Raw genomic sequence first — 72,089 nt, 5'->3', positions numbered from 1 at the left:
GAACTGTATTCATCACAGTTCATCTTCATATTGAAATGTGTAGTGTTACAGTGTTTAAAGGACTATTTAAAAACTGCCACCATCCATTTCAATGATCTTGGGAGCTGTGATTTTAGGCCTATGTATAGTCCTCTACTTAAACTAACATATTATGAAGTTACAAACCAAACCAAACCAAACCCCATGGCACTACAGCCCTTGAAGGGCCTTGGCCTTCCAAGCGACCGCTGCTCAGCCCGAAGGCCTGCAGATTACGAGGTGCCGTGTGGTCAGCACGACGAATCCTCTCGGGCGTTATTCTTGGCTTTCTAGACCGGGGCCGCTATCTCACCGTCAGATAGCTCCTCAATTCTAATCACGTAGGCTGAGTGGACCTCGAACCAGCCCGCGGGTGCAGGTAAAAATCCCTGACCTGGCCGGGAATCGAACCCGGGGCCTCCGGGTAAGAGGCAGGCACGCTACCCCTACACCACGGGGCCGGCTATTATGAAGTTACATTGGGATTAAATAATGCAAGAAGGGCATAAGAACAAGAGATTTTGCTTTATTTTTAAATTTTGTTCATATTCCATGTGAGAGACTGTTTGAAATATCAGTATATATAAATATTTATAATATATTGAATACCGCACCTCAAACGTATTCAACATACTCACTATTAAACGTAGAATTACACACCGTAAACCAATTTACATCAAATCGAACTTAAATTAGATAGCTCTAAAATAGTTTTCTTAGTACGAAGTGTTAGATTTAATATGAAACTGAAGAAGAAATATGCATGTAGTATATTATGTACGTTTGATGTTACTGATATTAATAACCATATGATACGAAATTTTGGCTGTGCCCCTCTTCAAACACAGTCAAAATTTAAGACATTTTTAAGGAATTCCTCAATTTCTTCGCACATACTACAGTAATTAATCGGTGAGATTTAACGTTCATATTTAATAGCATCACAGCCAATTATGATTACTGAAGTCGGAGCTCAAGACATACTTAAGGTACATATTTTTTATCACAGTCAACATTTACGACAGGATGACAGGGAAAATAAAAGATAAAAGGGGAAAGTCATTATCCTAATGGAGTTAAGTAAATTATTTGCTAAATATGAATTGGAAATAAGCTACAATTCTGCTTTCCTTCAGGAACCAATTATGAATCAGCGTTAATGAAATATGGCACACCTTAGTTGGTGAATATGTATCCAATTTCCGACACTGAAATCAGCTGCCCTGCTTGTAGTTAGTAATCATTCTTACTCATTAAAATCCTGAGGCAATAATTTATTTCAAGCCCTGGGGCACTGTTCCGATCCGCTTACTAACACTACAAATGCAAACAAAAAATCAATAATATCACATGGGGATGGTAACGAAATGTACTGAGTGTTCAGATGGCTCAAGGGTAATAACAGTTATAGCACCCATTTGAAATACAGAGTAGAAGGTAACTGATGCACAAAATTAACACCAGTAATTCATCTTGGGCAGTTGATTACACCATCGCAAATTTCAGGTCTGTAGCCTGCAACGCTAAACTCTAATATAACAATGATATTAATAATAATAATAATAATAATAATAATAATAATAATAATAATAATAATAATAATAATAATAATAATAATAGCTGAGGCCATATTAATGATGCAAGTGATTTATAGCTCGAAACGCAAAACACTGAAGTTTACACACACCTAGAAAAAATATAAGAACTAATGCTTGTTGGTTATTTGTCCTGTATATCGTTGCGTTTATTGGTAAAATATTAACAAGTTATGACTTAAATGGTAGCAAAGTATATGTGGCAACACACCTACGATGAAGCATCGGTGCACAAGATCGGTATCGTTCGGAAGTGCGGAGCGGCCTGTAACGCAATGTTTACAACCCGGACACGAGCAGTGTATAGCTAGTGAAGAAGTACAGCTTAGGCACGGCACAGTTTACATCCAGGGAATATTCAGACATGATTTTAATTTACTGCGAAGTAGGACAGAATGATCGTGCAGCAGCGGACCGGAACGATTTTCACATAGAAGGATTTCGTACCGGCATACGATCAATCAATCATCATTGATATATATTTCGGGCTGTCTCCCAGGTGGCTGATTCTCTATCAGTAGATTACCTGCTCTTTTCTTGAATGATTTCAAAGAAACTAGAAATTTATCGAATTCTCCTTTGGAAAATTAATGTAAATATAAAATCCACTTCCTATAAACGAATGTTTTCTCCAATCTGTCTTCTTGAATTCGAAATTTATCTTCATATTATGAACTTTTTACTTCAAGAAGTACATTCAAGAATGTCATTCCATGCCATCCCCCTACTATCGTTTCGGTACATACCGCTTCGTTGAACAGCTAGCCTCCTCACTCCCAAGTTTCCTCAGCAAAATGTTTGCAACATTTTCTTAAAAATAAATTCGTATCCTCGCCATTTTCAGGCATCGTGCCAATCTTAAAATCGTCCCAAAAGTGTATAGGGAGTGTACGTAGTGCAGAAAGGACAGACGTTTTGCTGTGCATGACGTCCACCTTACCCGACGAGCGCTCAGGCTGAATATTTTATTACATCTAGTTTCGTTCTAAGAAATAAAGTTAGAGAATGTAAATTGATGTTGTAGTTAACTACGCCTGCCCACGTTTCAGAAGCACTTCATTTCGTCCCGTCCAGAGTGATGTTGTCTCTCCCAGTCCTCAGTCTCACCTTTCTAGCTAAATAGCTTCACTTTATTCTGGTCTATTCTGGTAGGACATTGTATATCCTAGTCGATAGTCTGACCTGTGTAGGTCAACAGCTTCACTTCATTCTCGTCCCTTCTAGTGAGAGGTTGTCTTGTAGCAGCTACACAAAGAATACCTGACACACAAAATATCATGCTTAGGCGTGAAGCTGGTGGGCCCAGACGCGATCTTCGTGCAGAGGGTCCCATATTAGAACTTAATGGAGAGAAAACTGGCAGATGTATTGGCCAAATCGTGGCAGAGGTAGGAGTCCTACATTGGACCGTCCTACGGACTTTAAAGTAAGGCCGACAACATCCGTACCATTTTCAGCTTGTTCAGCACCTATCGAAGATAGATTATGCAATGCACATTATCTTCTGTGAATACGCTCATTGTCCACGCGGAGAACTCGTGAAACACATTTTGTTCACAGACGAGGCCTTGTTTAGGAGGAGTGGCATTTTAAATTTTCAAAGCACACACGCTATGAGACGTTTCTACCACCAGGTTCGGTTTTCCATTAGTGTTTGGACAGGGATGTTGAGATGCATTATGATAGGGCTGTGGTATTACCTCGTAGATTGACTGGTGTATCTTATCTAGAGTTTCTGGAAGGCACTCTACCACTACAGCTAGAGGATGTTCCACTCCATATCCGTCGGCACACGTGGTTCCAACATGATGGAGCAATTCAACACATTACCAAAGCTGTGCGCCGCTACCTGGACGCCACGTATTCACAGCAATGGATTGGGTGTTCGTGCCCTATCGTCTGGCCGGAGTAAAACCCCGATATAAACCCCTCTTTTCGGGGTACATGAAATCTAAGTTCTATCGCAGAGAAGTGGAAAGCCTGCAAGAGCTCCGGAAGCATGTTTCCGAAGCTGCTGAGGACATCAGTTGAAACCACAAGGTACTGTGGCGGGTGAAAAAGAATTTTCTCCTAAGGTGCTGAGTAGGTATACAGCTTCACGTGATCTTTACTTTTGTGATCATAAGCCACGGGACCTCCAGTCTTATGTGGAATCCGAGCCATCGGCCATGGCATTTCCTTTCGTAAGTACAACATGCATTGGCTGGGAATCAAAACCTGGCTGCCTTGGTGTGAAGTGAGCAGTGATGCCATTTGGGTTGTTTGTATTACACCCCATTTTATCCCGTTTTTCCTGCGGGGTCAGGGGTTGTAGGAGATTTGGCAGAGTTACTTGTCGCCAACCATTAGGAGAGAAATTCTGCGTGTTAATGTGGTGGTAGTGAGTGTCATGTCTAGTTGTGTGGTACATGTACAGTAAGTGTCGAAGACGTGAGAAACACCAGTCCCCGAGCCATAGAAATGCACTTGTTAATGTAATAACCCTGGCCTGGACGGGAATTGAACCCGGTGCCTCAAGATCGAAAGTTGGTATGGAAGCCATTCAGCTATGCAGCCGGACAATTGTGTTCTTATGATGGTATTACAGTATTTGTTTAAACCGTGAATTTACGCCCTGTACGGTCATAAAGCTCGGTCAATGCACTGCGCTAGATGTTCCTCTGGAAAAATGATATGCATTTTATTCTTTTCGTTCACAGCAGTTACCCGACCTTGAAGATAAAACAACACGCCGTAACAGATTCAAACACTTCCGCACGTACACCGGTAGCCTCGTCAGTAGTTAACGCCATCCACTTTGTTGCAATTCTTCCAGTTCCAAAAATACGACCTTTTTCAAGAACGGTTCAAGCTACCGACCTGTAACTTGCGATATTGGGATCCCATCCCCAAGATCTATTACTTGTGTTAATTTGGTGTATCAGTTACCTAACACCCTGTATAGTTTAGGGTTATAATAGCTTAATGACAATACCACTATTTCTTTACCATACTAGAAAAAGTCATGTGGGATTTTTGAAAAGTCGGGTTCTTATAGTTCTGATTTGTCGTAAAATTGGATATTCCTGTTCTACCATCACAATATCCTATAAACAATTAAGCAGCACATACATTTACTTTCAAAATATTATAGTAGTGTAATAGATTCAGAGACAATATTCATTCTATATGAATGTGGTGATCTCTCATTCTGATACTCTGAAATCCCGTTGATCAGTGTATTAAATCAGTCTTCAATAACATCAGGTATTTATATAAACGGTGCTATGTATGAAAATATATTTTAACTCAGGGTAATAATGTGGTTAGGCGTATGATCATGCACTTGGAATTTGTAAAGGAATAATAATTTGCTGTGCAAGTTATGTTTTTCACTGGCCCCACTTCATTATTTGATTAATCAGTTATGAAACTTTGGGCGTTACCTTCAGCATTATACCTGGAATTCAAAATCCTATTTTGAACTGTGGTATTCACATTCAAGTGCTTTTGAAGCATCATATTCATGACGTTCTATTCAATTTTGACGAATTAAACACATACCTGAACCGTACATATTGAGAGTGAGAATATGAGATGCCCTGAATATTTCAACTATGGTGTTGTAATATTGGAACGGACTTTTTGGTTTACTAGAGAGCCCACTTAAGTTGGACTGTTACCACGAACTTCATTTTCGTAATTGATAAGCAAGAATGTGCCTAAATGTAGTGACGTTCTAAACAAATTCGCATTTCTGTTTAATATTTAGTGACAGTGAAGTTCAACCAACGTCAGTTCCGAGTAGTGTTAATCCAGTCTAGCAGGTTGCGCTGTATGTTGCTATCTTAGATTAAATATCTCACCGCCTGAATCTGAATGCCCATTTAACGAGGTAGTTAATCTTTTGTTTGAAAATATGCAAAAAATAATTAATTAATTAATTAATTGTGCACAATTATCAGCACCAGTCAGGGATATCAACAGTCAAGAATTACATAATTTTATCGAGCAAACGTGTGTGGTTTGGGTCACATAGTTATAATCTTCCATTCGCGAGATTGTGGGCTCGAACCCCATTGTCAGCAGCCTTGAAGATTTTTTTTCGTAGGTACCGATTTTCACACCAGGCAAAGGCTGGGGCTGTATCTTAGTTATTGCCATGGTCGCTCTCTATCCACTCCTAGCACTTTTCTATCCCATCGTCGCCATAACACCTACCTGTGTCGGAGCGACGTCAAGCAGACTGTACAAAAAATAATAATTCAGGATTGTGAGAATAACCCCTTCATGTGATAGATCTGAGTAAATGTTTGTTATGAGTTTACGTTGGTGAATTCAAATACACATTACATGGCTATTTTGAGATACTATCAAAATGTATTTATCTGTCGCAGAGATATAACGTAACAATAAGGAAATACTGTAATTATTAACGTTACAAGGGCCAAAAGTGAGGTTTTACCCATGAGTTGAATGTTTATTTCTAAATGAATAGAAGTACTTTCTTTCGTGTAACGTTCAATGTTCTATTGCATACGATGTTGAATTTTGTTATGTTTGTTTAAATGAGATAAAAATGAACACATGATACTCACTTCAAGGCCCACCATTCAACACTATTATGCTTAGTTCAGGGTCCATCATTCATGTGGTTTTTTTTCAACTAAGCGCTAGAGATAAAAATCCAGTAGGTTCAAATACGATGATGGGGCAAGCCGTTTAAATTCGACCTCCTCACCCAATCTATTTTCGAGGAAAACGTCCATCCAACTCGAAATTAATTATCCAACCAATATACTCTAGAGTGATATCGTCCATGAACCTTCGTTAGACTACGTCCACAAATACTTCTTTCAGTAAATATCTGAATTCGTTTCTTCGGGGTTACAGATAACTGTCAACCGTTAACCGCACAGGGAAGAAATAAGAGCCGATAAGATGATCAAGAACGATTCCAGCCAAAGTAATTCGACATGACTCCTCATTTGGGACAGACAGGAAGACGACCGTGACTATCTCCGAACCGGTGAGGTTACGTACCCATGTGCATCGGATCTTTTATATATGTTTCGTCTACGGTACCACATCTTCGACACGGATTTATATGAGTACAAAGGAAGAAATGCAGGGATCTGTAAGAAGAGGAAGACAAAGAAGCATTTTAAACTCCACTACTATACCAATTAACTTGAAACAATGGACCACATCACGAGAGCACAACTAAATGTTCTTAGTTATCAGAACGCACGGCTTGATCTACAAATCACGTTCTCGTTTTTGAAGGGACAAATCATTCTTACTACAAATATCAGTACACAAAATGTTACCATTCACAAATTGAGTGAAAACAAGCAGTTGGAAAATAATGTGATTTGGATAGAGGGATTAAGTTACGAAATGAAAAACCTGTAATGTTCCAATTTCAAAGTTGAGTATAAAATATTCGCTCGAGGTTGTCATGATGCTTTAAAACTATATCATGAATCCCTTGCCAAGTACTTGGACAAATAATATGTTTGTTAAAAATATTTATGAAAATAATCAAACTCATTTATTTGTTCGTTAAGAAAACAAGTTCCTACATAAGTTCTATTCTAGTGTGATCAGGGTGTTATTAAATTAATAACTATCCATGAATCATCAGGCTTATCTTGGCAATATATACAGTATGTCTCTTACTTCTTACTACCTGAATGTGTTTAGTTCAAGCTATAATGAATGCATTTCGGGGCAGATGAACTATGAATCTAACTATCTCGATCTTTCCCCTATGATCCACTATTCGAATTCAAAGATGAACGACTCTGCTCACAATACTGTTCAAAATCAATGTACCCTAATGGCGTACTAAAGTCTCGAATTTGTCCAACTGTGGGAATGTATTCGAACGTGACACCTTATTATCTTAGAGTAGTATTTTTCCTAAACTCCATTTATTTGGCATGAAATACGTTATTCTCAAATGCTTAGGAATAATTCGTTCTTACAGCAAAAATCCAAAATATTATGCTAATCATATACATACTGTATTGCCACTATATCATTTACTTGCGTGATAACACTAAGTGAACATAACTCGTGCATCCGAATCAAATTCTACATGACATTCAAACTTCGGGTTATCTTTCCCCTATATCACTTTAGTCTTGGAATCGGTGATTTTTCCGCAATATTTGTAACCCATCACTTCATGTAAACAGTTCCATGTTGTTATTATTATTGAAATTCTCAGTACGTCATAACAAACAATTGGCCACAAATTCGGTTGTTAAATTACTGGTTGGTTTAAAGATTTCTGCTTAGTTTGCATTTAAATAAATATGAGTTAGTTTTAGTATGGATTGCCTGTAACTAGGCAATATGTTATTAATTGTTTGTTTGTACATCTTTACAGGTGAGTAACCTCTGTCTATGAAAAGTCTGCACTCCTGAAAGCTTCAGTGGGTAAGTCGTGCGCACGCATCTATAAATATACGCCAACATAAAATAATAATAATGTTTATTGTTGTAATTTAGAATAATTTCCACGATTTACATCTAACATCTTCTTCAAACTAATCATCATATTTCCATTGTTCAACTTTCATTTAAATCTAATTTTGGAAATATTTGTAACTATCTCGATGGGTGGATAACTATTACAACAATAATGTGAAAAGAAGTATTTTCTCTCATGATTAATGAAGAGCTTCTTTATATATTAATTACTAAGGTCCATGATTTTCCGTAATTTGATGACAAAGCACTTTTTATCTGTTCAAAAGCAAAGTAACTCTCGGTTATCTGTGCCTCTGCCCCAAGATATACGATATAATTTTAGCACATGCTTGTGGTTATTGTATAGCAATTTTATTTGAAGTTCGCCTCTGTCGTGTCGGGCTTAGAATGATTAGCTGTGACCCCTGAAGGTACGGGTTCGATTCCCGGCTCTGCCCTGAAATTTGAAATGTTGTACGACAGTTGGAACCGAGGCCACTCAGCCTCGGGAGGTCAACTGAGTAGAGAGGTGGTTCGATTCCCACCTCAACTATTCTTAAAGTTTTATTCCTTGGTTTCCCATTTCTCCACCAGGCAAATGACAGGACGGTACTTAACGTAAGGCCACGGCCGCTTCCTTCCTTCTTCCTTGTCTATCCCCTCCAATATTCCCATCCCCCACTAGGTCCCTGTTCAGCATAGCAGGTGAGGCCGCCTGGACGAGGTACTGGTTCTCCTTCCTATTTGTATACCCCGACCAAAAGTTTCACGCTCCAGGACTTTGCCCTTGAGGCGGTAGAAATGGAACCCTTGCTGAGTCTGAGGGGAAAAGCCAAACCTAGAGGCTAAACTGATTAAAAAGGAGAATGAAACAAAGTTTTATTTAAATTCCTGGTTTCTTGTACTTTACTTCATTCATGTTAAGGTTTTGTCGATATGCGTTGGTATCTTCAACTTCTAACATGTAGTTGGGCATCATTATATATAGTGTAGAACGCTGAAAGTCTCCAGTCATTGAAGACTCCAGGCAGATCATAGAATATACGAAATTGTAGCTTCAAAACAACTCCCTTCTTCGAGCGTGACAAATGACGCACTTATTGAGGCGATATTTTTTCACTCAGTAAACCCTTCATTCCTTTTGTAACAAATTTCCAACCCATCCACCAAACAAAATATTCCTCATGAGCCTTGGAAAATCCACCTCCAAATCCTCTCCTTAGGCCGGTCATGTACATCCACTCTTCCTTGTCTGGTTCGATGGCTAAATAGTTAATGTGCTGGCCTTTGTTCCAGTGTTTCCGGGTTCGATTCCCGGCTAGGTAGGAGATTTTAACTTTCCTTGTTTAATTCGGATTGCTTAGGGGCTGGGTATGTGTGCCGTCTTCATCATTAGAATTCATGACAGAGAGGGCCTCATCCTCATAGACGCATCAGCCGCCTATACGGGGTCAACTCGAAAGACCTGAACCAGGCCACTTCGGAGGTCGTGCGCCATTATCTATCAAATCTCCCAGTGGCGAATTTTTTCTTCGATTGGAGTACTCAAGCCGGTCTTTAGCCACGTGCAGATTTAGCAACACCACCTCGCAAAGCCCATTTGAATTCGCTCGCCAAGCGAGCTAACTTAGTAGATGATAAAGTGTAAACGGCACAAGACTTAGAAATATTATTTTTTAATTATGTATCAGCATAACCAGCACTCTAACGCTAATATATTCGGTTCACTTTGTTACACTAGTGTTTATAACACTAGGATGAGTTTTGTGACCTCGAGTTTGAGAGACCGGCCAAACCAATTGATATCGTTAAGCATTCTGACGAAATCCTCTGGCTTGTAGATTTGCAGTTTGTCTTTAAAATTATAAACGTTTCCTGCCGTATATTTTTACATTATTAAAGGATAATATAGCATTCTAATTGGCTAAAGCGCTCACTGGTACTTCAAAGCCGCCTGAACCGTAAAAGTCTGAGCAGGAGGCACGATATGGGCGTCGGAAGAGGATAGGCACGCATGCGCAATCAGACCTCTTACTGGTCAGCTGTACTTCGTGGACAGGAATAGCCCCTATTTTGGTGTCCAACGATTGAACAGTGCACGTTTTATTCAAAATTCCTCGAAATTTAAGCGAGAGTTCGGTAACTTAATTAAAATTAAATTCCAAAGCAGCTGACTATATTCGATCACCAAGGCTCAATGTGGGATAAAACCCCAATTGCAAATAATCATTCGTTAATGTGTGTGGATCGTCTTCTAAAACGTATCATAGCTAACTACATTCCTTCTGATGGGAAAATTATTATTACTGGGGAAATTTCATAAAGGTTTTGCCTGTTTCGCCAAATGCTTATCGCTTAACATTTATTTATTTATAGTTGTATTGAATACCCTCCTCTTTAACCCTTCTTCAAAACACGCCACTTACATAAAATACAAAAAAATAGAATTCGCTAATTTCATTACAGTAAATTGATAACGGCGACTACCCCTCTGTAGATGGTGACCGGTCAAATGTTACTGAACTACCAGCGAGAATTTTAGCACATGATGATACTGTGATTAAAATTTATAGCAAAACGTTCACTTTTGCGAAATATGTCATCATTTTCTTGAAACTTGCCATGTATAATTACTTAATTAATTACTTAATTTGAAAGTCATTGGTCTTATACCCGGTAGTTCAAAACCATACACTAGCGTCAACAGATTAATACTGAAGATGAAAACTAGCTACTTCAATTTCCTACATGATTGTTGAATTCCTAGGAATCTACTACTAATTTTGAGAAGTACGTACGAACATTGTTTAGATTTAAAAATAATATGTGGAGATGAAGCTGGGCAGAGAGCTTTAATCTCTCGAACAGACTTAACAACATCCGATAAAGCATTTCCGGTTTCTTTCAGTAGGCATAAATTTCCAATTCGCTTGGAAATTTTGTATCACGATCAATAAACGTCAAGGGACGTGATGATCTCTATTTACCTCAGCCCATTTTCAGCCATCGCCAGTTAAATGTTGCAATGTCAAGAGAAAATTAGGCATATATTCAAGGTATGATATGCACTGCTGAACTTTTAGGTTTAGGTTGGTCTTTTTCCTCATTTAAAACATTGTACCATCACATTAAGTCACTTGTCAATAAACAGATCGGCACATTCCTGTCTATTTCTCTTGGAACAACTACCCCTTTCCGAAGGGGTGGTAGCATCTCATATTTAATATTTTAGAGCTTCTGTGTTGGGTCAGATCCTGGATTTAATCTGAGAGGAGGGATTAAAGGATGAAATGCATGAAAATGTTGTCGATAGTTATGTTTTAAGTAAGACTATACCCTTGGCTACATAGGTTCGGATTTCTAAAGTCGCTGACCTGGAAATGATTTGAATAGATCTTGTAATTCTTATTTAATTGTTACGTCCGTTATTACTTGTATGTCTTATCCAAGTCACCTCTTTGTTATTTCAAAACACGCAGATCACACTTACAACAACACATCGGTATTGAACTACCGCACGGTAAAATAAAATACGAGTATATCTTAATCCAGTTAAACTATGGGTCCTACTGCTGAGAAGCTTAGGAAGTACTATCAAAATGGAGGAAAATATATGTAAACAAAATATCTACTTATATTTTGCTGTCACGAGGGAAACGGAAGAAAGACCGCGGATTCTTCCGCACTTCGTAATGATTGCAGCCAATCACAGCACATATCATTCCACTTATGATGAGATGAGGCAGAATGAATTTAAGAAAAGGCTAGGCGAACAACACATAGGGAATCTGCCACCTGGGCGATTGCCCTAAATGCAGACCAGTAGTGGTTGATTGATTGATTGATTGTTTGTTTGATTGATTGATTGATTGATTGATTGATTGATTGATTGATTGATTGATTGATTGATTGATTGATTGATTGATTGATTGATTGATTGATTGATTGATTGATTGGCAAGTATCACACGCTGTTATTTACTGGTTTTAACTAACTCCAAATGCATAAATAATACTAAAAATTTCACAAATTACTGCACGCACTCATCTTTGTTTATATCAGTTTCTAAGTGAATATGAAACCAGAGCCTAAATCACATCTCGTGTAACATTCAACACACTCCCACCCAATCGCCTGCTAAACAGTAGTTGGACATACTTATTACTGAATCATAACTATTCTTCCTCATCCCGGTCATTTCTGAATTATCTGGGATAGGCACGTTATATGGATTAGGCTAGATTTCCGGCCGGATGCATATCCTGGCGCCAACCGTATATTTTGCTATGTATTCAAGATTACGTGTATCTGTGATGATTCGTGGTGTTATGTGTTGTGTGTAAGTAAATATATGTATTAAGACGATCACAAACATTCAGTTTAGGAATTAACTAGACACGATTAGAATCTCAGTCCGGCTGTGAATGAACACAGGTTTCTCTGAAACTGCCACCTACCACGGAAGCCATTGAGCCAACGAGCCGTAACTAACGAAAAAGAATCATTTCATAAACCTACTTCTTAATCCTGCGTGCAGTTACTTACGATACATTCTCACAGCACGAGAGATATTTTTTAATCCGTGTGTTAGACAGGAGGCAACAGCATCAAATTTGGTAGATATTAAATAACAAAATGAATTAACTACTATGACTTTGTGGTGTTTGTGTTAGAGAGAATAATATTTTTGTGGGATTGATAATTTGTGAGTATAATGAAATGTCGTATGGCTTTTAGTGCCGGGATATCCCAGGACGGGTTCGGCTCGCCAGGTGCAGGTCTTTCTATTTGACTCCCGGAGGCGACCTGCGCGTCATGATGGGGATTAAATGATGATGAAGACAACACATACACCCAGCCCCCGTGCCAGTGGAATTAACCGATTAAGGTTAAAATCCTCGACCCGGCCGGGAAGCGAACCCGGGGCCCTCTGAACCGAAGGCCAGTACGCTGACCGTTCAGCCAACGAGTCGGACACTTGTGAGTATAATTTCCTCTAAATGAATGACAAAACGATCATTCGTATATCCAATACAATACTAAAACCACAAGAGATATTCCTAACCAAATTCAATACCAAGATTTCTCAGAGAGAGAGTTATTAATATGAAAATCTGTTCATTACATTAGTGTTTATGCTATGCACAATAGCATACTAAGAACCCTTATAATTAGTTCTCACGAAAATACCGAAGTTATATAGCTTAGTTCATCATGGATTCATTGCTAGAATACGTCACCTTATTTGGCTCATTTACTATTGTACACTTAAAAATGTGTTATTCAAATTCACCAAGGAAAAGATATGGAAGAAATGAGCAGAGAGATTTCACTTCTTCCCAAGTCTCTATGAAAAATTAACCAAGATGACAATATAAAATATTTTTGTGAAGAATGAATTAAATTGCAATTTGTCTTTCTTTACGCAATATTATATTGATATATCCTGAAGTAGCAAATGCATTTAATATTTTGCTGCACATGTTCTTATTATATGGTTTTTAATTCAATCACTGTCTTGATGACGGACGTAATGACATTTATAGTACAGTCCGTGTTAAAAGAGGTGCTCTTCCAAGAAAATCATTGTTCTATTTTGTCTCTAAATATTTAATTCCATCTTTTTGTTTAATACACCGTTAATTTGCTGATATCGGACGTTTTGTTGGTTCATCATTCAGTTTAATATACATGATTGGCTTTAATCACCAACATTTTTGTTTTTATATTAACTTGGATGCTCAGCTGCGTCACTGCCCGGACACACAACAAACTGAAGGAATCATACATTGAGGTGGGGAGAATATTCGTTAGTATGAACAGGGTGAAATACTGGCAAAGGAGATATTCTCAGTGAAGTCTGTATTTAACAGGTTGGATGAAGCTGAGTAAGGACAATATCTGCAGATTGTGGTTTACCTAGGAACTTAAAGTGTAAGAGAAGCAAGGAAGGTGGAAGCAATATTTACAGTCTGTCGCAGTCTGTATTGAAGTAATTCACACTACAAGTTTTAAGTTGTGTGGTATAACTTCCCTTACACACACACACACACACACACACACACATGACTTTTCAGCTTATCCCAGTTATTTTAGAGTCGCTGGAGCCACCCAGGCTCATTTCGTTTTTGCCCCGGCGTTTAAGGCCGGATGACCTTCCTGACACCACGTGATTTTTGAGATGCAAATCTCAATTGGAATCGACCGGGATTCGAACCTCAGCGTCCCAGTTGGGAAACTAGCAGCTAATCCAGTAAGATAACCACGCCCCCTATAATAGGTCTTACACAAAATTAGAAAATTATTATACCAAAAATTTTGGCCAATGGGAGAGACGGTCATTCATCTCTTATGTGCTCACAAGACATTTAGGAAAGGGATATGTTCTCAGAAAAAGAATGAGCTTCCCTAATTCTATCGTGTTCTTTGTGGCTTACAATTGATGCAACATCAAGGCTTAAATGGTGAATTATTTCACTTTGAATGAAATAACAACGCAACAATATTCTTAAGAGATATTTTCCTTTGATATAATCAAAGAACTGATAACATTTATAAGATTACATTTTTCTAAAATAATTTCGACAGACTTAAACATTTAATGTGATGACTACTGATCTATTTAATTTTGAATGTATACGAATACAGACAATAAAAAAAGCTCATTATCAATGTTTATGCTTCATTCAGTCTTTACGTATTTCGTGGCTTCAATAAGGCATTGACCTTAGTTATAAAAACATTACTGTGTATTATATCACTTTTAAGTTTTACAAGCTGTCGAAGCACAGAAATAATAATACTTAGTACACTAAACATACCTGTAAAAGAACACACTACACGTATGTTATCGAGTTCTGAGTGCTATATTTCGTGCTTGGAAAGACAGAAAATATTAAGTTACACACACATATAAAAACCCAGAGTATGCTCAGTGTTCCTAGTTGTGTTGCATTTAAATTGTGCCACGTAGTGCTAGCGGTATAACTATCCGATCTTGACTACCACAATTCATTGAATATTTCCAGGAGACGTTTTTAGCTGCTGTACTAAGTATTGGATATCGAGTATCATTATGCCAAAGCTACATGTATTGTAACATTACTCATAATGCATGATGCAATTACTTTGTTTATCCATTGAAGAGCTCGAGAAATGTACTTGGGAACCAACGAATACTTTATGGGGAATTGATGAAAGTTTGTGGCACAGTCAACAAAGAGTCTGATTACAATTTTTTGCTCGTACGTGCCCCCTTAGGTATGTTAGGTTACGGGTTGTTAGAATATAAAATCTGTGTAATTCTGTTTTCATGATCATCTGCAATCAGTTGCGGGCAGTGACGAGACTGAACTTTGGAGGAGGGTAGTTTTTTACTGTCATTGATGAGGACTTGAACTCCACAAAGTTTGAGGGACATATTCAGTTCTTTAGAAGTTATTTTGAGACAGCACACATTCAAACACAAATGTGGTGAAAAACCTTCCTCATCACTTCATATTTTGTAAGACTAAAGCGCGCTAAAAAACTTCTTGTCATATAAATAAACTTCCACTTACCAATATGACTGAACCGTTAAGTGGCAGTTCATTTAAGCCATTATCATTGCTTATTTTCCTTCATATTCCTCTCCATCTGTCCCTTCTACAGATGTTCCAACAGGAACACACTTGGCGTATGCTGTGACTTCATAGGTGAGTGGGTGGAATATGTCTGACCCGATAATACGAAATATACCCGCCCCCATTAGGTAACTACTAGCACTATTAGCTGCCATCTTCAGATGTCCGGGCTCGGGTCCCGTTACTGATAGAGCTTTAATGATATCGTGAGAACTGATACACGTTTAAAACGATACATGAAACTCACCTCCATTGGGGGTTGTGTCTAGAAAGAGCTGCACCGCCTCGGGATGTGAATTCGAGTTGACGTAATGAAGTATGAAAGATGAAGTTCTATCCTATTTGGAGGGGCTAGTTTTTGGGTACAGCTAGTGGAGTCATGATTAATACACGTGAAATTATAGTTCATGTCCCTGTACTTCATTAGCCACGGTATCGAAGATTCTGTTTAAAGTATCTCAAGTTACAAAAATTACATCTCTGCTTTCATAATAGGCAATATATGCTTATTTGCATTTCCGGCTATAAGAGTTAAGCTGTGTGCGTTAAATATTGTTTTGAATAATAATTACAAGCACTATTTTGTCTTTCATATCAGACTATATTGTATCCTTATATAGTAGCTGGTCTAAAGCTACTTAGTACGTCTGTGGGTTTCAGGAGGGACACAATTACATCAGAATAAAGATGAACATCACTGTTTCCTTCATCGTAGTGTATGTTTCTCATTGTCACCGGATTTGTTGCAAGCACAATGCAAATGTAGATGCAAACTCCCCACGTAACGCGTTTCCTGGAGAAACTCCCGGATTCCCGGTTTGCGGTTTGGAGCAAGTTCATATGAAATGTTTACCAGGTGTATGCATAAGTCTTTTCTGGTTTCACTGAGAGATGACGCCAGAAAACAGTACGCAGCGTATGAATTTGGAACATACATCAGTTTGTTTGTCTGACATTTACTTACCAACACGCACAAGTTGAGTCCGCCAAACACTAGCATCTGTGCTGTATCGTTGAGTGATCAAGTCGACGTTTGTGCCTGGAAAAGAACATTTGCGCCACGGATTGCTTTTCTTATTTAATCAAAAGGGAAATGCTGTGGAAAGTCTTCGTTTGCTGGTTGAAACATATGATGAACACGCTCCATCGGTTAGAAAATGTGAGGTATGGTTTCGACTATTTAAATGTGGTGATTTCAATGTGAAAACATTGCGCGCTCTGGATAATGACCCAACTCAGACACAACACCAATTGGAACAAGCATTAAATGCGTTGCAAGAAAAAATAAGCAGATGTTTACGAGGGATGGGGAAGATCAGTAAATTCGGTAAATGGGTCCCACACAATTTGAATGAACGGCAAGTGGAAAATCGCAAAGTCACTTGTGAAATGCTGATTCAACGCCACGAAAGAAAACCATTCTTGTACCGAATTGTGACGTTTGACGAAAAATGGATTCCTTTTGAAAACCCGAAGCGGAGAAAATCGTAGCTGTCACCTAGTGAAGCCGGTCCTTCAACACGAAGGACAAATCGCTTTGGCAAGAAGACCATGCTTTGCGTCTGGTGGGACCAGAGCGGTATTGTGTATTATGAAATCTTGATGTCCGGCGAAACCATTATCGCAGAACGCTATCGCCAACAAATGATTATTTTAAATCACGCATTGTTCAAAAGACGACCGGAATGGGCCAGAAGACATGGCAAAGTGATTTAGTTACATGATAATTCGCCGTCTAACACAGCAAAACCAGTGAAAGATACCTTAAAATCGCTTGCATGGGAAATCCTTCCGCACCCGTCGTACTACCCCGACCTGGCGCCATCTGACTATCACCTCTTCGCATCTATGGGACACGCGCTCGCAGACCAGAACTTCAGCAATTCTGAGGAAGTTGGAAAATGGTCGACGAATGGTTTGCTGCAATTGACAAACAGTTTTTCTGGCATGGTATTGATAACTTACCTGAAAGATGGGCGAAGTTAGTAGAAGCCGATTGTCAATATTTTGAATAAGCAAAAAATGAATTTCCCTTGAAAATTACGCGTTTTTGTACCACAAAAACTGGCAAAACTTATGCATACACCTGGTATAATGCAATAAAAAGCTGAACTTCTTTATATAGTGTTACATATTACGGACAACTTCAACAGTGCGGGTAGCAACACTTCGGGTATGAGGTATGATTCTTCGGATCATTTGTAAACAGGGCGATGGGAACTAGAGCAGAACAAATTCCTAGGTTCACGTATCGTGATTAAGACTGCTTACTTATCACATAAATTCTGGACCTTTGACTTACGGCATTATTTTACAGTCGTTTCGATGTGAAATAATAAGAATATTTTGTAGAATATTTGAGCTAAAACTTGAACTGCCTGGGATTAGGATCCTACCTATGACAAAGATAACAATTCTGAACGTCAGGGGTAAATTAGCGTAACTGACATTTCACTAACTTTACAGTGAGCAGAAAGAACCTGCAGAGGTGCATATTTTGCTACATTTGAGGTAGGTCTAATCGACAGTTCTGACCATGGTATTATACTAGGAAATTATTTGATAATATCGCACTACTAGATATTTCGGAGAGTAATGATATGTTAATCACAGGGCACTCTGGGCGTAGACCGGTAGCTGAATACAACGAGACATCCTAACTAAAATGAGTTCCAAATTCTTTAAACTAAAATTATTCACATGAGGTTCACGTTACAATTGTGCTGGTTACAGTTAAGTTGTTTCCATAGAGCCTCCTTGATGGACAGCGACCCAGCCAAGGAAACAGCAACCCTTTGAGGCAGCAACCGAACCACGGAACTACGATCCCGTTTAAGAGACAATCAATCCATGGAAGTACGATCGTCATTGATTCTTGAAGGTCCCGGCGTGGGGTAAACACTCACTGATTATGTCCACATTTAACTGTCCCTCGAGTATCATAATGATTCACATAAACAGCAGCGCTTTGTGAATTGTAATAGTTGACTCGGTGTTAGCTTAGAACCCAAAACGTAAAATTTGAAAAATAAGTTGCACTTGGGAAACTTGTGGTGGCTTTCCACAGGAAAAATAAATAAAGTTTGACTTCCGGCACTTGCGTAGATTCTTTCTACTAAATTAAAATTTGCACTGTTCATCGGAACTCATCACGACACATTTTATTCGTATTCATGTCATGAAATAGAACGTCTGATGGAATAACTCTACTCTTGGAATTATTAATATTCTAAAGAAACTGAATGTTTGTAGTAACTTACTAGAAGCTCAGTTAACGTGGAAATTTCACTTGCATTTTTCATTAGTGCCTTTGAGCGCACTTGTTTATATTCCTGTAGTGTTAATCACTTAGAAAATTCACTAGCATTCTTAACTGCTGAATTCTATGCGAAGAAAATATTATTATTATTATTATTATTATTATTATTATTATTATTATTATTATTGTACCGGGCGGTACACCTCTACACCGTTTATTTAAAAGTTGCGCCAGTTGAAACTCCTCTTCTGGAGGAAGGTTGAACTTTATCTACTCTATTAATTCTCTACTTTCTCAGAAGATGTCACCACGTGGAAAATTTTGAGTTTTTGAACTGTGTCACTTTTGATGTGTTTTTGTTTCGCTTGAAGTAAGAAGTGTGAACTTTCTCTTCTAGAGGACACTACTGAAGATCAACAATAGTGCACCCTAGTGCGGAGTCAAAGAACTATTTTGTTGGAGAAATTTTTATTTCAAAAGTTTGTTTCTTGTTAAATTTCTTTCTGTTATGGTTTAAGTTGGCTGTTTACCCCTCTTTTTCCCCTTGTTTTAGATTTATCCAATCCCGAATTTCTTTTAGTAATTTCTGACCAATCTGGTGTATTTTCCCCCAACTTGTATCTGTTGCGGGGTCCTATCCAATAAAAACATTGTGGGCGGGTGTTTTCTTTCCCCTAACGCCTAGAAACTTCCGCGAGAGTATTTAAACTGCTGATTTTTGGGTCTCTGGGCCACTTCTGTTCCATCTTTCAGTGTGTTAAGTACCTAGCAGGAGGCGGGAGGCGCCTCTTTCTTCGGCAGCGGTCAACAATAAGGTAATGGCCGATTAATAAATTCTTTCTTTTCTTGCTCAGCAGTTTAACTCTCGGGGCGGGTGCGAAGCGTTCCACCATGTAACCTTTTCCTAAAATGTAACTAATCTTTTCTTCTATTCTCTTGAAAAGCTACATACTGGGATAGAGAGTGCTAACCCTCTCGAGCTCCCACTCATAATGTTTTGAGGTGAACTTATTGTTTCTCAACCTATTCTTCCGTAATGTAATGTAAATTGCTATTAAGTCACCTCTGTAGTATGGGATTAGCCCTTGTAATAACGGCCTAGTGCCAAGGTAGGTTTTAAAATCAAAGTGTATTAGGAGTGCAAGTTCGCCTCCTCTCAAATTGTTTTAGAGGTCATTTAATTAACCTGCTTTTCATTTAATAGACCTCAGTAGATTGGGTATTTTACCCCTGGGTTTGTGTCCGTTGTGAACAACTTGAAGGTGGAGTTTGGTGTGGCCTGGGAGAGGCTTAAATTAAAGAGCGGGTGGCTCTTTTGGAAACGGAGTGTTGTGTGCCTCGAGGAGGCTTAACTGTGTAATTTGGAGCAAGTGCTCCAGGGTTTGATTGGGGTCTTCTGCCCCTTTGTTAAAATTTGTATATCGGAAAGTTGGGCTAGTTGCTCAAGGATTGTGAACTCTGGGCTCGAAGCCCAAACTCTGTAACCCCTGTAATTGTACATTTCAAATTGTGTTTTGGCTACTAAGTACCTGTTCTTTGTTATTACTTAATATTGAAAAGAAAATATAACCTCGTTAAATTTTACATTAACTTTGATTCCGTAGTTTGAAAACCCATTCACGCCCGCACCTTCTTACACCTCTACCTACCGCTAAAACACGGTAACAAGTGGTAGCAGAGCGTGGTTGAATGGGTCTCAATTTAGCCCCTTTTGACGGCTAAACATTGTTTGTTCCGAACTCTAACTATTTTCCCAGTTGCTGGAATTTTTTGAGTTTTTCAAAATTGTTCTGTCACCATGCCCGGCCCTCGCGATGTTCTCCTTCTTAACTATTTGCGCAAGGAGGAGTTGATCTATGAATTAACTATCAGAAATGTGCAATCTGGAGGCACGGTTGCAATAGACACTAACAAGCTTAGAGAGTCTCTTGATTTGCCCATTTCCATCCCCAATTTGGGAGAGAAAGAAATTGACGACTCTCTTTCCACGATCACGGAGAATATTACTGGGCTAGCTTCTGTAGTTAGTTTTTTTGATGAAAATGATCCGTCTCCTAATCAAATTAAGCGTGTGCAAGGCAGGCTATATCATTTTTCGAATAGGGTTAACGATCTGTTGTCTCTAAAATTGAATGACGTTCAGAGGAAGGAAGCTAGTACGCTCCTGGAAAATATTTCTGAATTATCTAGTAAGGTCACTCAATTGTTAACTGGGGAAGTTCCTCCCAAATCTGATCAACCCACCATAGTGAATGCAGGTAGTGAAGAAGCGCCTCCCAAGGGAGAAGTTAATAGGATAAACGTTGCTGCTCAAACTATCCCTGCCCCATTGGACAACGAATCTGAACGTCGTGCATCATTGAGTAACATCCGTTCTGAATTGACTTCCTTGCCATTGAAACCTTTACCTACTATGTCACCCGGATTTAGTAGCTTGCCTCATCCATTGGCAATGTTGCTCAGAGGTATATCCAAGTTTTCTGTTAATACCACCAGTGACGTAATTTCATTTTTAAGATTTCTAGTGGAATTTCAGGATCATGCCCTTGTTTTTTCTCTGTCTCCGTGTCAAATCTTGCAAATTATCTATCCGTATGCTATTGGTATTCTCTCCGACAAAATAGTAAGAGCCATAGCTGAACAGTCATCCATCGAAGATTTTCATGCACATCTACTTGCTAACTTTATTCCTGCCCGCGCAAGGTCATCTCTGATTCAGAAATACTATTATCGAGTACAGAGGTTGGATGAAAACTTGGCTGATTTCATACAAGACATTAAGTTTTATACCAGGGTGTTTGCTCTTCACTTCCCTGAGGACCAAATTGTACAAGCTATTGTGGAAGGCATTTCACCATCTTATAGGTCATACTTGTGTTTTGCGGCGTGCCCGCAAACTTTTTCTGAACTTGAAGCGTTGGCCGTCTCAGCGGAAGGAGTTAGATACGCCGATTCTTTGCGTGTAGCGAAAGAACCCCCGCCTTCCTTTAGTAACACTCGGCCTCCACCTTGCCGACCAGTCACACCCCGTAAATGTTATGCTTGCGGGTCGCCTGACCATCTTCGCAATAAATGTCCATTGGTCAAAAGTAGTAGGGCAAATAATGGAGCTGGTTCAGCACAAGGCTGTTTTAAATGTGGGGCCTTCTCACATATCGCCAAGAATTGTCCGAACTCAAATAGCACCCCCTCCTGCTCAACTTCTGGTGCAAATTCCACCTATGCCAATAATAAAAAGTGACTAGTGGCTTCGGTTGAGTCGACTAATCCATCTTCCCGAGACTCAGCCCCTAGTAAACAGATTGTAAATGCAGAGAACGATCAGCCTTCAAATTCATCTTTTGAATGCCCTAAAGAATGTCTTAGGATTGCGGCGGATACCCCCGCACCTGTTCCTTTTCTTAAGATTGAGTTAAATAACGAGCCTATAACAGCTCTCTTAGATTCAGGTAGTGTTTGTTCGATTATTGCGGCTGAATGGTATTCTAAATTGAAATCGGTTTGTAAACTTCCTGACTATGTCTCTTCTCCTGTTCAATACGTTTCGGCTAATTCATCTCCATTAGAAATTCTAGGTTCCTTACTGGTCAAAATTCGTGTTTTTAAGTTTACATGGAAAATTAAATTGTTTGTGGCCAAGCAATTGTCTTGCCCCATTATATTGGGAGCTGACTTTATCTCTCACACTGGTCTTGTGCTCGATCTCAAGTCTAGGTCGTGCACATTCAAATTTGCTTCTAGTTGTAAAATACCACTATTAAAGTGTAATTCTGTGTCATGTTCTTCTATTTCGCCTACCCAGGATGAGATGTTGTTAGACCTTAGACATCTACCTGAGGAGCAGGCTGATAGTATTCGCAAACTGTGTCAGTCGTTTCCCGAGGTGTTCTCTGATACTCTTGGTGTTACTGACCTTATTGAATACAAAATTGAGGTTACGGATTCGATTCCTGTCCGTTTTCCACCGTATAGGCTATCTCCACCTAAAATGAAGGCTCTGAAGGAAATCATCGATCAGATGTTGAAGGACGGTATTATTAGGCCCTCTAAGTCAGCGTATTCTTCGCCTATTTTTCTAGTACCGAAACCCCAAGGAGGCTTCAGGCCTGTCATTGATTACAGGGCTCTCAATCGGAAGGTGGTGTTACAATCTGTGCCCCTTCCCGACCTTCATTCTTGTTTTTCATGGTTTCGTAAGGCCAAGTTCTTCACCATCTTGGACTTAAATCAGGCCTATAATCAAATTCCCCTTGCCGAAGAGTCTAAACACCTTACAGCGTTCGCCACGGACTGGAATTTATATGAATACAACCGCGTGCCTTTCGGGCTCCCCACGGGAGCAGCTGTGCTCACTAGGCTGCTAGATAGGGTCTTCTCCGACATCAAATTCGAGTACTTATATCACTACTTAGATGATGTCGTAGTATTTTCAGAGACTTTTGAAGAACATCTAGATCATCTGCGAGAAGTTCTTGATCGCCTTCGTAAGGCTGGGTTAACTGTTAAGTTGTCCAAGGTTGCCTTTGCTAAGCCCTCTATGTCATTCCTAGGGCATATTGTGTCACCCGATGGTGTAGCAGTCGATCATTCTAGAACACAGGCCATCCGTGATTTTAAACCTCCCAAGGACATTAAAGGTATCGCCAGGTTCATTGGTATGGTGAATTTCTTCAGAAAGTTCATTCCTAACTTTGCTAATAGAGCGGCGCCCTTAAACCTTCTTCGTAGGAAAGGCATCAAATTCGAGTGGGGACCTTCTCAACAAGCCGCTTTTGAAGATCTGAAATTAGCTCTCTGTAATGCCCCTGTCCTTGCTATGCCTGATTTCTCGAAGAAATTCATTGTCCAAACCGACGCATCGTCGTCAGCAGTAGCGGCAGTCCTTCTTCAAGAGACTGAACTAGGGAGGCGACCCATCGCCTATGCGTCTAGGACATTGTCGGCTCAAGAAGCCAAGTATTCCATCTATGAGCTCGAAGGTTTGGCAGTCTTATTTGCCTTAGAAAAGTTCCGTCTCTATCTGGAACATGTCAAATTCGACCTGGAGACAGATAATCAAGCCTTAAGCTGGGTCTTAGGTAGGCCGCGTCGTACTGGTCGTATAGCCCGCTGGGCTATTCGTATTTCCGCCTTCCAGTTTGATGTTAGACATATCAGAGGTACCGAAAATGTTGTTGCTGATGGACTCAGCCGTATGTTTCATAACGACGTCGAGACCCACGAACCGGTCGACAGTTCATCACCTTCCGAGTCCATGCTATCTGAGGTTAATGCCATCCTAACAGATGCTCCCATGCTTTTTAGGGATATCGAGAAATACCAACGTGAAGATCCGACGCTGGCTCCGATAATGGAAACCCTTTCTTCTGGGGAACATGTTGTCCCTTATGTTCTGAGGAATGGTGTTTTATGTTGCCCTTCGAGGCATGATAAGATGATGAAAGTTGTTGTTCCAGCAGTTCTTGTACCAATGATCTTCAAGTATTATCATGAGACCCCATTAGGAGGGCATCTGGGTATCTTTAAAACTCGTGAAAAGATTCGTGAAATGTTCATATGGAAAGGTATGGACGGTGAAATTCGGGAACTTGTAAAAGCTTGTAAATCTTGTTTGATCAGTAAACCCACCATGTCCACTAAAGTAGGCCTTTTGTCTTCTCATCAAGCGTCGCGCCCCATGGAACGCCTGTATATTGATTATGTAGGACCCTTCCCCCAGTCGAAGGGAAATGCCAACAAATTCATCTTTGTATGTGTAGATGGTTTTACCAGATTTTCGTGGTTATTTCCGACTAAGATGGCTACCGCTCAGTCCACCATTACCTGTCTAAATTCTATTTTTGCTTCTTTTGGTCCGTGCCAATATATTGTATCTGATAATGCTAAGGCGTTCACATCAAATCTTTTTCGTAAATTCTGTTTTGACTTGTCCATCTCTCATGTAACCACTTCTGCTTATTACCCTCAACCATCTCTGGCTGAACGGGTTAACCGTAATCTCAGGTCCGCACTTATTGCCTATCATCATGAAGATCATTCTAGGTGGGACACGTCCCTGCATTGGTTAGCTTTTGCTTTGAATTCGGCGGTTCATGAATCACACAAGTTTACTCCAGCTTCCTTGATGTTTAAGTTTGTTCCCAACACGCCGCTCTCTAACCTCTGGTCTCTGAGTGACATTCTGCCCGAGACAATAGATCCGGATAATATTAAAGATCTTTGGAAGAAGGCTAAAGCCAATCTTAAGGTATCTCATGAAAAGGTTAGGGAAAGGTATGATCGTGGACGGAGACCCACCCCTTTAAAGGTAGGTGACCAAGTAATGGTCAAAAATTTTGTTCCCGCGGGCAAGCTTGCCCCCAGATTTCAGGGGCCTTGTATCATTCTCGATTTTCTTACGCCGGTTACCTTATTGTTAAGTAATCCAGCCACCGAGAGGATATTTAGAGTTCACCTGTCCCAGGTGAAGCCGGTGTAATTTCTGTGTTAACTTGCTTTATATTATTTTGAAAGGATATGAAGGTTATATTTTTTTTTTGAGTTTCATTTTTAAGGCATTCTGCACTACCTATAATATTTTGTTTCAGATGTAAGCATTTTTGTAAAACCTGTCCCGACCCGTTAAACTGCCATTCTGTCCTTTCCACGGCCATTACCACGCTCCCGTCTCCTGCTCCACTACACTCAGTGGCTGGCTTAGATGAAATGCCATGGATATCTGCACGCCGCTGGCCCCTCAATCTCTTTACATGCCTGTGCCCTTAAAAGAAACATGATGGTCCAACACAATTCTGCCGCCTAGCTTTAATGTTTCAGTGCCCCCGCAGCCGCGCGGCGCCGTGCAGTAACTGGGGAGGGGGATGGGCCCCCTCCTCTCCAGCGAGGACGACATGTGCACGGCGAGCCGGAGCTCTCCTCCCGGCCAAGGCTGATGTGCGGCGCACGACCTGCTACTTGCCCGCAGCCTGTATATGTTCACCGCGGGCGCGGCGTGCTTCAACACCTCTGCTCCCCTCATAGTGCGGGCGAGCGGTATCTCAGGGTACTTAAGGGGTCCGAGCGGCCTCCTTTTGGACGCAAGCTGCAACGGCCGGTCCGGCCATCCAACTTCATCAACATCAACTACATGGACAGTTACTATAAGAGATAACTACACTTGGGAATTCAACAGCAATATTTGGTGGACATTGCAAATTTTTCCTTCACTTTTAAGTATTAAAAGCTTATCTTCAGAAATTCAACTTCTATAAACATAAAGACTTTACTTCACCTGCAACAACAAAATTTTGGAACCGACTTAAGAAATTTCTCAAATACTTCTGCAAGTTATCTTAATCTCAACATCAAAACTTGGAACTTATTTTCAAACAAAAGTTTATGTTCTTCTGTGTTACCCCTTGGAGGAACTTTTGGGGGGGGAGGTCTGTACCGGGCGGTACACCTCTACACCGTTTATTTAAAAGTTGCGCCAGTTGAAACTCCTCTTCTGGAGGAAGGTTGAACTTTATCTACTCTATTAATTCTCTACTTTCTCAGAAGATGTCACCACGTGGAAAATTTTGAGTTTTTGAACTGTGTCACTTTTGATGTGTTTTTGTTTCGCTTGAAGTAAGAAGTGTGAACTTTCTCTTCTAGAGGACACTACTGAAGATCAACAATAGTGCACCCTAGTGCGGAGTCAAAGAACTATTTTGTTGGAGAAATTTTTATTTCAAAAGTTTTTTTCTTGTTAAATTTCTTTCTGTTATGGTTTAAGTTGGCTGTTTACCCCTCTTTTTCCCCTTGTTTTAGATTTATCCAATCCCGAATTTCTTTTAGTAATTTCTGACCAATCTGGTGTATTTTCCCCCAACTTGTATCTGTTGCGGGGTCCTATCCAATAAAAACATTGTGGGCGGGTGTTTTCTTTCCCCTAACGCCTAGAAACTTCCGCGAGAGTATTTAAACTGCTGATTTTTGGGTCTCTGGGCCACTTCTGTTCCATCTTTCAGTGTGTTAAGTACCTAGCAGGAGGCGGGAGGCGCCTCTTTCTTCGGCAGCGGTCAACAATAAGGTAATGGCCGATTAATAAATTCTTTCTTTTCTTGCTCAGCAGTTTAACTCTCGGGGCGGGTGCGAAGCGTTCCACCATGTAACCTTTTCCTAAAATGTAACTAATCTTTTCTTCTATTCTCTTGAAAAGCTACATACTGGGATAGAGAGTGCTAACCCTCTCGAGCTCCCACTCATAATGTTTTGAGGTGAACTTATTGTTTCTCAACCTATTCTTCCGTAATGTAATGTAAATTGCTATTAAGTCACCTCTGTAGTATGGGATTAGCCCTTGTAATAACGGCCTAGTGCCAAGGTAGGTTTTAAAATCAAAGTGTATTAGGAGTGCAAGTTCGCCTCCTCTCAAATTGTTTTAGAGGTCATTTAATTAACCTGCTTTTCATTTAATAGACCTCAGTAGATTGGGTATTTTACCCCTGGGTTTGTGTCCGTTGTGAACAACTTGAAGGTGGAGTTTGGTGTGGCCTGGGAGAGGCTTAAATTAAAGAGCGGGTGGCTCTTTTGGAAACGGAGTGTTGTGTGCCTCGAGGAGGCTTAACTGTGTAATTTGGAGCAAGTGCTCCAGGGTTTGATTGGGGTCTTCTGCCCCTTTGTTAAAATTTGTATATCGGAAAGTTGGGCTAGTTGCTCAAGAATTGTGAACTCTGGGCTCGAAGCCCAAACTCTGTAACCCCTGTAATTGTACATTTCAAATTGTGTTTTGGCTACTAAGTACCTGTTCTTTGTTATTACTTAATATTGAAAAGAAAATATAACCTCGTTAAATTTTACATTAACTTTGATTCCGTAGTTTGAAAACCCATTCACGCCCGCACCTTCTTACACCTCTACCTACCGCTAAAACACGGTAACAATTATTATTATTATTATTATTATTATTATTGTGAAGAGTCTACTCTTTTCGAAGAAAAAACAACATATCACTTTCACTACCGCATTTGATATAATGTCTAAGTGAATTATTAAACATTTGTTGTACGAAGCGTAAATACTCTGAATATTCTGTTATTCACATTGTACTGTATGTAAAAGTTTATGTCGAGTTCACTTGGGAAAATTCCAATTATGGGTTCAAGCATACGCTTAAATGTTAGTTATACAAGTGTTAGAATCACTTTCTTCAATATTTATAAGTTCCTCAACGAGGTTCAACTTACTGAAAGTTTATAAGTACCGTAATGCAGGAATTATTCTATGTTCCACAACTCGCACGTCACTTAAGCATAATTTCACCCTCCAGGCTGACTCCGTATCATGCGGTGAACCAACATCGTCATGTTGTCGGTGTGAACTGAAGTGACAGGACGAAGAGTTATGGCCTTTTATACAGATCTTGCTTTGACGTAACGTTTTATATAATCTGGAATATCTTCGTAATCCCTGGATCGAGTTTGGAGAAATTAACATGAAGAGACCTTTGAAATGAGCACTATAAGATGCCGTTATTTCTGAATCGTACTTCAGTTGGTTTAGGATATAGAAAATTTATTGCTTGGATGTTTCCAGATCGTATGACGCAACCTGTCCTTGACACCGCGCTAGCTGTGTGACGTCGAAGAAAGCGTTATGCGGGTTGACTACATGCTCCTGCGAGACTTGGTTAGCATGCGCGCTGAAAATACACTTGCTAATAATTTATAAATTATTTATGACGTGTTTTATTTAAGAAATACTTTATGTTCGGTCAGTCCCGGTGGAGTACTCTTATCGTAAGAGCCAATAGGTAGGGAGAGCGGTGGACTGCTGTATGATCACTTACCATTGTTCATCGACGGGTTCTCCTTGCACATACGATAGCATCACATAGAATATCTTCATTCCTGCGGACCATACAATAGTGTACCCTTAAGAAGACACGACCTGAACACGTACAGTAAAAAACTCAAAATCGTCGTTTTTTTGCACTTACGATAGTGTACGATGATTCACCTCACGTCCAAAATTGTCGTGCTTCAGTGTGGAAATTATACTAACACCACTATGCATTCTAAGTGTCTACGACCTTCCTTACAAACAACTCTAGTTTTACACTGTCATTTTTGTAACTTGTTCAAGAATGGATTCAATTCAGGACTAGATGGTCATTGTCTGATATATAAAATATCCACTATATTTCTCCCGTAGTCTACCTTCCACGGCTTCCTCATGAGTTCTTTAGGCTCAATGTAGTTTGGAACCTTTTCTTTCTATTTCGATACATCTATTTCGATACCGGTAATAGTTCTAGTGATAGTTGTACAGTATGGTGCAAAACAAACATTACTGAAATACAAACATGCAATGACCATCTCGATACGTCGTATTAACATGCAAGGTAACGTAGACAACAGGTATCCAATTGCGTCAGTACAGCATGTGTTCAGAATGTGCACCTTCAGGTCTCACGCATTTTTCATAACGGTCTTTTAAATATCGCTTGGTTACTTGTGGAACGTAATTGCCGTTCGCTTCCTACTACTCGGATGTCACGCTCTCGAATGCCTACACAAATCGCATGGTGAAAGAATCCCTTTTCTAGTCACATGACCCACCTGGAATTGTTCCCGAATTATGGGAAAAAATACAGTAATTTTTGTGTTCTTGCAGCAACCTGTGTTCATCAACATGTTCGATGAAATGAAATGGCGTATGGCTTTTAGTGCCGGGAGTGTCTGAGGACATGTTCGGCTCGCCAGGTGCAGGATTTTTTGATTTGACTCCCGTAGGCGACCTGCGCGTCATGATGAGGATGAAATGATGTTGAAGACGACACATATGCCCAGTCCCCGTGTCGGCGATATTAACCAATGATGGTTAATCTTCCTGACCCTGCCGGGAATCGAACACGGGACCTCTGTGACCAAAGGCCAGCACACTAAGAATTTAGCCATGGAGCCGGATAACATGTTCGATAATCTGCAGGACCATTATAAACTAAACGCCGAACGTGAGGGTGCATATTTTGAAACACATGCTGTAGCAACGCAGTTGGATATGAGTCGTCACCTTGCACGTTATAAAGATGTATCTACCGAGCTCGATAGCTGCAGTCGCTTAAGTGCGGCCAGTATCCAGTATTCGGGAGATATTGGGTTCGAACCCCACTGTCGGGAGCCCTGAAGATGGTTTTCCGTGGTTTCCCATTTTCACACCAGGCAAATGCTGGGGCTGTACCTTAATTAAGGCTACGGACGCTTCCTTCCCACTCCTAGCCCTCTCCTGTCCCATCGTCGCCATAAGACCTGTCTGTGTCAATGCGACGTAAAGCAACTAGCAAAAAAACAAGACGTATCTGGATGTTCAGAGCATGTATGACATTCCAGTACGGTTTATTTCCCGTATACTATATTTTTTAACGTCCATGCCATACATAGAGACTACGAGCTTATTTCTTTCCAAATGGAAGCCGAATTAGGTTTTGATTGATCCATCAAGACCGAAACATTAGCTCAAATCTTGGTTTTCTGACCTTTTGATGAAACTCTTAGAAACACCCGCCACCACATCAGGTCATCTACTGCCCAGTCTCTCCGAGGAAAAGGCTTCCGAGTACACGAGGAGATTCGTGGACTGCAACAAACGGCAGCACAAGGAGAATTGATATGCTCGCCATTAAGGGAAAATCAGGCTACATTCGAAACCCCACGACAAGATACGTGTTGAATCTAACTCAACCAGCCGAAGTTGACGACGAAAAGAAACGTATATATTTGCCTACAGTGCCATACAGGACAGAAAAATACCAGCTAGAGGATACTCAAGTGATAGGTCATATGATTTTTGCCAGGGAAACTACCCCCATAAAAGGTGGTGGAGATCATGAAAGTCTTCGGAATAAGCGCTGTTGAATTCGTAGTCTGGGGGCTAAAAGCTCTCAGGGGATAAATCCTCATTTGCTACCTTTTTAAACGCCGCACTAACACATCGAAGGTTTTCGGCAACGGAAGGATGGGAAAGGGTTAGAATTGGGAAGTTAGTGGCGTGGCCTCAATTAATGTCCAGCCCCAGCATTTGCCTGGTGTAAAAATGGGAAACCACGGAATACCATATTCAGGGCTGCCGGTGGTGGTATTCGAACGCTTTATCTCCCGATTGCATGCTCACAGCCACGCGTCCCTAGACGCACTGCCAACTCGCTCGGTATACCCTCATTCTGAGACATCATCTACACTCATGGGAATAAGATCAACTGGCCTCAAATCCGAAACTTACGTATATTTTAAGTTTTGTAGGAATTCATTCTCAAGCTGTTCTTATAATATTTTAGATATTTTAAATGTTTTTGCAGCTTTTAATTTCATCAATTGTATTTCAGAATTGTTTACATGTGTAGAAGTAACTTCAAAATCGTCTTCAATTTGTTGAATTCTTTACAAAATATTTATTTTTAAATAATTATTCCCCGATTGTGTCTTTTTCGTCTTCGTGCTGTGTAGGTGGAGGAAAAATTTATAGTAATAAAATATGCGTCACTATTATTCTCACATTCAAGGTGACAGCAGGAAACTCTATAATTCACAGCCGTAGTCTTGTAATGAACTTTCATCAATGGTCTGGTCAATATCACCACACTGTTATTAGTAATCGATACCTGTGTAGAGACTGAGGGAAGAAGTGCTTCTTTGAGAATGAACTAAAAATATCTTAGACACTGAGAAATTCAAGAACGGAATATATTTGGAATGAACGTAAATTAGAGACCGAGAGCTACTCAGTAGTTTCAAAGCCTAAACTTAACAGATAAAATGTTGTTGTTAGTGCTCAATAGCAAGATGAAGGGTGGATGAATGCATCCCATTGGAACTTGATAAACACGTGCAATGCATTTGTATTAAAAAACATGCGGAATGTGAATCGTTAAATATAAACATTCACAGTTTGTGTGAACTAGGTCAGTCTCTAATGTTGTTCCCTCGTAAAAGAAAGGAAAAACGTGTTTCAGTCGTAACCTAGGATATACCATTTGGAAGAGGTACAATCGTTCTTTAAAGACGATGAATTTAAATATTTCATCATTTAAGAATTATCACATTTACTAATACGCATGTGTATGTTACATTCAATTCTATATTTCATATTGCACGCAAAATGATTTAACTGTATAAGTGGCACAACGCAATGGTCAACATCCATCATATTGTATTTCTTTTTCAGAGTTTCCGTATAGCCTACTGATTTCTTGAGTGGTCTCGACTTCTGTGCTGATCCTAAACCACTTAAATATTTACGTCGGTTTAAAACATGTGTGCTGTTTATTTATAAAAACTTGACTTAAAACAATATAAATTGTATGCATATACAACATTGGGGCTGAAAGAAGTGACTATCACTAACATTGAAATTGATGCAGCTACAACAGCCACAACGACGTCAGGGTGATTATTTCAATAGTGGTTTAATGTCGGAGATGGTGAAATGGTGAGTTGGAATCCTACTCTCCACAACCCTGAAGGTGGTTTTCCGTAGTTTCCTACCTTAACATAATGTGAATGCTAGGATTATCCCTTGATTAAAACCACAATCATTACCAATCCATTCCTAGTTCTATCCTCTCCCAACGTCGTCGAGAACCTGTCATTGCCAGTGTGAAGTATAAGTTTTTAAGTAAAATAAAAACTTAAAGAATACTCATTTGCATGTGTGTTCATCATATTGCTACACGGTTTGAGTCATGCAGCTATCAGCTTCCATTCGTGAGATAGTGGGTTCGAACCCAACTTCGGCAGCCCTGAAGGTGGTTTTCCATGGTTTCAAATTTTCACACAAGGCAAATGTCATTTCTTTGCCATTTCAAGCCCCTTCCTACTCCATCGTTGCCGTATGACCTATCTGAGTCGGTGTGACGTCAAGCAGATTTTAAAAAGTTAATATTGCGTATATCCACTGTGTACGTTAATACAGCTACGTAGGTCTACAAAGAGCTAATGAGGAAGATTTTCTATAAGGATTCCCCAGCTGTAATAGAAAGAAAGGGACCGAAGAGGAATATACACTGTAATACATACAATCATGCTGGGGTCCTATGGAAAGGATTATTTTAGCAATCATATTCCTTCCTACCTTTAAGAGTGAATTTAAGTTCTCTTTGGATGTTGCTCTCTGTGAAAGTTTTACGTTTCGTAATATCGAGTGTAGTGCTGAAGTTCTTTTATAGCAGGTTTTAATTGCAGTTCAGTGGGTAAAAATAAGAAAGAATAATTGGCCTTTGCTTGAAAATGAGTGGTAATGCAGCCACCTGGTGTAAATGGAAGTAGTAGATGCACTCGTGTTGACAAAGTGACAATTAAATGAAGTGTCATCAAAACGCGCTAGCTGTAGCCAAAATAAATGCATATATTTTTTATAACATTCCAGCTTCATTTACGAGTGACTTTCAGTGCTTTCTGAACGGCATACAGTGCACTCAGGTGTATCTTACATTCCATATGTCTAGTTGCAATAGATTCCCTCACTTTCAGTACGAAATCAAAAAGGAGCAAACTCAGCGAGCTGCACATACCATCCATTTTTTTTATAAGTTACCAAGATTGCCATACGACAGCAATAACGTAAATGCAACCAACATTGATGTCGCTGTCCCATAATAGACTTTATTTTACGGATTATTGATATGTACGTAATAATAGTAATAATAATGATGATAATGATAATAATAATACTAATAATAATAATAATAATAATAATAATAATAATAATAATAATAATAATAATAATAATAATAATAATAATAAAGATACTTCGAGTGGATTGGCCGTGCGGTTAAGAGCCCGCATCTGGGAGCTTGCATTCGGGAGATAGACGGTTCGAACCCCACTGTCGGCAGCCCTGAATGTAGATTTCTAGTGTTTCCAATTTTCACACCAGGGAAATGCTGGGGATTTGCCTTAATCGAGGCTACGGTCACTTCCTTCCCACCCCTATCTAGTCCTTTCCTTTCCCTTCGCCGCCATAGGATCTATCTGTGTCGGTGCGACGTAAAGCAACTTATAAAAACTAATGAAACCTTTGCTGATGCAGACATCCAACCACTTGACTTCAAATACCAGTTCCCCAGGTTTGAAACCTCTCAAATTCGGGTGAGGTTTTCAATAGGGTCAGCCGATAGTCAAGTTACAATTTTATTAGCGCCTCAAAAAAGGCGGTCACGGTTAAAACCTCGGCCAATGCATGCGGGAGTTTTGAAATAAAATTCACGTCCCTGTTATTCGGATTCCATGTAATACTGGAGGTCGTTCCCATACGAACCATGTGACCTTGCTGCGGTGGGGAGGCCAGCGCGTTTCAATGAAGCAGATAGCCGAGCCGCTGGTGCATCCATATCGGATGGTATCTGTTGACAGTCCAGACTAATGAATGGTTCATCGAAAGGGGAGAAGCAGTCTTTCGGAAGTTGCAAGGGCGGCAGTCTAGATGATTGACTGATATGGCCTTGTAATAATACTCAACATGGGTTAGCTGTGTTGATACTGCTACATGGCAGAAAGCAACGGGAAACTACAGCCGTAACTAACTCCCGAAGACACGCAGCTCTCTCTGTATAAATTATGTGCTGCTGTTGGCTTCCACTCGGGTAAAATATTCCGGATATAAATTAGTCCCCCATTCAGATCTCAGGTTGGGGACTACACAAGAGGGGACGATCATTAGAAAGATGGATATTGACATTCTGTGAGTCGGAGCATGGAATGTTAGGAGTTTGAATCGTTGTGGTAGGTTAGAGAAACTGAAAAGCGAGATAGATAGTCTAAATTTAGATGTAGTTGGTATAAGTGTAGTACGTTGGCAAGAATAACAGGATTTTTGGTCGGGCAACTACATAATTTTCAACACAAAATCGGGGAGAAATGCAAGAGTTGGTTTAATAATGAATGAGAAAATAGGGCAGCGGGGAAGCTACTACGACCAGCATAGTGAAAGAATTACTGTCGTCAAGATAGGCACCAAACCAATGCCCACCACAATAGTGCAGGTCTTTATGCCTACTAGTTCAGCGGATGAGAAGGAAATCGAAAGAATATATGAAGTGATAGGGGGTGCCTGGTCGAAGCGTTAAAGGCGAGCTCGGTTCGTCCGGAAGGACGTGGGTACGAATCCACGTCAGGAAGTCGTAAAATTTAAGAAACTAGATTTCCACTTCCGGGGGTGCATATGGCCCTGAGGTTCACTCAGCCTACACCAAAAATGAGTACTAGGTTAAATCATGGGGGCAAAGGCGGCTGGGCGTAGAGCTAACCACTCTACCCCATCACGTGCCGCGGTTAACAATGGTGGAAGCCCTTTACCTTCCACTCCTCCAAGGGCCTTCATGGCCTGTACGGAGGTGACTTTGTCTTTATATGAAGTAGTAGAAGATTTGATACAATATGTAAAAGGTGACGAGAATCGAATTGTGATGCGAGACTGGAATGCAGTGGTAGGCCAGGGAAGAGAAGATAATACAGTAGGAGAATTCGGATTGGGACAAAGGAACGAAAGAGGAAGTCGGCTGGTTGAATTCTGCACTGATCATAATTTATTCCATGCTAACACTTGGTTCAAACACCACAAACCACGGCGGTATACGTGGACGAGACCTGGAGACACTGGAAGGTATCAAATAGACTTCACTATGATTAGGCAGAGATTCAGAAACCAGGTGTTGGATTGCAAAACTTTCCCAGGAGCAGATGTGGACTCCGACCACAACTTATTGGTCATGAAATTCCGTCTAAAATTGCAGAAATTGAAGAAAGGAAGGAATGCCAGGAGATGGGATCTACACAAGTTGAAAGAGAAGAGTATGAAGGATTGTCTCAAGGAACATGTTGCACAAGGACTAAATGAAAAGGCTGAAGGAAACACAATAGAGGAAGTGTGGGTAGTCATGAAAAATGAAGTCAGAAAGGCTGCTGAAGAAAAGATCAACTAAGAATCAGTGGATAACTCAGGAGATATTAGACCTGATTGATGAACGACGAAAATACAAGAATGCCAGACATGCAGAGGGCAGAAAAGAATACAAGCGATTAAAGAATGAAGTGGATATCAAGTGCAAGGATATCTAAGTAAGAATGGCTGAAGGAGAAGTTCAGGGATGTCGAAGGTGTTTGGTCCTAGGAAAGGTAGTCTGCACACAGGAAAATCAAGGAAACTTTTGGAGAAAATAAATATATTTGTATGAATATTAAGAGCTCAGATGGAAAGCCACTTCTAGGGAGGGAAGGAAAAACAGACGGATTGCAGGAACATATTCAGCAGTTGTATCAAGGTATAGATGTAGATGATTTGGTTCTGGAACAAGAAGAGGCTGTTGATGCTGATGAAATGACAGACCCAATTTTATAGGTCGGAGTTTGTCGGAGCTGTGAGAGACCTACATAGGAAAAAGGCACCTGGAATTGATGATATTCCCTCCGAATTACTTACTGCCTTGAGAGAAATAAGCATGGCAAGGTTAGTCCATTTAGTGTGTAAGATATATGAGACAGGAGAAGTGTCATCCGATTTTCGACAGGATGTTGTTATACCTATTCCCAAGAAAGCCGGTGCTGACAAGTGTGAAAACTACCGCACCATTAGTTTAGCAACTCATGCCTGCAAACCTTTAGCACGTATTATTTACAGAAGAATGGAAGGAAAGTTGAAGCTGAGTTGGGCGAAGATCAATTTGGCTTCAAAAGAAATGTAGGAACACGTGAAGCAATCCTGACTTTACGCTTGATCATAGAGGGCCGAATTAATAAGAACAAGCCCACTTACATGGCATTCGTAAATCTAGAAAAGGCATTCGATAATGTTGATTGGACAAAGCTATTTAAGATTCTGAAGGTGATTGGGATCGGATACCGAATAGGAAGAATTATCTACAATCTGTATAAAAATCAGTCTGCAGTGATAAGAATCGAGGGCTTTGAAAAAGACGCAGCAATCCAGAAAGGAATGAGGCAAGGCTGCAATGTTTACATAGAACAGGCAGTGAAAGAAATCAAAAAGGGATTTGGAAAGGAAATCACAATCCAAGGAGAGGAAATCAAAACCTTAAGATTTGCCGATGATATTTGTACCGGGTGGTACACCTCCACGTCGCTAATTCAAACTTTGCGCCAGTTGAAACTCCCCTACTGGAGGAAGTCTGAACTTTATCTAATGTGTTCATTTTCAAGTTTCTTAAAAGATGTCACTACTTGGAAATTTTGAAGTTTCTGAACTGGGTCGTTTTCGATGTATTTTTGTTTTGCCTGTAGTAGGAAGTGTGAACATTCTCTTCTAGAGGACACTACTGAAGAACTACAATGGTGCACCCTAGTGCGAAGTGAAAGAACTGTTTTTTGGAGAAATTTTTATTTCAAAAGTTTGTTCCTTGTTAAATTTCTTTCTGTTATTGTTTAAGTTGGCTGTATAACCCTTTCTTTCCCCTTGTTTTGAATTTAGCCAATCCCGAATTTCTTTAATTAATTTATGACCAATCAGGTGTATCTTCCTCAACGGGGATATGTTGCTTAACCCTAGCCAATAAAATTATTGTGGGAGGGTGTTCTCATTCCTGAAACGCCTCGAACTTTCCGCGAGAGTATATAAACTGCTGATTTCGGGTCTCCGCGCCACTTCAGTAACATCTTTCAGTGTGTAAAGTACGTAGCAGGGGGCGGGAAGCGCCTCTTTCTTCGGGAAGCAGTTCATCCACAAGGTAATGGCCTTTTAATAACTTCTTTTCTTTCTAGCTCAGCAGTTTAACTCTCGGGGCAGGTCCGAAGCCTTTTCCATGTAACTTTCCTTTAAAAATGTAAAGACACTCGGTGTCAATTCTTTCTGTTTTAACCACATATTGGGATAGAGAGTGCTTAACCCTCTCGAGCTCCCACTCATATTGCATTGAGGTGAACTTATTTGTCACAACCGTTTCTTCCTTAACGTAATGTAAATTGTTTCCTTTTAAAAGTCACCTCTTTAGTATGGGATTAGCCCTTGCAGTAACGGCCTAGTGCCAAGTAGGTTTTATATAAAATGTGTTAGGAGTGCAAGAACGTCTCCTCTCAAGTTGGTATTTTAGAGGCCACGTAATTAACCTTTCCTTACTTAATAGGCCTCTGTAGGTTGGGTATTTTTACCCCTGTTTTCATGTCCTTGGAGGACAACTTGAATGTGGAGTTTGGTGTGGCTTTTGATAGGCTTAAATTTTGAGAGCGAGTGGCTCTTTCTTGAAAATTGATTTTGGATGCCTCGAGGAGGCTTTATTTTGTAATTGGGAGCAAGTGTTCCTGAACATGATTGGGGTCTTCTGCCCCTTTGTCGAATCTTGTTTTTGGGTAAAGTTGGGCTAATTGCTCAAGAATTGTGTATCCGGGGCTCGAAGCCCAAATTCTGTAAATACTGTAATTGTACTTTGTTGCCTTGCTACTCTGTACCTGCCATGCTTGTTATTTCTTGATTTTGAAAAGAAAATCTAACCTTGTTAAATTTTATCTTAACTTTAATTTCGAATTTTGAGGCCCGTTCACCCCCGCACCTTCTTTCACCTCTGCTCTTCCACAGATACCTCGGAACAATATTGGTTTTTTTTTTTTATCTGAGACTGCAGAAGATATGGAGAAATTGCTGAATGGTATGGACGAAGTCTTGGGTAAGGAGTACATGATGAAATTAAATAAGTCCAAAACAAAACTAATTGAGTACAGTCGAACGAAGGCAGGTGATGCAGGAAATATTAGATTAGGAAATCAAGTCTTAAAGGAAGTAGATGAATATTTTTACTTGGGTAGTAAAATAACGAACGATGGTAGAAGTAAGGAGGACATAAACTGCAATCTAGCACTAGCAAGGAAAAGCTGTCTTAAGGAAAGAAATTTGATCACTTCAAACACTGATGTAGGAATTAGAAAGTTTTTTCATCAGACTTTCATCTGGAGCGTGGCATTGTATGGAAGCGAAACATGGACGATAACTAGCTCAGAAAGAAAGAGAATAGAAGCTTTTGAAATGTGGTGTTACAGAAGAATTCTGAAGGTGAGATGGAGATATCGAATCGCGAATGAAGAGATAATGAATCGAATCGGTGAGAAGAGATCGATTTGGATAAATTTGACGAGGAGGAGGGAAAGAAAGATAGGACACATCTTAACACACCCAGGACTTGTTCAGTTGGTTTTTGAAGGAAGTGTAGGCGGTAAGAACGGTAGAGATAGACCTAAGTATGAATATGACAAGCGGATTTGAGCAGATGTAGGATGCGATAGTTACGTAGAAATGAAAATGTTAGCACAGGATAGGGTGGCTTGGACTGCTGCATTAAAACCAGTCTATGGACTGATGACTCAAACAACAAAACAATTGGATGTCAGGTGGCTATGGACACTATATCAGCGGTTACGTTAAACTAGAAGCACCGTGCAAGTGGTTGCGGTTTCTTATGTCATGTAGCAAACAGCTTGCATTCGGGAGAGAGTGGTTTCGAGCCGAACTATCGGCAGCCACAGAATATGTTTTTCCTTGGTTTCCCATTTTTACACAAGGAAAATTGCCGGTCCTGTATCTCAGTTTAAAGCCATGGTCACTTCCTTTCTACTCGCAGCCCTTTCCTGTTATATCGTCGCCGTAAGACCTATCTGTATCGGTGCGACGTAAAGAGAATTGTAGAAATAAACTACAAGCTTGATGTTTTTAGATTATATCAAACACTTCTGACATCGCTGAAGCCATCTTGACCGAGCTCGATAGCTGCAGTCGCTTAAGCGCGGCCAGTATCCAGTATTCGGGAGATAGTGGGTTCGAACCCCACTGTCGGCAGCCCTGAAAATGGTTTTCCGTGGTTTCCCATTTTCACACCAGGCGAATGCTGGGGTTGTACCTTAATTAAGGCCACGGACGCTTACTTCCCACTCCTAGCCCTTCCCTGTCCCATCGTCGCCATAAGACCTATCTGTGTCGGTGTGACGTAAAGCAACTAGCCAAAAAAAAAAAAGCCATCTTGGCTTATTTTCGTGTTTTTCCCATTTGTTGGTGGTAAGATACCTTTAATAATTATATACAAATTTTCTTCTGCTTCTTTTTTAAACTTTGACGGTTTTCCCCGACATTTCTAAATTCCCTCTGTATTGAATACACTGTAGCACTGAAGCCACAAAATTATTTTCCGTTCACCCATTCCACTCCGCCCGAAATAATTGGATGTCAAATGATGCAGTGTCCTGTAATTACGGAAATGAAACGAAATTCCAGCAAACCTGTCGAAACTTTCTGTGGATGACCCAAAATATAGATAATGTTGCATTCTCGTGTTCGAACTCATCAGTCTTCTTGTTCAATAAACGTGACTTATCTCTTCAGTGCTGCGGAGTAATTTTTCCAAATACCTATATAATTAATCCGAATAGATAGTAGGTTCGTTTCTTACTAACTCTTAATAAAGAACGCCATTGTATTCAATCAGCTTTAATGACTTGTTCTGTGAACAATCTATCTTGGTGTCTGATTTCTTGTAGACGTTTAATTTTCCCATCTTCTGCCACCAAGAGTTTCAAGAATATTTCAGTTTTCTTTAACATTCTCGGAAATAAATACGGATTCTTCATGATAATATTATATACAGTAATTCCATTCAATATTTCATAATTTCCTAGTTTTTTCTGCTCTTGCTCGAAATCTCCCATTTTCGAAGTCGATTATGGCAAAATAATGCTAAGTTCATGAAATAAGACAGGAGGGTATTTATGTTCGGTTATCGCAACGCACAAAGCTGCGAATGCAGTATATCTTCCTTTATTATATTTTGTTGCTGGAACTTTTCCATTATATCAGCATTGACCTTTGATGGCCAGCAAAGGCTCGCTTGGCTCCGGCGCCTCCTTCCATTTACCATCCCCCCTATTCTACACTCTCCTTTAACACCACCAAGCAAACAACCATTTAGTGGCGTCACAATGATTCATGATGTCAGTCTACCCCCAATTCATCCATCAAGTGCCAAATCAAGGAGTGAGATAACCATATCTATCTTAATCTAAACCGCACGAGCTTAAGACCCCCTTCCGGACGGCGATACGCTTACTGTGAAGAATAGTGGGCCAAGTCAAAGTTGGCTTGGGGAGTCCTTAAACATCGCCTCAGGCTGAGGATACCCTTCTCTCTTTGTTTTTATTTTCTATTCTTGCTGATCAAAGTTATCGGTTTCCAATGACTGAGTCTCAAGTGTTCACTCTTTTGCCAAGAGATTTCCGGTATAAAGAAACATGTATTACGAGAGGAAACAACTCAAGAGTTCCGAGACGCTGTTCTAAGTTGGTTTTATTTGGGAGAGAAAGTGGGAATATCAGCCATGAAGTAATCTGTCTCATACTTATTCATTGTATTTCAATATAAAACTAAAAACGTAGGCGCTAAATAGATGTAATCGTATTAACATTCCTGATGCTTTATTTCAACAGCGTCTCAAAAATATTTACAGTATTAATTGATCCATAAGTTTGTAATTAAACACCTGTTTTGCTTTTCATTATCATCTCTTCTTGTTACATATTTCACTATGATTTTAAACAAAGTTAAATGTATTTGTAATGGTACTCTAAAGTTTAAAATGTAGGTTCATTGCCTTATCCCTAAATGGTAAAAAAAAAAAAAAAAATGAAATGGCGTATGGCTTTACCTGCCGGGAGTGCAAGACTTGTTCGTCTCGCGAGATGCAGGTCCTTTGATTTGACTCCCATAGGCGACCTGCTCTTCGTGATGAGGATGAAATGAGGATGAAGACGACACATACACCCAGACTCCGTGACAGCGAAATTAACCACTTATGGTTAAAATTCCCGACCCTGCCGGGAATCAAACCCGGGACCACTGTGACCAAAGACAAGCACGCTAACAATTTAGCCACGGATCCGGACTCTCAAAATGGTAATTATAACTAACAGATGCAGGAATCACATGAGGAGAATAAAAGTATAATAACTTATAAGCTTCTTTTATTTATATCGAAAAAAATGCTGAGTGTTCATCCATAATACAGGAATGAAAGAGTTACCTTAGTACTATGATTTTTACGAGAATCCATTCACCCTGCAAATAACAAGAAAACTCTGGGACACAATCCCGACTACGCAAAATAACATTTCTCCTGAGGTCTTCCATCCTACTTGGAATTCGTGCCAAGTAGGCACGAGTTGCTAGAAGGAGCTCTATACGTTATTATTATTATTCCACAAATCTGTGTCATAGTAGAGTAGTTCAAGCAAAGCAAAGCAAAGTCACCTCCGTACAGGCCATGAAGGCCGTTGGAGGAGTGGAAGGTAAAGGATTCCACCATTGTTAACCTCGGCGCGTGGCCGCCTTTGTCCCCAGGAATTAACCTGGTGTAGGCTGAGCGAACCTCAGGGCCATATGCACCTCCGGAAGTGGAAATCTCATTTCTTAAATTTCACGATTTCCTGACGGGGTTTCGAACCCACGTCCTTCCGGGCAAACCGAGCTCGCCTTTAGCGCCTAGGCCAGGCGGCCTTTAGTAGAGTAGTTCACAGTACCTATATCCTTATCATACAAAGTACAGTTTTCACAACAGGAACAAGTATCTAGTTGACGTGCTTCATAAGCATGTTACGAAACATTTCCTTTATTTATATATTTGTTTTTTACAAGTTGCTTTATTCGCACCGACACTGATAGGTCTTATGGCGACAATGCGAGAGGAGGGGACTAGGAGTGGGAAGGAAGTGACCATCACCTTAATTAAGGTACAGCCCCAGCATATGCCTGGTGTGAAAATGGAAACCACGGAAAAACACTTTCAGGACTACCGGCTGTGGGATTCAAACCCACTATCTCCCGAATACAAACTCACAGCTGCGCGACCCTAACCACACGGCCACTTGCTCGGTATCTATTTAATTCACTGCGTACTGAACGAGTACTCCAATTTTTCAATATTAATAAACATATTTGCCCATGTTACGTGATAGCTTTGTTCGTGTCTTTTATTATCTTTACACTTGCAATCCTTTGTCTTTTGTTCTCTGTTCCCAAGTATCTACTGTACATTAATGTGATCGGACTTAATCACTTTCAGCAAGTAGATGAATATAAAATTTCTGCGCGGCTGCTTCAGTGCTACATTAATACATGACGTGAGGCAGTATCCTGGAGTTATAAAGGTAACCGATGATTACCAGAGATAAATTTTGGGAGTGTAAAAAATTAAGTTGATAACGGTCAGCTTTAACTGGCGCGTATGTGGACCGTGCCGAATCAATAGTAGCTCTGTATTTGTATGCGCGTCCGGATTCAATGCAAATTAGAGAACGACGACATTTGTTCGAAATAGGAAAAATAATAGATGCGACTAGTGGCCGTATGCATGAATGACTGACATTGGCCAAGTAGTATCTACATTCCTTACTTTACCAACATTATGATAAATTAGAAGCTTTCATTAATATGGTACGGAATAAATTTGTAGTAGTGGAAAATATTGCAATATACTGGGTGTTCGTATCATTTATTATCTATATAATTAAACAGAAAACAGGGTATGCGCTACTGAACATTTTGAGATGCGCAACCTGGGTTAAGAGAAGCCAATTCAAGGAGAGAAGGGCTTATACATATCTATCTTTATTACTGTTTCCCGTATTATTTAAAACTAACTTTTACATACACTGAGATTAAAAAATGTGTTGCGGCTTTGTGTTGGTACTCGCCTGCCGCATTACATTTTGTTACAGTTGGCAATGTGCTGCTGCGTTTTGTTTTATGCAGACTGACGCTGAACATGGCGACCGGCAGCAGTACACGGATTTTGGTGTGCCTCTTAATCTTGGTGTACATAATGTGTAAATATGCGGTGTTTGTTATTGTATAATAAATATTTGAATCACCTTCTGAGTGATGTGTTTGTGTCTGCTCGTTTGGGGCAGTCTGGTCCTCCATCTGACTTGTTTCAAAATTGTATTTGCGCGCCTATGGAACTGAACATTGTTATGTGCGGCCGATATGTTGTTTCGTCGTTCGCAACATAAAAACTTTGGTCCTTCCGGGCCGCGATGAGAATCATTGTGAACTTTGAACATTGTGCTAGTCGTGCTAGTCACCTTAAAATTGTTATCGTCATGAATTGCTGCCTGCAACCGCCATTTGAACATAGCAACGAGCTTGGCGCGAAAAGCATCGTGAACAGTTATTGTATAAAAGCACCAGGATATCGTGCTTGAGACTAATTACTACGAATGTTTGAATTCGTCATATTGAGATTTCAACGAAGTCTACATTGTTTTGGAACTGTTTTGATATCGCACGTTAACAATCTGTGGGAGTTACCACGTGCTAACGCATTTGTTATTGTGAGCTGTTTACGCCGGCTTGTATCTCATACCCTGATGTTCGAGATGTTAAATACTGCTTAGAATTTGGACTCCAGCGAACATTACATTGCAGACGTCATCCTTTGGACTTTCCAGTCACTTTGGGCATGTGGTTCCAGTCAAGGAGTGTTTCCAGTGGTGCCTAGTGATGATTAATGATACAGAACCGCTATGTACTGTAAGTCTGTTACATTTGTCTTTATTGTTCCTATCTTGACTAGGGTGGACATCCTGCCTAATATCCTAACCCTACTGCTAGAACTTTCCGTGTACAGAATTAACAGATTTGTCTTGATTTCTCATGGGCATTATAAGATTTCGTGCTAATAATTTGTTGGGCCGCTTTGTGTATTTTGCATATTTTAGAACGTACGTTGTTTATTATACGTTATTTCACGTTTTATTTGCATCTACCTACATTGTTGGTTCCATTCAAAGACTGTCACTCATTCTAACAATGCAAAATGAATGCAGTGCACTGAATATAGAGCTTATTGTTTGTATAGTCACCGTAGTTGTAAGATTAATTTCTATTATTATCTTGTCAATAAGTGAATCCGAAGCAGAGGCTGTTCAAAAACGTGGTCTACTTAAAAGGTCATTAACTCACCTCGGAAATTACTTGAAGCAATATAACATCAACCATCACGAACTAATTTCCAGGCAAAATAGCCTGCCAGAAATTTGGAAGGAATTCAGCATTGTTAGGGAGTATCTAGAATGTGAATTAGACTCAAAATCTAGCGAAACTCACTTTGGGGAGCATGATGAATTTGAAAACAGATATCATAAAATAGTTGGTAGGATCCAAGAATTGCTTTGCTCATTTGACAGACCCACAAGTCCAAGCAATGCATCCATTATTTCTGATAACTCTACTCGGTCCAACTGTAGCTTGAAGCTCCCTCCCATTGAATTACCTGTTTTTAAGGGAGATTCGAAAAAGTACAGTTTCAGGAACACCTTTCAAAGCTTAGTTATTAACAATACCCGCATTGACAATGTGCAAAGACTACACTACCTATTGTCGTCTCTTCAAGGCGAAGCTAGGGATTTGTTGGATAACCTAGCCATATGCGCGGAGAACTTCACTGTTGCTTGGAATTTAATTGGTGAAAGGTACAATAATAAACGCTTGATTGTTTCACAGCACGTAAAACATTTGCTCAATCTCCATAATTGTACTAGTGGATCTTCTGTTGAATATCGCAATTGGTAAACCAAGTAAAATCTAACCTTAGTGCTGTTGACAATTTGGAGGGTCAAGTTCCACTTCATAAAATTTTGCTACAGGAATTGATTCTAAATAAGATCAAGCCCAACCATAGAAGTGAATGGGGAAACAAATTTGCCTCCACTGTTATTCCCACACTAAATAATTTAATTGATTTCTTGGAAAGAAAATGTCAAACATTAGAGCTAACAGAATGCAAGAAACCTGTCATTGAACAAAAACGAGACTTAAAATCCAACCTAAAATCCCTTCATATTACCAACAAAAGCATTTCCGTGAATTGTAGGTTTTGTAAACTTGATAATCACAGCACTTCTGATTTCAGAAAGTTCAAACAAGCAAGCATTGATAATCGTCGCAAGTTTGTAAAGGAAAGTAAACTTTGTTATCTTTGTTTTTCCGCTTCTCATGTTTCTAAGCAGTGTAAGAAAAACAATTGCCCCCAGTGTAATGGGCCCCACAACTTATTGGTTCACAAGGAACAAGCAAGTCCCAATAATAACAATAATAATGTGAATTCTACAAGTTCTGCAATTGTTTCACCCACTGCTATGAAGGTTGTTTCAGGACTAGGTTCTAATGTTTTGCTGAGCACAACGTGTGTAAGAGTAAAAGATACCTCAGGTGAGATTGTACTAGTTAAAGCTTTGTTAGACTCTGCGAGTCACTTATCCTTTGTGACTTCTGATCTTGTCAAGAAGCTTGGTATCCGTACAAGGGCTTTTCGTCTACCTATTGTTGGTATAGGCAATGCGAATGCGTCTCCTGTAAGCTCCACATGTAATCTTGTTTTGTTCTCGAATGTATCAGGTTATACATCGAAGTTGAACTGTGCAGTCGTGAATACAATCACAAGTCCACTTCCTGCGCAGGAAATTGATTGCTCCAATTGGGTTATTCCTCATGATATTATTTTGAGTGATAGGACATTTAAACAGCCTTCTACAATTGATATTTTGCTAGGTGCTGATGTCTACTACGAAATTGTGTCTTCTAATATTTTGCATAAGAAGGGTTATCCCGCCTTATTAGGTACCGAATTTGGTTGGGTGCTGTCAGGTACTATACTTTCCCTGAGTCGTGCATTAAAAATAATGCCAAGGCTTATCGTGCCACTCTTGTAAAACTTGATTCTATTGGCACTAAACTCCAAAGGTTCTGGGAGCTTGAAGAACTTCATCAGCAAGTTCTTACTCCTGAAGAAATGGCTTGTTAAGAACACTTTGTGAATAGTGTTCAAAGAGATGATTCTGGTAGGTTTGATGTCAAACTTCCTATTCGTGCTGAAGTGCCACCTGTAGCTGAGTCTAAGCATAATGCTGTTAGAAGGCTCAAACAGATGGAAAAGAAATTTGCTAAGCTTCCAGACTTGAAAAGGATGTATGTAGATTTCATGCGTGAATACAGTGAAATGGGTCACATGGAAATTGCACCTCCAGAGACCTCTAACTCTTTAAGCTTTTACATGCCCCATCATTGTGTGCTCAAGGATTCTAGCACTACAACCAAGCTGAGAGTTGTTTTTGATAGAAGTTGTGAATTATCAAATGGGATAGCATTGAATTTTATGTTAATGGTTGGTCCTACTATTCAGCCTGCCTTGCTGTCCATTGTTTTAAAGTTCAAAACCTATCTTGTTGCTCTTACGGCTGACATTGCTAAGATGTACAGATGTGTGCTGATTCATCCTGACCACAGAAATCTTCAAAAGATGGTTTGGCGTGAATCTACTGATGAAGAAATCAAGGACTACCGTCTTACTACTATCACATAGGTACAAGTTCCGCCCCCTTTCTTGCTACGAGATGTCTAGTTCAAATTGCCGATGAACACAAGGAATCTCACCCCACTGCATCAGAGATCATTCGCTCTTGTTTTCATGTTGACGACCTGCTGACAGGCACTAGTTCAGTTGAAGAAGCTAAGGTGCTTCAATCAGAAATCCCTTCTGTGCTTGATAGTGCACATTTTCATCTTAGAAAGTGGACGTCAAATTGTCATGAAGCTCTTGCCAATGTCCCTGTAGATGATGGAGAAATGTTGTCACCTTGTAACCTCACTAAGGATGAAGCTATTAAAACATTAAGTATTGTAAGGCATCCTACATGTGACGAGTTTCAGTTTCAAATAAATTTGAAGAAAGCACCTAAGGAAGTCACTAAGAGAAGCATTCTCACTAACATTGCTTCCATATTTGATCCCCTTGGATTGTTAGGATGTGCCGTGGTGAAGTGCAAGCTTATCCTGCAGTCTCTTTGGCAGTTGAAAATTGATTGGGATGATGCGTTAGAACCTTCATCTGAAATTATTGAAATCTGGAATGCTATCTACAGTGAGCTCCCCTTGCTTAATGAATTCAGAATGCAAAGAAATGTAATGCCCTTCGCTAAGCATAAGGTTGTTGACGTCCATGGCTTTTCTGACGCTTCAGAAGCTGCCTGTGGTGCTTGTGTGTATATTAGGACAGTATCTGATAATGATAAGGTATCAGCGGTCCTGTTGACTTCTAAATCGAGGTCACTGAATCGCTGAAATTTTACATTCTTTCTCCACATACTGCTGGACTGACAGCACGATAGTTCTGTGTTGGTTACAGAAACCCGCCAATTGTTGGAAAACCTTTGTCGCTAATCGAGTTGCTGAAATTCAATCCCTAACTTCAGCCTCAGATTGGAGACACGTACCTACCCACAGGAATCCAGCTGACCACTTGTCTCGAGGTGTTTTACCCTCGCAAATGTTTTCTCTTGATGTATGGTGGCTTGGTCCCTCCTGGTTGCACGAATTGTCTCCAGTGTACCCTGATTTTGTTGCCAGTAATACACCATGTGCTGTGAATGCAGAATCGAAACCCTCCTTGAGAGTCCTGCTTGTTAATGTGCACCCACCTGAGTTAGAGAAGTTTTCGTCCTTTCTCAAACGTAAGCGAGTTTATAGCTATGTTCTGAGATTTATTACCAATGTTAGCTCCACTAAGGATGCTCGTGTCATTTGTCCACTCACCCCTGAAGAATTGAGGATTAGTGAAATGAAAATAACAAGTCTGATGCAAGCTAGTGAGTATGGAAAGGAACTTCATGACTTGAGGTCTAATAATGTAGTTGCCTCTTCGAGCTCATTGAAAACTTTGAATCCATTCCTCGATAATTACGGGTTATTGAGAGTCGGTGGTCGACTCATGAATTTTCAGTTGGAATATCATGAAAAACACCCTACCATTCTTCCGCTGAAACAATTTGTTACTAAATTGATTGTCAAACATGAACATGAGATGCTATTGCATTCCGGCCCTCAGGCTGAGTTGTTTTCCTTGCGTAACAGATTTTGGATTCCATTTGGGAAGACTGTTGTTCGTGGTGTGATCCATTCATGTTACAAGTGCTTCAGGAGAAAACATCCACTTACCACTCACATAATGGGTCAGTTACCCTCGTATAGAGTTGAACCATCGTTGCCCTTTTTTAAGGTTGGTCTTGATTATGGTGGCCCAGTCATCATAAAAGGTGATAACCCGAGGAGTAAGATAAAGTTTAAAGCGTACATTGCTTTCTTTATTTGTCTTGTCACTAAGGCAATACATCTTGAAACGGTGAAGAGTCTGACGACTCAGGAATTCCTCGTCGCATTTAGAAGATTTACGGCGCGTAGAGGATTTCCAAACCTCATCTTTAGTGATAACGGCACAAATTTTGTTGGAGACAACAATAAGTTATTAAGATTTATTAAGGATATCTCTACTGAAATAGAAGAATATTCATGTAATTTGAATGTGAATTGGAAGTTTATTCCACCCTCCAGTCCTCATTTCGGTGGGCTTTGGGAAGGTGGAATAAAGTCCACAAAATCACTTTTAAAGCGGACACTAGGAAAATGCGTTCTTAATTTTGAAGAGCTGAGTACTCTTTTGTATCAGATTGAGTCTGTGTTGAACTCGAGACCTCTCTGTTCAATGACTGACGACCCCAATGCTCAATGCTATTTGACACCTGGACATTTTCTAGTAGGGAGACGATTGACCCCTACCCTTCTCCAGACATATCCAACAGCTCCCGCTCTTGTCTAACTAAATGGAATTTGGTGCAACAGCTGTATCACGATTTTTGGCAGAGGTGGTCAAAGAAATACATACAATCACTTCAACAAAGACGTAAATGGTCATCCGTAGGGAAGTGGACTCCAACTGTGGGAGACTTGGTGCTTCTAAGGGAGAGTAACCTTCCTCCTCTGGTTTGTAAGACTGGTAAAATCCAGGAGTTCCATCCTGGTTGTGACAATATTACTCGTGTGGTCAGTGTAAAGACTAAAACGGGTCTTTTGCGCCGTGCCATAGTGAAATTGTGTCCATTGCCAAGGACGTTGTATAGTTGTATATTTGTATGTGTTGTATCTGAGTTTTCTTTTTTTAGTAGGTTCGAAACTCACAATATGGTTTTCCGTGGTTTCCAATTTTTTTGCTAGTTGCTTTACGTCTCAGGAAAGTATGTGGAGCGGGAAGGGAGCGGCCATGGCTTAAATTAAGGTACGGCCCCAGCATTTTCCTGGTGTGAAAATGGGAAACCACGGAAAACCATCCTCAAGGCTGTCGACAGCAGAGTTCGAGCCCACTATCTCCCAAGTGCAAGCTCAGTGCTCAGTCCCATTTTCACGCCAGGCAAATGCTGGGGCACTGTCTTAATTAAAGGCACGCTCACTTCCTTCCCAACCCTAGCCCTTTCCTATTCTATTATTTTCATAAGACCTATCTGTCGGTGAGACGTAAAGCAAATTATCAATTAAAAAGTTATTATACTGATACTACTGTCACATATTCAGACACTTCTCATCAACACCATTTTTCTAAAGCAAACAGAACTTTAAACAACTTTTAGCGTAAGGATTTGGCTGAAGGCGGCCAGTGTTGATCGAAGCCTAGAATTGGGAAGAAGCCGATGACTTCTCAAAATGTATAAAACGAAAGTGAAATGTAAAGTCCTAAAAAATGCTTTGTAACACTGCCAATAAATCAAGCAACGTGGAGTCTACTGGCAGAAATGCGAACAGAAGAAACATTCTTCCTTTATTTGTGTCTTATTTCTGTCTTTTATCCTTTTTCCTTTCTCTATCCTCGCCTTATATACTTAAAGTTCGAATTCGCAATCAGTGCAACGAATTGATACTTTCACAATTACGTTACATTAGCACAGCCATGAAAGTCATAAATCGTTATGCTAAAAGGAAAGTAATAGGGGACTTACGTGAATCATGATGTTTTAAGGAGGAATTAAGAAGGAAAACAGATGTTGATTTTGTAAACGAAACATGGAGATGCTGACGTTGGGATTCACATTTTTCTTCCTGCTGAATCGTAGCAGTGATCAATTTTGTTAAATTTTCGAACATACTAATTAGTGGTTTGCGGTGTTTACGTTAACATTTCACCGGCTAGAAACATACTTTAAAACTGTGCACAACGCAGGTTGACATGCAGTATCGTCATTGGCTAACATATGCCCCATTTGCGTTTAAAGCTTATCGTTTGCAGAAATGTGCTTCCAACATGCATACATATCTCTACCCAGTTCGTAGATGCAAGACCCCCAGTAAAGGCTTAGCAATATTGTGAGCAGTATGAACCACAGAGATAAGTTGAGTTAACGTTCAGGGTGCCCCAAAGGAACATTTGACAAGCCTTTGATCAGCTAAATGAGTTTGAGAGAGGTCGCATCGTCGGAATAAGGGAGGCAGGTTGGCCGTTTCGGTACAATGATCGGCACTTGAACCGTTGTGAGTACACTGTGCATTGGCGCTGGAAACAGTACGAACATGAGGGTATACATACGCATCGGGAAGGTTCGGATCGACTCCGCTGGACCTCCTGCAGGAAGATTCGTTTCATCATGTGGCAGTCTGTACGCAATCCACTGGCGTCATTGCACGCCGTTCAAAGACATATCATGGTAAGTGGACACAAGTCTATACGGTATCTATAGTGCCAGATTCGGTGGCTAGCAGATTGGCGACAAGTGGCGTTCAATGACGAATCGTGGTTCTGTCTGGTTACAGATGACCACCGAATTGAAGTCTGAATACTTTCAGGACAGTACAGAGTTTCACGCTTCATTGTGTATTGGCATACCACTCTAATAAGAGGTGCCATGATGAGAAATGCTCTTTCCTGTGATTCTCGCTCCCCGCTGGTTTTGACTAAAGGAACCGTGACGGCGCGGCAATACGTCCAGAAAATTCTGCAACCGTGTGTGCTTTCCTTCCGGGTGCAGCTCGACAACTTCATTTTCCATCAAGATAATGTACGTCCTCAAACAGCGCGTTATCTCTGGTCAGTCTTCATGCCAATATGCTCCCTTGGCCACCAAAATCTCCACACATCTCAGCCATCGAGAACGTTTGGGACCTGGCTGGATTGCAACTCTGGCCAGCGGTAACTACTGCAGATTTGGAGAGTCAGTTGCGCCAGCTGTGGAAAGATATTTCCTATTAGAACATCCGACATCTGTAAGGCTCCATGCCCGACCGCATCACCACCGGTGCTCCAACACCGGACTAAGAGCATCTTGCAGGTGTTGCTGACCCCGTAATAAACGCTTGGTGTGCTACAATACTTATGTTTCATTTAAAAACCGCCATTTCCTCTGCCTGTATCTAGTTACGTGCTCCTGTGATGGCTCTTTCACGGTGTGCAATTTCGTTTGCAAATTAGTATAAATAATTTACAAGATTCTGAGCAACTGCAACGTGACCTCGATAATGTTGTGAGATGGACAGCAGGCAATGGTATGTTGATAAACGGGGTTAAAAGTCAGGTTGTGAGTTTCACAAATAGAAAAAGTCCTCTCAGTTTTAATTACTGCGTTGATGGGGTGAAAGTTCCTGTTGGGGATCATTGTAGGTATCTAGGTGTTAATATAAGGAAAGACCTTCATTGGGGTAATCACATAAATGGGATTGTAAATAAAGGGTACAGATCTCTGCACATTGTTATGAGGGTGTTTAGGGGTTGTAGTAAGGATGTAAAGGAGAGTGCATATATGTCTCTGGTAAGACCCCAACTAGAGTATGGTTCCAGTGTATGGGACCCTCACCAGAATTACCTGATTCATGAATTGGAAAAAATCCAAAGAAAAGCAGCTCGATTTGTTCTGGGCGTTTTCCGACAAAAAGTAGCGTTACAAAAATGTTGCAATGTTTGGGTTGGGAAGAATTGAGAGAAAGAAGAAGAGCTGCTCGACTAAGTGGTATGTTCCGAGCTGTCAGCGGAGAGATGGCGTGGAATGACATTAGTAGACGAATAAGTTTGAGTGGCGTTTATAAAAGTAGGAAAGATCACAATATGAAGATAAAGTTGGAATTCAAGAGGACAAACTGGGGCTAATATTCATTTATAGGAAGGGGAGTTAGGGATTGGAATAACTTACCAAGGGAGACGTTTAATAAATTTCCAATTTCTTTGAAATCATTTAGGAAAAGGCTAGGAAAACAACAGATAGGGAATCTGCCACCTGGGTGACTGCCCTAAATGCAGATCAGTATTGATTGATTGATTGATTGATTGATTGATTGATTGATTGATTGATTGATTGATTGATTGATTGATTGATTGATTGATTGATTGATTATCTATTTTAGAATTACGAGCCTGTAAATAATTCATATTTATTACCTCTTGTTTTGGAAAACAACAGCCAATGGTGGATTATGGATATTCTTAGGATTTGAGTTTCCATTCTCCCTCCACATCTGGTTGACTAATTTACTGCCACTTTCAGATTTATTAGTTGCCTGGAATCGAATGCTCTTTGTTCCGAGCAAAACAATTGGGAAGAAAATTGAATTTAACGTCTCCTCTCATTCAGTCTGAAAGTTTCTATGGTTCTTGAGATTTAACTCTAGGCGAGTGATATCAATTGTGTGGCAATATTTAAATAGTACTTACATTATGAAGTGTCAAGTTATCGGACAGTAGCGTGCTCTGTTCTTACTTCCGGGTATATAGAGCTTGAAGATAGTATCAGCTTCATGAAAGGCATGATATTAGAACGTCGTTGTGAGTGAGGACGTCCACCAATATCACTTAGCATGCATTCTATACAACTGTACCAATTGAAACATCAGAACCTTTTATGAATAGGGGAAATATTTCAAGTAATCGTCTCAAGTGTTGGAGCCGACGAGTGGTAATATAATGTATTTCGCCTTTACTTTCCTTCAGTGTATGTGGTGACCTGTTGTTTGTTAGCAGACTGATGTATTGAACTGCCTCTCCAATGAGAGTCCCATTTGCCCTCGTTTATCCTCGGTTTACCTTTAAAGCGCACCGTTTAGGTAAATTTATTTCCATTAGGGAACTGGACATTGACAGCTAGTCGCGTTTTGATTTGTGGTGTTTGCCAGATTCACACCTACCGGTTTTAAACTAGAGGTGAACGTTTCCCATCGGCATTCATTGTATTAGTCAACACAGAACCTACATCTTTCTCATATGTGAGTGGTCACGTGGAATGGTTTCTGAAGGGAAAATAGTAGAATAGTTGAATTTGTATTCCCGCAATACCACTCTTCCACAGCATGTCAGAACACTCCTTTTAATTCAGCCATCTTATTTCGTACTACGACATATATTAACAGCTTGCTTTTTACCGTTTAACGAATTGTATTTAACGAATTTTCAACCCTTATAATCTAAGAACGATACGTGTTCCTTTCACATGCAATATTGTGATAGAACCGAAAAGTGTTATCAATTGGCAACTAGAACAAGAAGTACTTAACAGCAAATTTAAGAATATACCCAACAATAGAACTACTCTTAGGAATGTTATCGATTCCTGACATGATTGACGACAAAATGCACTGTCTTCAGGAAGTGCTGGTTCACATGGTTTCATATCATGCCCTGTTACCTCTCAACAGAAAACCAATTCAAATCCAGGATATGAATGTGACAACTCTAGTACCTATGTCACCCTGACCAGAGATGATTACTCATCTGTTCAGCTATCTTCACCTATATACGTTATTTTTACAGGGTGATTTACATGGAAATGAACTGTTATTTGGTAGAAAATACAGTAAAATGAATATTGAACACGAATGACACAGTCAAAAGCCCCTTTAAGCCGACCAGATGAAAAAATCCACAAAATTGGTCTACCAAACAGGTGGTCTTAAAACTGAACTACTACTACTATTAATATTACTACTATTGCTGCTGCTATGAGTGGCTCAGACGGTTCAGGCGCCTGCCGTCTGATCCCATCTTGGCAGGTTCGATCCTAGCTCAGTCCGGTGGTATTTGAAGTTGTTCAAATATGTCGGTAGAGTTACTGGCACGTAAAGGAACTAGTGATGGACTAAATTCCAGCACTTAGGCGTCTCCTAAAAATTTAAAAGTAGTTAGAAGGGCATAAATCAATTAACATTATTATTATTATTACTACTAGTACAATACAATACGCATAACGATACCCTGTAATTTATTATGCTCGTCTTAATATGAACATACGCATTGCGCATAATGAACAATTCAGTTACCAACGTCTTTCCTTTATCTTTGTTCATATTTTACTCCCACTTCTTCAAATAAAGTCATGATTTCCAAAGTGTATTTTGAATTTGGCTTTTGCTGCAAGTACATTGATTCGCTAAATCCCGTTTCGAGCTCCCTCTTTCACTTTCTGTAATCACGAAAAAAAATTCTTCTAGAGAAAGTACATGCATATTTCCATTTGGCATGACGACTTTTTCTTACTTTGAAGGCACAACAATCACCAGTGCATTTCTTAAGATTTCAACACGAAGTACCTATTCCCACACTCTAATTAGGGAAGAACAGGTTACTCATATTCAATGATCAATGACCTACAGCTAAGGGTTTAACTTCAAGCAGCTGCAGGTCAGCTCTTAAATAGAGATGTTTTCCAGCAGATTTGAATCTGTGTACGGCAGTCGATGGGGTGAAAAAATTGTACCGAATTAATTAATGGAATTATAGGGCGACGTACGAAAACATGGTCATCACCGTGTACTTGAACATGCAGTTTTCCCATATTCCTTAAAAGACAGAATTGTTGCTATTCAAGTGGTTTCCAACTTAGGATTGTGATCCAAAGGGCTACATAATACATTTTAAGTAAAAAATTAGAGGGACGGTCGTATTAAAGAGATTGATAATACATTGCTCGGGAATTGGGATGGTTGGCTTAAAAGGGTGGTCATCTGGAGAAGTTTCAGTGTATTTTATTCATTGAACGACGTATGCATTAAATGGATGTGATGTCAGCACGAAGTATGCGGTGCCAAATTGATTTGCTATATTTCAGGATATTAGTTTAGGCATAGACGTGTTTTGAGGGTATAAGCAACTAGATGAAGGAACAGTGGTGTACTCAGTTGAACTGGGTGTGTTACCTGTGCGCCCATATTGGGTGGTTAGATTCTTTAAATTATTCCGAAAAGTTGTGAAGAAATCCATCGTATGTCACCTCCCAGTATGGCGAAGAGGCTGGAGGTAATATAATGCTTAGTGGATCTGTACACTAGTAGGCAATATTAGATGACATACGGTGTAATCTAATTTTCAGGGTTATTCGCCCGAACTGTTGCTTTGAAGTAACTTCCAATCCATTGAAAGTATTGAAATGCTGTTTTTGCGTATTTTTGAGTGGTATTAAGGTGCTCGTAAAACATTGTGCTACGTTTCTCCATGGTGTTGTTTTTAATGGAGATGTTGTCACTTTCTTTATTTAGTTCTTTTTTCGGGTTGAACCGTGTTGTTGTTTTCTGTACATTCCGAACATTTTGTGGACGTTATGAATACATTGCAGTATTCTTTGTTAAGGCGACAATTCCATTAACAAAGAATACTGCAATGTATTCGAAACTTATTATTCTCTGTCAGTGGACTTGTCGCCTTGACAAGGAATACTGCAATGAATTCGAAACGTATTATTCTTCGTCAGTTGACTTGTCGCTTAGAAAAAAGAATACTGCAATGCATTCGAAACTTATTATTCTCTGTCAATGGACTTGTCGCTTTGACAAGGATTACTGCAATGTATTAGAAACATATTATTCTTCGTCAGTGGACTTGTCGCCTTGACAAGGAATACTGCAATGTATTCGAAACGTATTATTCTCGTCAGTGGACTTGTCGCCTTGACAAGGAATACTGCAATGTATTCGAAACGTATTATTCTTCGTCAGTGGACTTGTCGCCTTGACAAAGAATACTGCAATGTATTCGAAACTTATTATTCTCTGTCAATGGACTTGTCGCCTTGACAAAGAACACTGCAATGTATTCGAAACTTATTATTCTCTGTCAGTTGACTTATCGCCTTGACAAAGATACTGTAATGTATTATAAACGTATTATTCTCTGTGAATGGACTTGTCGCCTTAACAAAGAATACTGCAATGTATTCGAAACTTATTATTCTCTGTCAATGGACTTGTCGCTTTGACAAGGATTACTGCAATGTATTAGAAACATATTATTCTTCGTCAGTGGACTTGTCACCTTGACAAGGAATACTGCAATGTATTCGAAACGTATTATTCCTCGTCAGTGGACTTGTCGCCTTGACAAGGAATACTGCAATGAATTCGAAACGTATTATTCTTCGTCAGTTGACTTGTCGCTTAGAAAAAGAATACTGCAATGTATTCGAAACTTATTATTCTCTGTCAATGGACTTGTCGCCTTGACAAAGAACACTGCAATGTATTCGAAACTTATTATTCTCTGTCAGTTGACTTATCGCCTTGACAAAGATACTGTAATGTATTATAAACGTATTATTCTCTGTCAATGGACTTGTCGCCTTGACAAAGAATACTGCAATGTATTCGAAACTTATTATTCTCTGTCAATGGACTTGTCGCTTTGACAAGGATTACTGCAATGTATTAGAAACATATTATTCTTCGTCAGTGGACTTGTCGCCTTGACAAGGAATACTGCAATGTATTCGAAACGTATTATTCCTCGTCAGTGGACTTGTCGCCTTGAAAAAGGATACTGCACTGTATTCGAAACGTCGGCAAACCGTACGGAGTGTACAGAAAACAACAACACGCTTCAATCCGGGAAAGAATTAAATAATTCCGCACACCGTGGAAGCTTCACCTCTAAGATACCTACTTTGTTTCCCTAAAAGGAACTGAAGTCATTGCTGCTACTAGGAGGAATGTTCAAACTATTACAATTTCGGAAATGTGATTAATTCATACCTTAGCTTAAGTGGTGGACTTGTCAATGTTAAACGAAATTTTGGGTCTGTCAGTTGTAAAATTTCAATCAAAATGGCTTTTTTCTCTTAAAGTTCAGCCTGCAGTGCTGATAAATATTATAAAACGCTCTGTGCCGCTTTTTCTATGACATGTCAGACTTCTTCACTTGGTACATGCAAAGTAAAACCTAATTCTTAATGGAAGATTTAAATACGGGTACGGGATCACACTATTGCTCGTCAATAATATTATTATGACATAATGATGGTCTATCTTCCCTTTGTAATTTGCATCACTTTTGTTATTTTGTTGTTTTTTCGCTTGTAGTTTAGTTCCTAGGTTTTAATTGTATTCATATTTGATATTGTTATTGACGTGATTGCTGTAGTTGGTTGTGGGAAGGACTGCTTCCTCCCGACAAAAGGTACTGGTGCTGGTCACTATACTGTATGTCTCTACGGATCCCTACTTGCAAATTTCATTTTGTACAATGTTCTATAATCCCTTTGTTTTCTATTATTTCGAAGAAGCCTTCTCTTGGATCTTTCCTAGATTCTTCCATTTCGGATTGGTGTTCGCAGTAATTGTTTTAAGAGTTGTAAGGTTGGTTATGAGACAGTTTGTTTAGTAGGGAATTAAAATGTTTTTTCGTTGCTTATCAAATAAATTCTTGTCCCCATTTAATGCTATACATTCTGGTTGATTGTATCTAAATTTGTTAATAACGTCGGCGGATACAGGGGACCAATGGCCGTGGCTTTACACTCTATTCTCGAGAGAAGGAGAGGTGCTGGTCTCTATCGTCGGCTGTCCTGAGAAAGGTTTTCCGTGATTTTCCATTATCCTGTATTAAGGTGAATGCCGGGACAGTTGCTATTATAGGCAACGGCCGTCAACCCCTCACCTTCACCACACCATATGAAATATCCCTGGACAGAGAGAGGGCATTACACTATAAGTGGCCCGACTCCCCTTTCAGGCACGTTAGGCTCTTAATAATTCCAGAATATACCAATGTTTGAGATAATTTATAGCTGATATTTCTTCCCCAGGTTATCCCTTTGTTCTGATAAATTTGGATGCCATCTGTCCTGTAGTTATTATAAATACTTATTATTTTGGCTTCCACGGTTCCCTTCACGTGCCCTTACCTCCTGCTTCTGCTGCGTGTCTTCCTGGATCTGCGATTATATCGTTTCTATGCAAAAATACCTCTTCCCTTTGCATACTCTCCAGTGAGATATGTAAGGCAATAAAGGGGAAAATATATATACTTACCGGATTTAGCCTGTATTGACTATAAAATTGATACCCACCTCACTAATACTTTGTATTACTGAAGAAATGGACATTCCATACACTTATTCAGTAACTCTGCCCGAGCATCTTGTTTATATGCCTGCGAACCTATGCAAGTTAACATCACCATTTCGAAAGGTCTTTTGCAGAAAGGTGTCACTAGAGTGATAGGTCCACTTATTTCAGTCACTACACACTCTAGCTGCATCAGGTAAAGGCTAGTAACTATATCGAACTATATGCGGAACAACCTAGAAGCGCATCCAAGTGTATGGGCCATGGAGATATGCTAGACAGGTCTTCTAAGGCCTCTTCGAGCCTTCGTAATACCAATAGAGCTCAAACGACCCACGGCAACATCTGGCATAATAAATGCAACTTCGTAGCTGTTAATTTGCGATCCGCCAGTCTTTATATAGACTTATTTCCTATATATCTCTTGGAAGTCCTGAAAAGAAATGTTGAGACACTGGATTTTTCCATCCTCCAGATGCCTATCCCACGAAGATGATGTTGCTTTATATATACTGTATATACTATATATGCTTTTGGAAGAATACCTCACGGTTCCGTAACAATCTCAAACACAGTATGCGGCGAAACAGACAGTATTGAAATAACACACGTGCTCAGGAGCTAAGAAAAGCCATTCTAAACTGCAAGGTGACGACGGCGAAGAATACTCAATGGTATTGAGGAATAAATTAAGGAAATTAAAGAGATTCTTGCGCTGTTTCAATAAATGTTTAATAAATAATTTAATAAATGTTAAATTGTTTGTTGACAACGGCACATACCAAGGTGGGTCATCTGACCTGTAACAGGTTGTTTCAGCATGCCCCGGATTACTAGAGAAGATACTGACGCAGCTTGCTACGTGTTGCCGTTAAATACTGTCTGTTTCCCCGCGTACTGTATTTGATATTTCAAAACTGAGAAAATCTATGTATGTGAAATATATTTATGCATTCATACCCTTTATCTCTTGGATTCTAAGAGTCTTATACTGTCCAATTTTATTTGCTAGTACGTATTCACTACCATTGAACACATTTGTTTGTTAAGGATGAAAAGGATCGCATTTTCTCTCTATCTCGCTGCCAAAAGTGAAAGGAAGATAGGAGGAGAATCTTTCCTATGTTCTTTTGGTTTATCATTATGACCCTTGTTTCCTGGATTCGTATAACTTTTCAACGCCATCTCATACAGTATTTACTAATCCAAGCTTATATTTGGTTTCTATTGAAAGAATCCCCCTCGACACCATTATTCTCGTCCATTCTGAAAATATTATACTCAGTTGATGAAAGTACCAACATATACATTCCGTTTACCATTCATACAGTTCTCTTTTTGTTCTCCTTAAAGATTGCATGACTTAAGTCTGAATGTGCTGTTTTTATAAATAATGCATCTTGGTTGTGAATACTTGAATGTTTCACACTTCTATGCAGGTATTGAACTCACGTGAACCCGATAACTAAGGTTAGTTCGTTGTTCGCCGAGGACAAGGTTACTTCGTTATTGATGTACTACATATGCCTCCAGGTATTAATGAAAATGATTACGGACTACTATATTCAATAAACGGCAATAATGATCCATGTGACCGATTTAACTCCGTATATTCCCAATGACCCGCAGTTGAATAAGTGAAACAATTGAACCGATTACCCATGTAAAACAGGGGTATATTGCATTTATTTAACGGAAGGGGTGCCAATTATTAGCTTAATTGGAAGTATTAACTTCATCGTTCTGCGCAGAGCACGCAATAATTCACAAAAGTAATCGAAGGCTTCCCGGGTTTTCTGAAAAAGACGATAAACAATTACCTATCAATTAAAATTCCATGCAATATTGTTACTACGATGCTACGGTCTATCGTAGTAAAGTATTATTTTCTTTTCCTATTACTTAACATGTACTTGTCCAATAAACACTTTGCCATTAAACTTCCGATACACTAAAAACTGGAAGCTGAGTTCAGGGCAATTTCCTGCGAATATAACTTAAACATCCTGTTTTAAAAACCATAGAAATATATTCTTGTGTAGCCAAGAAATCTCTTTGATAATTTCTTCCTCATTACGGTCGAGCTTGAACTTCAACATTTTCAGTCGATCACTTTTTGTGTCAGTAAATGTACAAAGATTTGGTAAAAAAATACAATTTTATTTCAAGTAACATATTGAGAAGAAGACTGAAAATTATTGAATGACCTAGCTGTTGTACTGTCGCTAACGGAACTATCATTTAGCATGTGCGTTATATTTCTGCCGAACCCTTGTATTTTTGCCGCAATTTGAGGCACGAACAAGAGTAGCCTCTTCTTGTCACTGGCATGAGGTGACGAACTCGCTCTCTGGCTGTCTCTTGCCTTGTGAAGTTTCATCTTATTCTTAAATTTGATCTCTTTTTTATAGTACATAACCAAGTATCAGGTTAATGTTCGAAAAGAAAAAAATATGTACAAAGCATTTAAAACGCTGCTGGTATGATCTCCATAGCACCTCTCCATATAATTAATTATTAGTAGTTAGCGGATCTTCGACTTATACTTTGGAACGACTACATATGATAACTCCCTTATCTTTAAGTGCGTCAGGGAAAAGGGAAGAAACATGTTTGTAATTATTATTGTAAATCAATTTTGTCATGAATGATTCACCATAAAAATAATTGTAAGAGAGATTCGTCGAGTGTAATGTTTCAGGCCTTTATGAAGGCCCTCCTGCGGAATTCATTTAAACAATTTGAAGCTAAAATCCACTTTGCCCTTAAATACTAAGTTCCATGCAAGTCCCTCTATACACTTTCGTATGATGCTCTAACAGAAAAGAAACTAACACACAATTAAACTGAACCCGACATATGCTATTGCACTCACTGACAAGAAAAACGTTGAGAACCTAGCAGGAGCAGAGGGAATGAAGTGAAACTTCCCGTGTTGAGAGATTACGTGATTTTATTTCAGTGATTACAAAATCGAGTGAAACGTATAACGAAGTTAGCAGTACGAGTATACTGCTGGTCCCTAGTCAGTAGAATGTTGCTCCCGTTTGGTCCAGATGCATGCAGGAATTCGGTTAGGAAAGTGTCATACAGATGTTGTATCCTCTCCTGAGGCAAGTTGTAATAGTTGTAACTGGCCCTCGATATTCTGGATTTTGGCACTGGGACGGTGTTGACGTCCAAGCTGGTCGCGCACTTGTTCTCTCGAGGACAGTTTTGGAGATTTTGCTAGCCAATGGAGTAACTAAGCATAATGTAGGCAGTTCATAGAGACTTTTACCGTGTGTGGACAAATGTCCTGTTGAAGGATGGTACTAGGATACTGTCTCATGAGAGGTAACACTTGGGGACGCAGTACGCCCGTGACATACGGTACAGCCATCAATGTTCGCTGAAATACTACCAGAGGTGACTTGAAGTCATACCCGATGGCTCTCCACAACATAACGCCACTTGTCTCTCCAAAACTTTAGCAGAATATGTCCCCTCTCTTGGCATCGCCATATCCGCAGACAATGGTCATCTGAGGTAATGCAGAACCGAGATGCATAGCTGAAAACGTTGTGACACCACTTGCCAGCAGTCCAGGCTTTCACCGTACGGCACCACTCCAAAACGCAGCCGTATGTATTGTGGTGTTAATGGTAGGTAACCTACGCACAAAACGATGATCCTCCCTTGGTGTGGTCAGACTTGGTCGACCGGAACCGTGACGACGCGTGTGGTTTCCTTCACATTGCCATTCAGTACAAGATCGGGCCACTGTCAAATCTGAACGCCCAAAATACCTGGATATTGCACGATTCCACCAGTCGGCCACATGCAGATCCACAGTGAGGCCCCTCTCAAAATCTGTAAATTGCTGGTAACGTTGTCTCACATGAGCACGCGGCGTTCTCCTAGGTCCTTCACACTGCTCAATAACCATTAAAGGTTTATCGGTACTGATGTTCCGGTACGCGTCACCTATCCTCGGAATACTGGTCCAGAAACTTCTTCGCTACCAGTCCACCGCTACTGTTGCTACTGTGTCTAGCTATTCGTTACCAACAAAATTGCCAATTTTCCTGTACTGGGAAGTGTTGGTACTACTTTCCGCAAACGGCTCAGCAATATCAGAGCTTTTTGTGGTCATCCTGTTCCGTTACGTAGGCGATGACAAGTACGGGACCGAGACATATCGGTACGGTGTTTATTATTTCTTGGGAACTGAAGAAAGGCACAGTATTCTGAAACGTTTCTACAAGCACTTATTATTACATTTTGCTTTTGTTAATATAGTTGCAATGTGGTGAAACTAAAAAATCACTTCTGATACTGTAACTAAACATTTCGTAATTTTCGAACACTTAATAATCTTAAAACGTCGGATGTTTCAAAATGTTGATCCGTAATCTCTAAACAATACAATCGGACATTTAGGACTAAATACCATAATATTAAACATAAAATTACGGATCTAGGAGACAATAAATATCTATATATATAAAATAACTTGTCCTGACTGACTGACTGACTGACTGACTGATTCATCATCGCCGAGCCAAAACTACTGGACATAAAGAAATGAAATTTTTGGGATACATTAATATTAAGATGTATGTGATCGCCAAGAGAGGATTTTTGGATATTCCGTCGTTAAGGGGGGTGAAATTTTAAAATGAGTGTATCTCAAAACTTTAAAAGTGTAGAGATGCAAAAATTGGTATTTAGAATCTTCTTTAAAAATAAGGAAACACGTATTTTTTTGTTTTCACAAAATCCCAATAGGAGGGGTGAAAAGCCGTGAAAAAGGGATTGAATGCCTTTAATCAGGATACCGGTACTTATAGCTCAGAAACTGAAGATATTACAGACCTGAAAATTGGTACTTTTGATCACCTTTAAAGATAAAGAAACACGTATTTTTTTGTTTTGGGGAAATCCAATTAATGGGAGGGTGAAAAGGGGGGTGAATTTTTAAAATGAGTGCATCTATATCTCAAAACTTCTAAAGTTTACAGATGTAAAAATTGGTATTTAGAATCTTCATTAAAAATGAAGAAACACATATTATTTTGTTTTAGGAAAATCATAATAGGAGAGGTGAAAAGGGGTGAAAAATAGGTTGAATGCCTTTAATGAGGATACTTATATCTCAGAAACTGAATATATTACAGATCTGAAAATTGGTACTTTTGATCTCTTTTATAAATAAAGAAACACGTATTTTTGTTTTTGGAAAATCCAATTAATGGAAGGGTGAAAGGGGGGATGAATTTTTAAAATGAGTGTATCTATATCTCAAAACTTTCAAAGATTACAAATGTAAAAATGGTATTTAGAATCTTCCTTAAAAATAAAGAAACGCGTATTTTTTATTTTCGGAAAATCCCAATAGGAGGGGTGAAAAGGGGTGAGAAATGGGCTGAATGCCTTTAATGAGGATACTTATATCTCAGAAACTGAATATATTACAGATCTGAAAATTGGTACTTTTGATCTCCTTTATAAATAAAGAAACACGTATTTTTGTTTTTGGAAAATCCAATTAATGGAAGGGTGAAAAGGGGGGTGAATTTTTTAAAATGAGGGTATCTATATCTCAAAACTTTTAAAGTTTATAGACGTAATTTTTTTTAATTTAGAATCTCCTTTAAAAATAAAAAAACAAATATTTTTTTGTTTTCGGAAAATCCCAATGGGAAGGGTCGAAAAGGGGGAAAAGGGGGTTGAATGCCTTTAATGAGGCTACTTACATTTCAGAACCTGAAGATATTACAGACCTGAAAATTGGTATTTGGGATCTACCTTAAAAATAAAGAAGCAGGTACTTTTTCGTTTTTGGAAAATCCAAATAATGGGGGGGGTAAAAAGGGGGGGGTGAATTTTTAAAATGTGTGTGTGTCTACATCTTAAAACTTTAAAAGTTTACAGATGTACAAAATTGGTATATAGAATATCCTTTAAAAATGAAGGAACACGTATTTTTTTTGTTTTCTGTAAATCTCAATAGGAGGGGTGTAAAAGAATGAATAAAGGGTTGAATGCCTTTAATGAGGATACATATATCTCAGAAACAAGATATTACAGAACTGAAAATTTGTATATGGGATCTCCTATAAAAAAAGGAGACACGTATTTTTTGTTTTTGGAAAATCCAATTAATGGCGGTTAAACAGGAGTGACAAATTGGGGTGAATTTTTTGAAGGACTATATCTACAGAATATCTGAGAAACGTAAAATGTTACAGACATAGAAAGTGGGTATTTGGAATTTCCTGTAAATATAATGAAACATAGGGGATTTATTTTTGGAAACCCCCCTTAAGGGGAAATAAAAACGGGTGAAATTTTAAAATGAGAATTTCTACGGTATATCTCAAAAAACTTAACATGTTACAGAAGTGAAAAATGATATCTTTTATCTCTATTAAACATAAAGGAATATGTATTTTTAGTTTTCGGAAATACCACTTGGATGGAGGGGGCGGGTAAAAGTGACTGAAAATGGTGTTGAATTCTTTTAATTAGGCTACTGATATCTCAAAAATGAAGATGTTACAGACGTGGAATTTGATATTTATAATCTGCTTTAAAAGTAAAGAAACACGTATTCTCGGAAAATCCAATGAAGGGGGGTGGGGGTGAAAGAATTGAAAAATTAATAGACTTAATTGTATGAGAATACATACATCTAATAAAAACTAAAGTTGTTACTGATGTGAAAATTCGTTTTTGGATCTCTTCTAAAAACAAAAGAAAACGCGTTTTGGAGGAGAAAACATCTTCGAGGGCGGGAGTGTGCAGGAGTTGAATTCCTTTCATGAGGACACACAAATCAAAAACTGAAGAAGTTAGAGTCGTGATAATTGGTATTTAGAAGATCCTTTACTATTAAAGAAACAAGTATGTTTTGCGGGAAAATTCACTTAAGGGGGCGGGGGAGTATTGTGAAATGAAGTGAAAAGTGAATAATTTTTATGGGGATACTTATATCTCAAAACTGAAGGTAATAGACGTGAATATTGGTCTTTGGAATCTCCCTTAAACATAAAGAAACAAGCATTATTTTAATTCTTTTTTGGGGGGGTGGCGGTAAATAAACTTAACGGCGGTGGGTTGTAGAAGGAGGTGAGATCAATTGATTTTACTGTCATAATGTACTTATAAGGATCCTCCGTTGCTCAGGCGGCAGCGCGCCGGCCTCTCACAGCTGGATTCCATGGTTCAAATCCCGGTCACTCCATGTGACATTCGTGCTGGACAAAACGTAGGCGGGACAGGTTTTTCTCCAGATACTCCGGATACGTCCCTATCAGCAACACTGTACAATATTTCATTTCATTTGTCATTCGTCGATCATGCCCCAGAGGAGTGCTTCGGCAGCCGGCACAATTCCTATTGTCGTCGCTAGATGGGGCTTTATTCATTCCTTTCCTGACCCTGTCGAATGACTGGAAACAGGCTGTAGATTTTCGATGTACTTATTCTGGTCATAAACCGATCATTTTCAATCTTTCCTGGATTCGATTTCAACAGCCATCTTTTCCTTCGGAGAACGTTCTTAGATTACAGTAGACTCTCCTGGCATATAAATAAAAATTTAAACACATTTGAAATAAACGATAGGAATGAGATTGACCGTGCAATTCTTCACCTCTGTAATAACGTCAATAATGCACGGAAGTATGTCATTCGTATCGCCAGAAATCCCGCACATTTGCCTACGCGCTACAATGGTGCTGGTCACATTGTCAACAATGACAATGGCAGCAGATGTAATTTACCGCCAAGTAGCGGTCTTGCATCATGCTGTGGGGTCCAGAAAATCTAATAATAATAATAATAATAATAATAATAATAATAATAATAATAATAATAATAATAATAATGTTCTGGACCGTCGTCAAATTGTGCGGACTGGAAAAGGGTCCTGGCCTGGTAATGACTACGAATACAGTCCGGCCGCGGGTTCAATACCGCCAAGCCCCCAAGAAGACACCGCGTCGGATCTCCGTCAGGATTTGATCCATAATAAAAATGCTTATAGGAAAAGATGGCAAAGATTTAGGGACCCATCTGACCGCGTGGAATACCTGGACCTAGCCCTGGAAGTACGAAATCGATTGCTGGAAAGAGAGATAGAAAAATGTGAGGAACTATGTCGTAATCTCTCAGAAAACGAGTCAGATCGCAAATTTTGGCAGATTCTCTCAGAAAACGAGTCAGATCGCCAATTTCGGAGGATTATATACAAAATATTAAGCATTCAATTATAGATTTCAGTATAATACCGTACCGAAGCACGGGTATCTTGCTAGTATATATATATATATACTTAAGGTGGAGGGTGAAGGAAGTGAAAAAATTAATTATTTTCATGAAATATCTCACAAACTGAAAATTACACACAGGAAACTTTTTATTTGGAATCAACTTAAAAAATAAAGAAACACGCATTTTTGGAGGGGCTGGGTGGAATCAACTTAACGGGCTTGTATAAAAGAGGAGTTGAGTTCCTTTTATGAGGATACTTATATCTCAAAAACTGAACATGTTAGAGGCTTGAACATTTGTATTTGTAACCTTCTTTCAAAGTAAAGAAACACGTGTTCTTTTGTCTTCGGAAAATCCACTTAAGGGTGTGAGTGAACTGAAAAATTAGTGGAATTCTTTGTGAGAGGTTACTTATGTCTGAAAAACTAAAAATGTTAAAAACGTGAAAATTGGTATATGGAATCTCTTTTAAGAATGAAGAAACACGTACTTTTGGGGAGGGGGGAATCAACTTAACGGGTGGGAAGAGGGGTGAAAATGGAGTTGAATTACTTTTATGAGTATACATATATATAAAAACTGAAGATGTTACAGACGTGGCAATTAGTATTTGGAATCTCCTTTAAAAATGAAGAAACACGCATTCGTTTTTTCGGAAAATCGGCGTAAGTTGTATGGGTTTGAAAATAAGTATGTCAGTAAGGAGTTGGAATATGTTCATATTGGTATTTTGATTTTTCTTTCAATATAAAGGAACACATATTTCTTGTCTTCGGAAAGTCCACTTACGGCGGGAGAGGGGTGGAAAGAAATGAAGAAGAAGAAGTTGAATTATTCTTATGAGTAGGGCCTATACATTTATCTCAAAAACTGAAGGTGTTACAGACGTATAGACATGAAAAATGGTATTTGGAATTTCCTTTAAAAATAATGAAACACGCATTTTTCTGGTTTTCGGAAAATCCAGTTCCGGGGCTGAAAAGAATTGGAAAAGCGGGTGAATTTTTAAAATGAGTACCGGAATATCTACATTATATGTCAAAAACTTCACATGATAGATACAAGAAACTTGGTGTTTGGAAGGTCCATTAAAAATACAGCATCGTGCGAGTTGGCCGTGCCGTTAAGAGCGCGAAGCTATGATCTCGCATCCGGGAGATAGTGGGTTCGAACCCCACTGTCGGCAGACCTGAAGATGGTTTTCCGTGTTTTCCCATTTTCACACCAGACAAATGCTGGGGCTGTACCTTAATAAAGGCCACGACCGCTTCCCTCCCATACCTAGGCCTTTGCCCTCCCACCGTCACCATAAGGCCTATCTGGGTCGGTGCGACGTAAAGCAAATATAAAAAAATTATAATAGCCTGTACGTTCTTTTGTTCGGAGAAGGCACTTAACAGGGGGTGAAAAGAAGTGAAAAATATTAGAATTGTTTTTTATGTGGATACTTATATCTTAAGAACTGAAGATGTTACAGACGAGAAAATTGGTGTTCGGAATCTGCTTAAAAAAAGAAGCATGCATTTTTGTTTTCGGAATATACACTTTGATCAGGTTGTGGAAGGACTGATCAACGTGTTGAATTCCTTTTACGTGAATACTTATGTATATCTCTAAAACCGAAGATGTTACAGTTATGGGAATGGGTATTTGGAATCTCCTATAAAAAGAAAGAAACATGTATTTATTTTTTCTACTTGAGAGAAGACTGTTTCTCACATGTACAGTTCTATGTCACATGGTAGTCTTAGTCTCTAAAGGTAATACCACAAACATGGTTTAAAAAGAATTTCTGAGGTAAATGTAATTCAATTTTTGGGTGAGATTTTAAACTTTAGGAATTTTCAGATAATGTCTTAGTACAATGCCGAGGAACGAATACTTTGTTCAAATTACGAAATCCATGCGAGCGATGCCGCGGGTAATTACTAGTAAATAAATAAATAAATAAATAAAATAAAACTATTATAATACATAACTGATACAAAGGCCATCTGAATTATATACAGGACCTGTGGCATAATTATAAATGGACGGGGCTCCAAAAAATATTTTGGGATCCCTTCCTCAATTTCCTCAAATTCTGCGAGAATTATGTCCCCTATATTAATAACTACATGCTTAAATACTAGAGATATACTATAAGATAATTACCAGAACCTCACCTGAAGTTGCATCCATCATAGTTTTCTGAACCGTCGTTGTTTAATAATTGACAGAGGATGGTTAACCATACTTTCCAAGATTAATACTAATAAATTCCATTTTTTGTTAAAGGCTACAAGCGAAGTTTATTACTATTCCCATGTTTGTAATTTTCAAGTACATGAAACATTCTTCGAATTAACAACGGCACCAAACACAGAATGAATTGACTACGAATCTCATATCTCTTTCAATTGTAGTCAGATAACATTCATAAAATCCCACATAGTCACAAACAATTTCCTTGAATGTGGCCAGTATTGTGCATCATAGTCAATGAGTTATATTCAAAGTAGATTTGAGTTGTGATTTAAATTTTAGGACTTCTCTTATATTTTAGCAGGACTGTACCATGCATAAAAAATAAGTTGTATGAGGGAGGTATCGGCGAACTTCTGTCCCATTCACACGCGATGTTCCATTAGTAACAGCGGCCTACTTTTTCTACTTGCTGCTGTCTCTAACTGGTTATGCCGCTATCTGCTGAAGATCCCAAGGGAATTCATGTTTTGTAATATATCGCGATGCTTACATTCAATGTATAAAGGAACCAGTAAAGTAGGAAGCACTATTCTTGAGATTCGTACCCGTCTTATCATAAGAAATGAGGAGCTTTCTTATTGTACAAACACCAAATTAGCCATTTTTAGTAAAACGTATTTTGTTTTTATTATGTTTTAAATACTCAACATGTTCTACAGGGTGATTTTTTCCAACGTATGCAAACTCTTGGAATTGATCGAGGAGAGGATACGGAACAGAAATGGTCTAATTAACGTATGTCCAGAAATGCATGGCTTGTTTATTAGAGACCATTTATTCAATCATCCTTTGTTACAGAGACGCGGTCTAATACGCGCTGTATCATGCAACCACAGTTACAGCATGTGTTGAAAATGGTTCCATGTGCCTCCACGCTTGCGTGTACGCGCCGTAGCTTGTTCTGTCTCACACGTTCATATCGGCCAGGCTGCACCCGAATAGTGTCAATGGCAATATGAATACGCTAATCCAGTGTCTCACCATCTGGAATGGGATCTGCATACACGATCATTTTGAGATGGCCCCATAACCAGAAATCGCAAAGGTTGAGATCTGGTAAACGAGCAGGCAATTCAACTGGATCTTATCGCCCGATCCATCGACCAGGAAAGACACGATTGAGATGCTGGAGCACCATCACATAGCGGCCACATAACCCTGCGAATCATGAGTGGTACGCCTTTCAGCAGATAGGCACATTCACCCGCAAGAAGCGCCGATAGTCCCGGCCTGTTAGGCGACATGGGAGGAAGACTGGTACCTAAACACGGTCGCCAATTATCCCGGCCCACACATTCCGGCTGAACCGCTGCTGATGATTAGCTGGCAACAAACCATGTGGGTTCTGCATGCTGTCCCACATATGACTGTTTTGAAAGATGAATATACCACTCCGCGTAAAGGTGGCCTCATCTGTGAATAGGATGGATGCCACAAATCCCGGAATAAACCAGTGACAAAACCGCTCCCGATGTGGAATGTCATTCGCTAGTAAGACCTGCACACGCTGTAAGTAATAAGAGTAGTAACAATTGTCATGGAGAATGTTCCACACGGACGTCTGGCTTACCCTGTATTGGCGGGCCAACTGCCTCGTACTGACACGGTGGTCGCCTCCTACAGCGTTAATCAGATTTTTCTCCACTTCTGGTGTCCGAACAGGGCGGGTACGTCCTTCATGATTTCCTATTTCCTTAAACGATCCTGTCTCAGACAAACAGCGAAACACTGTTGCAAACACTGGCTGCTATGGTTGTTGTCGGCGGGGATAGGTCTCCCGATACAACCGTGCTGCCCACCGCCCGTTGTCATTTGCCATGCCGTAAGGAAATACCATGTCTGCAAGCTCTCGAGTCGAATACGGAACCATTGTGTACAACGCTGTAACACATCTGCTACCCGGTGAGTCAGCACGAGAAGTGACTCGGAAACGACGGTACCAATGATTATGGCAGGAGAGGGCGCTAGAGCATGACGCATGAGGAACAGTACCACCCTCTAGGAGGAAACCACGCATACTGTAACTTTGGCAGCATGGTACAGCGGGTACTGGCCCGCAGTCTCTGTAACAAAGTATGATTGAATGCATGGTCGCTAGCATGGACACAAAGCATCTCCGGACCTACGTTCATTAAGACCACTTTTGTTCCGTATTCTCTCCGCGATCAATCCCTAGAGTTTGTGCACGGTGGAAGAAGTCATCCTGTATAATGGATTTTTTTAAACTGTATCCAATAGGTAATGGTAAATAAGACACTAAACTAAAAATTAAAAACAAGTCTATTTTCCGGTTCGGGGAAAAAGGGGCGTGCTTAATATGCATATTTTTCTAAAACTCACCTAAGTCATCACGCATATAAGAAATAATGTTCACAGCAGTGGGTCACGGTAGAAATTATTTATTCTACGATCCACTTTAACATCATCAGTAAGTATGAAGAGTAATGAATACACTTGTGCCCATTGATTCTTAGATTGTGTACACCAGCTCATTATTCACTA

The sequence above is a fragment of the Anabrus simplex genome, chromosome 2 (assembly GCF_040414725.1).
Source record: "Anabrus simplex isolate iqAnaSimp1 chromosome 2, ASM4041472v1, whole genome shotgun sequence".
Taxonomy (NCBI): Eukaryota; Metazoa; Arthropoda; class Insecta; order Orthoptera; family Tettigoniidae; genus Anabrus; species Anabrus simplex.
Note: the sequence above shows the minus strand (reverse complement) of the source record.